Genomic DNA, 72,089 nt, shown 5'->3' with positions numbered 1-72,089 from the left:
TCACCACTGGGTCACATTATCTTTTAATTCCACTTTTTAATAATTACTTGTTACAGTTTAACAAGTGGAATGTTTGCCCATTCTTTGTGTATATAAGACTTGACCTGCTCAGCAGTCTGTGGTCATTGTCACCTGATTCTCCTCTTCATAATGCACCCACCATGTATAATTTCAACAGGAGACAGATCTGGACTGCAGACAGACCAGGAAAACAAACACACTCCATGTCTACAAAGCCACGCAATACAACTCAGAATACAGAATGATGCTTGGCATTGTCCTGTTGACGTAGCAATAGAGTTTCTGCTTAAAGGATTTAATTTGTCTCTCCAAAACCCCAATCTAAGCCTCTGCATTAGTGGTACCCTCACATGCAGATCACATTATGCCATGGGCAGTGATGCTCCCCATACCACCACAAATGCTGTTTTTTGTCATTTTTGTTGATAATAGTCTGGATTGTCTTTTTCTTTTTTTTTCATTTCTTTAGTATGTAGAGACTGTTCTTTTGGATTTAACTAACCACGGAACATGCTTCCATTGTTTCTCCAGTACATTTAAAATGAGATAACTCATTTTACAAAACAGATCACTGCTGTTTCTGCGCAAAATTCATATATGGCCTTTCTCTTTGTTCAACACAGTTTCAGGTTGTTCAGGTTGAGTTTCTCGATGGCTGTGTCAAGTGACAGTGATTTTTGAAAGCACACCTAAGCCTATGAAGCTACAGTGTGTCCACCACAGAACCATGACACCTGGAGGCTTTATGTTGCATATCCAGCAGCAGTTTCCACAGATATGTTGTCTTTTTGAGTGGCACATTTTGCACAATGTTTGGCACAAAATGGTGAACCGTGACCAATCCTAATCCTTTGGTGGATGCTCCTTTTAGAACCAACTTTCATCACCTTTCCTGTTACCAGTTTGCGTACTTATTGTTGAACCTATTGTGGAGATTTTTACTCTTTCAGTGCTTGCCATAATTATGACCACTAGATGTCACCTAACAGTAAAATGCAACTATAACCTGCCTGCAGGTGGTGCTTTTTCTGTTGACAGGACAATGTCTGCTAACAGCGACAAATTGATGCCAACGTGAATATGCAGTAATAAAGTTTTGTAGAGAACTGCAAACCTGGCAGCCTCTCAAAGTAAATCAGCAATCTCCTCCAACTTTTATTGTTTTCACAAAATTCCATCTGGACCTGCTGCCCATAAACGTCATCATAAGATACCCTTAGACGACAAAAACCAATTGAACTGCAGTGACACACTAACTCAGCTTTACTTAATATTATTACTGAGAAAAGCAATAATATAATATATTATTCAGTAACACGCTACTGCCCAGTACTGGTCAGATGATTATCTAAGTCATAAGGAAAATAAATATTTTTGCCACATTTCATGGCAATCTTCTCAGTAGTTGAAGACCAAAACAAATCCAAACTATATGATTATTAATAAATAACAGAACTCCTGGATTAAAAGTAAATTCAAACCAAATGTCTGTCAAAAATGATGAATGTGGTTGACGTGTCTTGCTGCCAAGTGCTAAATGTGTCCCTGTTCTCAAGAACACGACAAATGCAGGAAATTAAAGCTATACAACAGCAGGGCTGCTTCATCTGCCATTTAAAACCTGTAATCCATCATTAGGAACAAGTTAGGCCTGCTGATGCCACAAGTTTGATTGCAACCATGAAATCTCTTCTGACATGCTGCCACCAGCATTGGTACTTGCAATGAAACACACATTCATGTACATAGACTGGAAATTGTCTCATTTCCCGACAACAGCATGCCCCTTTCTCCACCTCGTAAAACATGTTTATCTAATTTCGAGATCCTTCAATAAAAATCGTTCTTGTAGGAATTCTCCGCGCTCATTTTTGCCCCGAAACGTCCTTTTGATCCGTCCTGCAACACGTGACACACTTGGAGCACAGTATTCAATCGTACTGTAAATCATCACGTTTTCCTAGCATAGTGACACAAAGTACAACCATTAAGGGCCATGGGGGAGGGTCGTTTTGGAAATGGGGGTAAAATGGGAGCAGAGAAGGAGTGTCCAGCAATGCATCACCGACCCCCTGAGTGCTTTCATCTCCTCTGATAAGTGCCATACCTAATCAGGTTAAAGTAGCGCATGCCACAGAAGGAAAGGAAATTCCGGCCAAAATGGTAACGTATCTGTTCCGCTCTCATGCATTGCATTCCTCTAGCTAATTAGGAGTAAATATCTGACCCTGGACAGAAAGCGTCCACATTAGTACAACCAGTCAGTCGGTGTGGTCCATCTGCACTCTCTTTTGCCTCCCACCACCCCAGCCTAATTTGGCACACAGATGACGAGAAACATAGGGGAGTTCTCAGTAAGTTTCTTTCTCTCTTTTGCAGCTCTCTCTCTTTTTCTTCTCCAGCATTAGGCCCCATCATTACTGACTGGCTATCATTTGTTCTCATACCAGATTATCTACTGCCAATGACCTCCAGGTCATGGCACCGTGCTCTCTGCCACTTTCTCTCTTTGCTTTGCCTTTGTCTCACCACAGATACACTTCAGTGAGTTTTTAGGCTTTGCTGACTCCAAATCAAAGATACTATTGATCAAGCACCAATCTGTTTAGACGCTTAACAGCACACGGTGTTTAATTTTAAATTACCTCTGAGTTAAGTGATAAAATGAAGGGCTGGGGTACCCCTGAACATTGTTAATTGCACTTTAACTCTGGGGACACATCCAGTGCACTCCTAATCCCACTCAAAAGCTCAGATAACCCGTTGCGGGTTGCGTCAGAAAGTGTATCCTGTGTAAACAAGAAACAAATCTTAGACTGCAAAATTCAAAGGCTTGGCTATTTTGGTCTAAATCAGTAATCATTAATGTGTCTATGCCACATTTACCCAGTGGCCATACAGGCTGGGGCAATTGGGGGAGTGGACGTGAGTGTTCTTCCGAATGACTCTGTCTTGCTCGCTCCCTGGTTGGGTGGGGGATGGCGGTTTGGGCTTGGGCTCTTGGGTGTTTGGTGGGGCTATGTGCCAGGGGCACCGCGGGTTCAAACGTGGTGAACCCTTGGACCTCTGGACCCTAACTATGCTCGGGGGATTTGCTTTGACCTGCTTGAAGGCTTGCCCATCTTATTTCCCCCGGGGAATCCCCTGACTGGGGGGGCCCCCGTAGACCTCAGCCTGATCCTCACTGGGAGAGACGCGCATGGTTAGCCTCTGGGTGTATAGCTGGGGTAGTTGTGGCGCCTCCTTGGGGGGATGTCTGGGGGGGCTCCATTCTTGCTGGTGGGTGATGACTGGAGACCTTGACGATCCTGGGTGTGCGGGGCCTTGGAACTCTGGGCCTTGCCTGTGCCTAGGGTGGTTTGGACTCTATTTGTGGTCCTATCATTCCTTTCATTATTCCTGATCCTGGGTGGGGACCCCAAGGTGGTCACCCCCTTCCACCTGGTCACCCATGGCTGGGCGCATGGCTTTCCCTGTGATTGTTAGCCTCGGGTCTCTTCTGCCTTGAAGGACTGCTGGATGCTCTGTGCATCTGGGTCCTGATAGGCCACTGTGGGGGGCTGACCAGACATTGACGCAGTCTCTCACTCTAATTCTTAACCACATCTAGTGATCACTCCCTACACACACACACGTGCGGACATGACATGGTAAAAAATAAAATAAATTGTGGCCAGAAAATAGCTATAACGTGTGCCCCAAATAATACTAATTAATAATATTATTATTCCTGGACACCGGGTAAGCAAATCTAGTGGTGTTCCTGTGCCGGTAAAGAAACCTGCCTCTTAATATTCTGTTTAAATGCCTCTCGGTAATAATGGTTCCATGCAATTTTCAGATGTCCCAGCCTAAAATAGAACTCTACCACACTATCTCTGTCCATCGTGTAGCTTTAGCCACTCTACTGCCTCTACCTTTGACCTTAGAGGAGGTGCGCTGGATTTGCTTACCCAACTGTCCAGGAATGATTATATTATTAATTAGTATTTTGTGCACATATTATGTTGACTTTGTGGCCATGAAATAGTATGTTATAGCTATTTCGTGCACACAATTTATTTTTATTTTTTTTACCAGGTCATGTCCAGGGCTCTGTAGTAGTTGGTGTTTTGCTCTTTTTTTCACTTTTGTTTTTTTATTGTCACTATATTACGTTGGGCCACACGGTTGGTGTAGTGGTTATCGCTCTTGCCTTTGCGACACGGGTTCGAGCCCTGGTTGGAACAAGGGCCTTTTTGCATTAAGTTTGCATGTTCTCCCCATGTGTGGGATTTCTCCAGATTCTCCAGTTTCCTCCCACAGTCCAAAAACACGCAATATGGGGATTAGGCAAATTGATCATAGGTTTGTCTGTGTGTGTCCAGGGTGAACCCCGTCTATCACCCTATGTCAGCTGAGATTGGCACAGCACCCCCCGCACAACCGGAGCCTTTATTTATCGGGCCTTTATTTCTTTTTCGTGTTGGAATACCTGTAGATGGCACCCTTTACCATCATCATCAAAACTCTCTTTTATCTTTCCCAACTAATGGCAGTAAAAAAGTTCATCACATTCATGTTACAGAGACTTGGAAGAATTATATTTACAGGCCTTGATGCTGTTGTGAAAGGTTGACCCACAACTTTTTGTTGCACATCTGTGTATAGTAAACAGTATAATTATGGGTCAAAACAACACAGGAGTGTTTTGATACATGGAGAATACTACAAGTAATACTTCTCACTGAGTCCTTGCTTGGTGTTTGTGTGTGGTTTGTAACAAAATGGGCCAAGCACCACATAGACCAGTTGACCAAAGCTTTTCTTCCTTAGATATTAAGAGGAAACAAGCAAAGATGGAATTCACTGAAGCCTGAAGCACATTTACAATTGACAAACACCAGCTGTTTCCTGTCAGGTCTTTTGTGCTGGGTTGATTTAATCATTCTGCAGGGAAAACATGTTGCAATACATACGTTTACTCCTGGCATCCACGTTCAAAGAAACAAAACCTTATCCAAAAATGATTTTCATGTCATTGTCAGCTTCTTGTCATAATCAATTTCTTAAAAAGTGTCCACACCACACTCTGACAGCTAAACCAAAACAGTCCTTCATAATTTGGCTGCTTCCATCCCAAGTCCATTTATTTAAAAACTGCACAAACAGACGCACTTATGTCTCATCAGCTGACGTAGGCAGCATGCCACACACATAGCAGCAGGAAGCAGCCCAGTGTAATACACTTGAGGTTGTTTACATTACAATACAGAGAGAGGAAGGTGCTCGCGAGGCACATCATCATCCTGACCCGAGATCCTGACCTGTGCACAAGTGGATGTTAAACCACAGTCCACATGTTCCACGCTGGACTGCAATCAAGAACAATATTAGCTAGGATTTGGCAGGAAACTTCAAGACTGAAGTTGATTGAACACAAACTGGTACAGGCAGTGCAGTCTGTAACCTGGTTGCTATTAAAATTAATTGCAAATTTTAACAGAATTTTTAAAAAATTGACAATCCATCACTGCTGCTATGTTATGTTATGTTATGCAACTAACTATTTCTCCAAGATAAACAGTGGGTGGCACAAAATGTAAAGGTGCAACTTGATGATTAACATAAAGTAGCTGTCGATACATGGTTTCATTGGTGCTTGTATCACCGAGTCAGTGAACACTGTGATTTCCTCATCAGTCCTCACGGCCTTCTCTTGTCCACCATTTCCACCATTTTTCCAAAGCAATGGGGAAGCTGGAGGAATGTAATTACACTTATTTGCATTTACATTTGCATTGATACACCAATTTTTGCACCTCCATCAAGTGTAAAAACATCCATAATATTAGATTTCAGAAAAATAATTGTCACAATCATATATTTAAAAGCAAATTGAAAGCGTGCATAAAAACAAGCTGATAGAAAAGTCTGTCTGAGAACCAGTACAACAGCATTCTCAGATTCTCACAATACCTACTAATAATTTGTATGTTTCAGATCCCTGCATGTACACAAGCTGCCACAATCCTTGATCATTTATATGTTGAATCAAAGTCGCTGAATCAAAAAAAGAGGCTACTTCAGGTTCAGAGTGTAAACAACATATTTGTCTGTAAGGAGGGGAGGATGTGTAGTAATGATATCGCTGGGTTATGTAGCTGCAGCACACACACACACACACACACACACAGACACATCTGATGACCACATTTGTGTGTAGCAGCTAGCATTTATACGCGGGTGGCTCACAGTGTTTTTGTTACATCTTTTTTTAAATACATATTTACTCTGTGGAAAGGTATTTAGCGAGCCGATCAAAAACCATATTTATTCCCATGTGGTCAACCACAGCACTCTTTGCACTTTAAAGTGTTTGCTAAGCAAACACAACAACATCTAAATGCTTCCATATATTAACACAAGGACTATTCTTAGCATGCTGTGACTTTTTTTAATCTACATGTTCTTTTAAATGGGTGGAAATTACGGCCGACTGAAATAAAGTAGTACATGTGTGCTATATATGGACTACAATATGGACAGATATAATCTCTGTGGTGTTCCACTCCATTCATTTTTCTATACTGTTCTTAATTACCATCAATTGTGGCTATGGCTGCTCACTATTTTAGACATTACTCAGTGTTGAAACATTTTAAATATTATGATTGAGTTGGCAGGAAATGATACATGTTTCCACCTAATAAATAGCTACACATTAGATTTCTTTAAATGCTCTCTCTTACGTTTAGAAAAACATCTATGCTGCACTTTTTATTTTTAATCTCAAACCTGTATTACATCATTCTTTGGCAAATTGGACACAGCAGAGGCAATTGTGTATGTATGTGTTTTAAGACCTTTACAAAAACAGTCTGTTGTAAATGAAAAAGACACAATATTAAGCTCCATATAATTATTACTATTACTATTACTAAATTATTACTTCGTCTTCTGCGCCAAGAGTTCCAGCCATAATCATTTCTACAGCAGCACCCCAGGAATATGGTGGTAAATGGCTTCAGGAAAAAAAACAAGCAAAAAAACAGCCTCTGTCACACTGACTCGGACTAAAAATACAGGCTCTGGGTCAAATCCAAAGTCCTTAAGGTTCAGCACACTGGAATCAGTCCACGCAGTAACGTAACAAGTCCAAAAGGCAGAGTCAAAATCTATTCTGGTCTTTTTCGATAGGGAATCATCTTGATCAGCAAATTCAGTGTTCATGGAAAATCTAGGTCTTCAAATCTCCTTTTTTTTCTCTGAAAATTGACAAACTTTGTGTCCATGCCGGATTATTCATTAAGTTTCTTTCTGAGCTTGGAAAAAAATTGATTTAAAAAGGTCGATTTAAACACTGAAGACTGACTGTGAGTTCATTAGGACCAAGGTTATAAATGCACTTTGAGCATCATGTTGTTAACATTAGCAATTGCACTGATAAATGAACTCAAAGGAGAACACAGCATGTAAAAAAACACACGCTGATGTTTATCCACAAGCACACTACCACACACACACACACTCAAACATGCACATGCCGGTCAGTGGTCTGAAGTTTGATCCTTGTTGTAGTCAGACAGCATGATGAAGTGTGTTGAGACCAGAGGAGAAAGGAAAGTGCTTCCTGGGCAGTGATGTGTGACAGGAGATATCAGAGGAGTGGTGCAGGGTCAACCGTCACTGACAGCCACAGCACCTCTTGACATCCACCCGAGACCCTGGGAGTTGTACTCAGCAGATATGGGTCAGTGGAAGCTGGAGATGTGTGGGTTCACCGCCTCAGAGTGTGCAATCATCATTTGTTGTTTGTGTGTGTGTGTGTGTGTGAAATCTCCTTTATATGTCTCTTTGCTTGTATCCAAACTATCTGATTCTTCACGGAGCCGTGCCTGCTACCCAGGTGGTCCCAAATCCTGAGAGGACGAGTCAGTGTGTTCAGGGAGTGAGCAGGTAACCTAAACCTTCACACCCCCTACCTGCAGCTGCCTGATCCCCCAGAAAGCCAGGCTTCTTTTACATGCTTGGTGCTTTGTTCGCCATCCCGCAGAACATTAGCACTACAATGACCTCCACAGGGAAACTTGAGTCCAGAAGAGCCTAATGGAGTAGGACGAGGGAGGTGGGGCGCAAAAAAAAAAAACATAGGTGATCAGAAGAAATTACAAGTTTAGATTGCACACAATTCTTAAATATGGGTGCTCAGGTGGACATAGTTTTGTTTTAGAGTCGCGACAGTGGTTTTTCATTCGGACTCTAGCATTTTTCAAAATGATCCCCCTACCCGTGGTGAGGTGGGAGGAAGAGAGGAGGGGACAACCATGGCATGTAATAATGGCCTGTCATTTTTCATCAACATTCCCGACAATGCATGACCCAGACTGGAGCCAGAACACACACACTTGCACAGAAATACATCACTTAGGTCAGAGGGTCGACCAGTGTCATGATTACTGGGAGAGACTGTGTGTGTGTGTGTGTGTGTTGTTGGTGGGATGTATGTTCCTCAACATCTTGTCTGGGAGATTGGAGATAGGATTCCAATGTAGCCTGCAGGAAAAAGAACAGACAGAGTATTTTGGTCTTACATTTCTGCTTGTTCCTGTATTTTTGTTTGTTCCATCATAACGTATTTCTTCAGAGAAAGTCAAGCACACAAGCCCTTGAGCAGAGAGCCCTCTGGGAGAGGATAGCTGCGCCACACAGAGCCCCCCAACACACCCCCACAGCCCAAACCCTCTCTTAGCCCCCTTCTCAAATTAGATCCCAGGTCTAATCAGAGACAGCTTGGCGTTGTGGGTGGAAACTAGCCACAAACCTCATCTTCAAATGACTTTTGGTTGCTGTGAGAGGCCCCCCTGTTCTGTTGACTGGGCAGGATGGAGCACTGTACAAGGCGCTCTCAATCTCTTGACCACACAATGGAAAAATGGGAGAGAGACCACACAACAATGAGTAATTTCCAACACAGCGGCAGACTTAAACCCAGGTTTAAAATGAAAAACTGACTTTAATAATACCCTGACAAGAACAATATTGAATACTCCACTGTGTAATATCCGTCTGTCTCTTGGATGACAGGTCAGGTGATCAAACAGCAAGGTGGAAAAAAGTTCATTGAAATGAAGGGCCTTAAAATCCCCAAATGTTAAATTTAGACAAGGAAAATAACAGATACATAACATATATAATAACAGATAATACAGATGTTCCAGGTAAGCCACACAACTTCCTTATTAAGTGGAAAGAGATGAGACATAGAAGGAGATAATAACTCAAGACATTCATATACGTTATATATTATGCAGAGAAAAACTTAACATGAAGAATTACAAATATAGCAGCGTCGTTCTGTGACCTTGAAAGACCCAACAGTTGTCGACGTCACCGCTAAATTAGACAGCAATCAGCCAGCGATGAGCTTTTCTAACCCACTGGGATAAAAGTGAGAAAACAGAGCACTAGTGGATTTCTGGCAGCATTTCTTTTGGCAAGCATTCATGATTATCACTTTGTGTGGAAGCATTCATTTTGCTCTCAATTGTAAGACAGAAAAAAAGTCCGCTCCCCTTATTACACTGGTAATGATAGATTGCTCTGGCTGAGAGCACATGTCCGGCCAGCCAGCCTCCTGCTTTGCTACCTACACCACTGATGCCAGAGCAAATGGGTCCTTATTTAAATCTTCTCAAGGGTAAAATTGGGGCCCTAGCTAGTCATTACAAAGTGGCACATAAAGTCTAATTTGGGTCATGCTCTGGTGGATTAAAAGCAGCGTGAGTAGTTTTTACTTTCCCAATGTGTCTTTGTGAAAATGAAACAAATGCGCTTGTTTCCCTTAATGACAAATGGAAATTTGTAATGGCAAGTGCTCTCTCCCTAAGGACATTTTTCCTCTTCTCTAACCAATAAACATTAAGGAATGGAGAACTCCCAGCAGTCAGATGACTCCTGATGGATGTGGATATTTTTATAACAGCAAATTATTTCTGTCAGCAAATGCTTGACGTAGACGTGACGATAACATCCAGTTGAGTGGGCTGTGGGTCCATTGTAGAAGGAACATCTTCTATGGAGTAAATTCAGCAGGTTAACACTACCTAAACCGCAAGGAACAGTGTTGACTGAGCAAATATTAGCAACTCAATTATTTTTCCATTTATGAAGACTCCATCTCTAGCCAATCGTTCTTTCTCCATGGAGAAGTTATTAATGTTGTGTGCTCATTACAGCTGTTCAAACACTGGACAGCCAAATGACCCATGCTCTATGCAAACACTACAATCTACTCTGGCAGCATGTGCTAAAATAATGTGAAAGGGAGCATAATAACATTTGTCATAACTCACAGGACACGGAGGACCTGCCGAGAGAGGACTTCAGACCTGTGTGTGTGTGTGTGTGTGTGTGTATGAATGTTTGCGTGTTTGACACAAACCAAAACAGACAGCTGTTCACACCAGGTCAGCAAACAGAGCAGCAGGTCCAGTGAGTGAGGACCTCCTCAAAGAACTCGTTTCATCTGTTGAGGAGGTCCAGAGATCTGAGGGAGCTAGAGGGTTAGGCATTGAGGGGAAAGTCTCTCATGGGGTCGATGTCAGGGGCCAAAAACAGCGGAGAACACCTCTCTCTCTCTCTCTCTCCCTCCCTCTCTCTGTGACTCATTTTTGGGAGTGTGGTAATTAGTGAGAGACGGTTCGCCACCATCCTGGCTGGAACCACATCATCCATGGTGGTGACAAGGCCCAAAACAAACGGGACAGGGTGGCAGGGCAGGGGGGATGAGCGAGGGAGGGAGGCTTAGGGAGCAGGAGTGTGAGGATGTGTCACACTTGGAACCGACTGATATTACCAAATTATTCCAAGGAGCGGGAGGAAGCAGAAAGGTGGGAGGAGGAAACCAGAGAGACAAGAGGTGAGACAGAGCAAAAGTGGAGGTAATGCGAGCTAACTCATGGCCTGCCAGGTTGTTTATAACCCTACTTTTCGCCTTAATTTTTGTTTAGAAATGCATAAATTCTGCTCCAGATGCACTTGCAGTTTCAGAGTATACTGAAAATTAGGCAGTAACAGCGATGTTGAGTATTTTCTTACTGATCCCTGATTTAGTATTAAGTTATTTGCAGCTTCAGTTTCACCTCATCAGTCTCATAACTCACCATTGTTGTTAGTCAGTAGTCATATTTTCTAAAACTATAAAAAGTCTACACCGGTGTAGGCCAATGCTTGCTATACCTGTGTGATGTGTATTTTCAGGTGTCTTAGTCTGAAATCTTTGCATGGACTCCAATCATTTTAGTCTAAAAAAAATGCACTTTTCAAACATAGTACACTTTTCAACATGGAAACATAGTAGCATGGTAGTATGTTGCCTTTCACTCTATGTTGGAGGTCCATCCAAGAGCTAACCCAGGACCTACACCATGAGAAATCTTGAGTCAGTTATAATGGCACTAGATGGCCCCCGGACATCGAATTACATTGCTTGCACATCAATTAATTCACCTCCATTTTCTCTGCAAACAAAATGGTCCATTCACATATCATCGCAGACCACACTGAGTAAATAGATGCCTTCATCATTGCTGTATGGTTTGGGTCAGTGTTTTCTTTGCATTTTGAGTCACAGTGATTTATGTCTGGAGCGAGTAGTGTGTGTGTGTGTGTGTCTGTGTGCACGTGCATGTGTGCACGGGCGCCAGTGTACATCTGTGCTTTTTACTGAAGACTTTTGAGATGCTACTGGAAATAAGCCATTAAACCTCACATAGCTTGCCATGTAAAAACCACATAATATGTTTTGTGGGAGGGATTGTTGGGGATCAAAGACAGAGCAGCAGATATGAGTTTCTGTTCCTGGCTAGTTGAAAAGGGGGGTTGTCATACCAGACATGGTGAGCACATACATTTCCTTGGGCCCTAGGCGTGTGCTGAGGTTCTGCTGGGTGGACTCATTACTCACTATGAGCCTTGGGTTGACGGAGCAGTCTGTGTCACACCCACTACGCACTGGCCATTGTGTAATCCCTCTTGGGGTTGTGGAATGAGCTCGTAATGATGACTGGTTTGATATAGCTTCACCCTCTGACACACATACAGAGCTACTTGTGAGGCATTCATGCAAAAAGAGATGAAAACCTGTTGCGATCCAAGTAATACTATCCTGCTTCTTAGGGCTTCTGTCTATGATCAGAAACACTCAGAAGAGGTTTACGTGCAGGTTTTTTTCAGCTCATCCAAAAACTGTATCATTCAACAATAAAGTAAGTAAGAATCATTACAACTGTTGACCCATAACATTGAGAGATAGGGTCCAAAGTTGATGAATTTATTGCAGCTTACTAACTGTGAGTCAACAACTACTCTACTGCGAAGAGTATATAAATCAGATTAAGGTGTTGAGAATTATCACCTGATTTTCTGTCTACTCGTGTCACTGTGTTTTTATTGTTTTTAGCCTCTTAGCTAATTGGTTTTAAATTTCCTGGTGACATTTCTAGTGCAAAAAAAAGCTCACTTTAACATACCTGTCAAGCAAAAAAAGTATGTTTGCGACTCACTATTGTAGAATGTCAAACATCAAGCAGCTTTAAGAGCCTCACACAGTTTTGGAGTTGGTATAGATCCCACTGAAGATAAAGAGAGAGTACTGGAATGACATTCGACACACAGATGTCTGAAAAGGCAATTATCTGCACATATGTTTGCAATGAGGACTTTATAAGGTGATAATAACGTCCTCTCTGCTTTAAAATGGTCAAAGACGACACACAGAGTCCTCAAGTTGAACTGAGAGCAGTGACTCATTATGGATGTGTCCCAGAGTTATGCAAATTACCAGGATGGTGGACGTGACTCACTCATATGGGACGCACTTAATATTTATACTGAAATATGTTTTCCCTGCTACAACAAATCAAAATTTGTCCCGGGAAAAAAAAAGTCTACCAGCTGTATTTTGTAACTTGGCTTCACTTGTGTAAGAAAGCTTCAGAGTCATTTTAGTTGTAATATAGTGTGTTACATCCACAGCCGGTATATAATAAACTAGACGTAGTCTTCCAGTTTGCTGACTGAGACCAACCTGGAAGTAAGAAATGTATTAAATAACCAGCAGGAGGTGAAAAAGAAAGGAAGAAACAATTGCTTACACTTTAATTGATTTATAACGTCAGAAGATATGTTCCTGATAAGTTTTTGATATTCTTTAATAGCACATGATAATTAGTTTAGCACATTTTGGTCCAATTAAGAGGAAAATAGACAATAAAGCATGGTACATATGGAACCAGAACATCCATTTCTATTTCTAGTACAGTCTATGATGACGTCTTTTAAAAGGAATATGATACAACAGTTAGTTCCATGCTGCGAGCGAGTCATTTGATAGGACAGGGAGTGTTTGTTTTGATTATAACAGCAGTGGGACTTATAACTGTAGTATCACTCCACTTCATAGGTGTTCACAATAATCCTTAATTACACTGACGCTCTCAACCACCACTAATCAACCACTGATTCACAGTGGCTGTGTGTTACTTAGTTACATGTCATTTAGCAGACGCTTTCATCCAAAGCGACTTACAATGGAATTGAGTACAATCAGCTGGGGGTGGAGTCGAACTTGCAACCATTGCGACCATGATTCGACCCCCCTTTTATGTCACTGCTGCATTCCGTTACATTTCACCTATCTTTAAGTCTCTGTGTCTACAGGTGAAGTGGGCGGGTCCGAAGCAAAAATGGACAGAGAGACGAGATTGACGTTCTGCCAGCAATATGACATGAAAATGTAAAGTTTCTTACTGACATTTTCGTGCAAATGGTAGTAAGTGGGCACAGGTACAAAACTAAATATTGGCATGATGACCGATAAAGTGCAGTGAACAAAATCATGTTCTGTCTTGAAAGTTAATTAAAAAGTAATTGTAGACATTTGCTGAGAGCAGGAAATGATGGAGCAGTGAAATGTCACATCAAACTGTTCAATCACCAGATGAGCAACTCCAAACGCATACTTCTATCCGGTTGTATAATTAATGGTAACATAAATATAAATGAACATGTCTCAAATTAGTGGACATAATCTGTGTCGTGTGTGGTATATACTATTTTTTTGTGTCAAGTCCGTCCGATTTTGGACAGACTTTTTTTGTTGGTGGAGCCATATAATTGGATGAATAAAAACATAACTTAACCTGTTGTAGCTTCTAATTGTCAACTTTTAAAAAGCATTTAACCCTTACCCGTATAAAAGTAACATCACACTTGACATTAGCATGGCTATGGTGATGCGGTCACAGGGTTACAGGCACGAGGCCACAGGTATCACAGTCGTGCCGATATTCAGGACAACTTCTGCTTAAGTGAACGTCATGATATGAACATCCTCACTGACACACTTTTTGGGAATACAGCATCTAAAGCCAGTCGTCAACCATTCAATATATAAACTTTCTCCCATGCCTTATTAAATTTAAAAATTTGTACTCAAATACAACATGGTCATATTGTGATGAAACTGCTTTAAAACACAACAGAACCATTATTAATTTGGTTAATTCCAATCAGCTAGACGTGCGTAACATGTTCTTGTTGCCAAATGGATGCACTAATATATCAGAAAGAAATATAGTATATGAAAAACAAAATTCCCTTTGAAACACTGGAATAAGAGAGGTGTGGTACTGCATAATTACACTCATGCCCTTAATGTTGTCTCTCTATCAAGAATGCTCACAAATCCCTGTGAATGACATCATCTTGTTCTGGGGGAGCTGTAGCCAAACAGAGAGAGAGGCAGCACTGAGTGTAGCATCCAGATCCAAGCCCTCAGCAGTCACTCTCCCGAGCCAGCAGACCTGGACACCAACCGAGAAAAATATGCCAAATACCTCCCCCACAAACACCACCCCACCCCAACATTGCCGTCCACCCCTCCTATTATTTCTGCCCCTCTCCCTGTTCCTGAAAGCTTGGTTACATCATCCTCAGTGTCCACATTTCAATAATACCTCTGAAATCTCCAACTGGCTACAAGACACAGAGGGGGCTGGGATGGAGAAAGGAAAATAGCAGAATGTGGTAAAGAATAACAACATGCATGCAGGCAGCTGAAAGACACAAGGTTAAAATATTAGGAACATGCCAGTCAGATGTAGCTGTCTGTCTGCCTCCGTCTTCCCTGTAATCCCTCCCAGTAGATGTGTAGTGGTAAGTGTTTGTATTGACTCAGGCCGGTCAGCAGAGCTGTCTTTTCAACCCCTCCCCTCCTTCCCTACCAATTGGGGGGCTCGGAGCTCCATGCAGGCACAGCCATAGCAGACATTTTTGCGGTGAAATCATTAATCCCACGTGCAGCTCTCTCTCTCTCTCTGTGGTCACTGGGGGTCGTGCTCCTCTGCCTTTAGCTGAATAAATCATAAAGTTTGCCGGGGGACCACACAAGAAGCCAGCCCAGTGCAGCCAGCCCATCCAGCCTATGCAGCCAGTGCAAAACACATGCACAGCCCCAGACCTTGTTATTTTTCAGAAAAACACCAACAGGGAGGCAGACACAGAGGGAGGCAAGCCTACAAAAGGCACACAAATACAACTGAGAGGACATTGCATAAGGAATAATGTACAAGTGATTATAAAATCCATGTATCCTCCATAGAAAAGTGTTCCTCTCAAACTAAAATATTAGTATGGGGACAGAAATATGTGAATAGAGTGGGAGAAGCTACAACAGCGAATGAAAAACGGAAGAAAAAAACACAGACAGAATCTGAAAAAGATGTCAACAACATTTGCTAGTACCATCAGATCAGACAGAAGTGAAAAAAAAAACCACAACATTTTTCAGAGCAGGCTCAGGAGCATCATAAAGGAGAGAGATCCCCTCTCCCTCTCTGTCTGCATGACCTCGCCAGACAAGACCTGATGACTGGAGGAGGAAGCACTGTCCTGTCTGAGGATCACATACTGTCTGGGGAACACTTAAACAGGACCGGCTGAGAATGTGTGCATGTGTTTGTGTATGTGTCTCTGTCCATATTTGTGCAATGCACCAATTAAAACCAGATATTGCTGCAACAGATTGCCACAAAATACATGTCTGTGTGACTATGGAGAGGGAAAACATGTTTAGATACACATTACACTATATAATATTTGTATTTTGTGGTGAAAGGCTTATTGAGATTGATTTAAAGCTGTTCTAGTCAGTGTTTTTCTTCACTGTCAAAAAGAAATAAAGATGACTCCTTTTATTGTGAAAGGGTGTGATGCGCCCACAGATATTTCTTCTCAGATCTAAAGAGCTTTTTTAGCCTCTTTTAGTGCATGGTTGTAACATCTATTTAGTGTACTCTAACCACTTGCAGCTGAAGCAGGTGCTTGTTTTTCTTCACACAAAAAAAGAAAACGATAAAGCCCGGATAAATCTGTGCCGCAACAAATGGTAAATTATTGGTGGTTAAATTGTAGTATAGTATGTGGAGACCAAAATAGGTACAGATAGCATAATATTTATTACTCCATAATAAATAAATCCAATACAGTCTGCTGCTCTGTATCAACGTTTTGCTATTATGTTATTACCAAGTTTGTACAGTGGTATTTGCCAGTGCTGTGCATTACTCAAATTGCCACTTTAATTCAAATGAGATGTATAATAACAAAAATATTCAAGTACTCATTAAGCAGCAGTTTGCTATCTATGATGCGTTAGTATAATGTACGAGGCCTTTTAATGTTACAATCCAATCCACTAATCCAATCTATGATACTAATAATACCTGAGATATTTTTTTAATCTCCAAAAATAACCAGCGTCTATAGATTTCTATTTTTCCTTAAACTGGCATAAAAATTATGCCATTTTGTTTAATTTGAGGAACTGCATTAAAAAAAAAGAAACTTTTCTGATCACATGAAATTTAGCTCAACAATGAATCTAAGACCATCCACACTAACACAAATGACTCTGCAGCAGAGTCATTTGTGCCCTTATATCACACAACTATTGACATAAACAGGAAAGTGACTTTCTACAGGCAGCTGTTTGCAAAAAAATCAAAAAAGTTTTAAAAAAATAAGTTACAACAGTGAGCGATGAAACAATGATAGAAAGACTGAGCACATGTATGTCAATATGTATGTTTCCGTGTCCCATTCATTTGGACTAGTGTCTTAGTTCCAGTTTACATACACGAGGAATCAATTTGTTTGAGTGCACGTTTTGAATTTAGCTTGCAGGTAGTTGCCGAGTGCCTTCCTTCCATCCATTAACTTGAAAATATTCAATTCTTCAAGCTGATAGAGCATAAAATTGGTAAAATGTCCCTGAGGTCTTATTCTGTGTATTGGCTTCACCTAATTTTTCCATGTTTAAATCAGGAGTGGGGACTGTGGTGTATGCGCAGAGCACCCAGCCCAGCTTAGGTCCAACTGTGGTCCAACTGTGGTCTACATGCAGCAGTAAATCCACTCCTAATCGCATTATCTGGGTGCGTTAGTCCAATTTTGAGTCTATTTCAGAAAGATCGGTTTTCGCCAAACTAACACAATATATATATTTTTTTCTAAGGCTAAAACTACTGTACGTGAAACCAAAAAGTCCACCTCAACTTTGGTTTTCACTGATAGTCGAGTTACGACTGTGTCATAGTTTCCAAAGGTTTCTGCTCTTCAAGACTGAAAAGCATCCTCTAGAGTTTTCAAACATTTTAGTTACTCTCACGTGCGGCTCTCTCTATCTGTGAGGGAGAGCCAGCAGCGTTTCCAAACTTCTCCATTTCGGGTGCTCCAAAACTTTGAGGTAGTGTGGACGGCAGGCGTAGCCCCCGCAGATGTGATGCATTTGAAAGCTTAGTCGTGTGAATGTGGCATAAATCACCAAAGCGCTGCTCTGTGTTTTGTTTTTTTAGCACCCTGCTGCCTTCTTGTCTGATCTTTCTTCACCTCCATCAAGCCTCTGTCACCTGACTTAAAGGTGAGGGTCGTCACACGTGTCACAGTGAGAAATGTCAGTGGCAGAGCACCCTGGAGAAAAAGGAGAGGGTAAGGGTGGAGGTTGAAACCCTAGCCTCACCGTTAACGGAGGCCATAGCACCTCTCGACCCAGGGCCACACATTTCTGAGTGAACTTTGGCCTTGTGACCACACCAGTGGTGCAAGTCTCTCTCTCTCTCACACACACACACACACACACACACACGTATTATATCCTCAGACACCCTCTGGCTTGCAGGCAGGCAGCCATTACCTGGAGATTGTATCAGTGTCAGTTTGTGGGACATTCTTGCTCCCTGGGGTAAAGCACAGAGGGCAGGCGCCTGATCTCTCTGTGAAATGTTAATGTGGAACAAAACAGGCTGAACTCTGAGTGTAGCAATATGTGGAGCGCTTTTCATTGGTTAAGAAACTCTATCCCTTTAGCATCAATTGGCATGAGGTCAACCCTGAAAACAAAATCAAACAGCTTTGAGTGCTTAGCGAAGCTTTTTAAGCACACAATGATCAGTGAAGCGTACTTTACAGTATATCTACAGTGCTCTGCTCTCATTAAACTGAGACAGCTATCTGCGGTAAGAGTCTTCATTAGCGCTGGTATTTCAATTTGAAGACAGTAAATTGACCAAAGAATGCAGCTTGCTCCTTATCAAAGTCCAGAAGGCGGGGGATCTGGAAATGCCTTGCTTTGTTGAGCGTTTAGTTTATCTGTCCCATAATTGCACATTGTAAAACTGTCTCTCTGGGCTTCTTGCAATCCCCAGTGGCCAATGTAACCATCTGGCCCTCGCAAAAGATCTGAGCAGGAAGTTATGTGAGACGTCAGAGGACAGGAACGCCGATAATGGATATTTAGCCTCACATGAAGTTGGCTGACTCGTCAACATTCCCGTCATTGTCTGTTGTACCTGTCACTGCGTGTTTGGCAACGCTGTCAAAGTTGTCAATCTCAGCAGAGCCTTTTCAAAAGAGTTAACAAATGGTTCATGTCTTTTTGCGCAACGCGCTCCGCACTGGCGTACAGGTGTGGACACTATGTTACTCGACCTTTTATAAATGGTTCATTGAATCAGAAATTCTGGCATCTCTTTACCAAAGTGCAGGTGGATGAAGCACACAGCCAAGTCTTTGTGCACGCTAGTGTTGCAGTTTCACTATTGGGAGCACCTGCTGTGTTCCGGCACAACTATGTCTCTGAGTTATGTCAACTGCATGACATGGTGACTTTCAGTTGTTATTATTTTACCTTTACATTGCTTGAAAGGTTATCAAGTCCCCCTGTGACGACTGCAGTCCCAACCATTAACAATAAATCGCTCTGTTAGCACATAATATGAGCAGGTTGCTGGAAGCCTCTTACCATCTGAGGCACACACTCCAGTTGTGAAGGGCAAGAGTTTGTGTAAACATGCGTGTGTGTAATTACATCCTGCGTCCCAACCTATACCTGGAGGGATGAAGTGTTTCGAAAAACTGGAGACAGACATATTAAGACAAGGAGGTCTGAGAAGAGTCACCCCTTGCAGGGGCAACCCCTCTGCACAGATCCTTCTTTATGCTCCTGTTTATTATGGTCCCAAGTAATCCATGCCTTGTGCTCTACCCCAGAGCTGCCATATATCAACATCTTGCTGGTGGTTTGCAGGGTTCCAAATAACAGATAGGGTGCACTGAACCTACCATGTAAACTTTATAAAACACATTCGGCAGAACTATAATTATTTACAAAACCAGAGCATGGGAATGTTTTTTGTAGGGAAGGGGCTATTTTTTTTTTCTCAGCATTTGTTGCCTATAGCATTTATAGTAAAACACTTTATAAGGGATTATATTTTATGAGCACCTTGTTATGATTTCTGTATGTATTTGTGTTTCATTTGAGCTGCTCACACACGAGTCAACGTTTCACCTCTAATGTTTAATGTTGGACAGTTGTACAAAATGTAGTCTACCTTTCTGTTGAGCAGGCGTGGCAAAAAAGAAGAGGAAGAAAACGGGTGGGGAGAGGGGTTGTTGGTGAGAAGAAGAGGGGGGTTATTTTTGTGAGCACCCCTACAATGCTCCACCTGTGCCTCAGCCATACCCCAGAGGACCACCCACTTAGGGAGAGAGAGGGCAGTCGAGAATCCCTATAACCTCTTTGGGTGGGCAATAAGGCCTTGCACTGGAGTAAAGAGTTTCAGACAACTGAAAGACTCAGGAGGAATGACTCTCAGGGAGTACTATCACACCACCAGCGAAGAATGGCAAGTGCTGGTGTGAATTAAAGAGGTGCTACATCAAAGCAACCCCTGTGAGTGTGTGACTGTGTGTGTAGTTCATGTATGCACATACTGTAAGAGCGTGTGTGAGGTTAATCAAGAACAAGTGACTGAAACGAGAATCGAAAACGTCTATTTTCATTCTAAAACTCAGATATCATCACTGCCGTGAATAATGAACAAGCCCCACACGCACACTCATCCCATCCCTGTCATCAACGCTGTCAGGGTGAATTTCATGCGGATCACCATCAGCATTAATAACTGTCAGTCATTGTACCAGCATGAAACAGCTAACAACCAGATGAGTAGCAGGTCTCCACTGAAGAAAGACTCAGACTGCAGAGGTCAAAGACACCATCACTGACACGTTTAACGCTGAGCAGGTCTGGTGCAACGACGAAACACCACACAGGTACCATGTCATCCCTCTGTCTGAAGTGTTGTATTTTATATAAACCAATACAGACGTCCTACTTTAAGCTGTGTGGTCTGGACTGAGGCGACAACCTCACAACCTGTTGAATGTTTTAATTTAAATATGCATGAATTCTACTCTGAATATGCCTGTTTTTCTACCCTGACATTTTGGCTTCATGGCTTAATGTTTGTCAACTGACAGCAATAATTAATTCTTATGAGCACAACTCAATTATCAGGTCAAAACATCCCTGTCAGTTTCACTCGTTGGTCTCATTAAAACATTTTTTCCTCCATTTTGTATCATTGTTGTGTCTCATTTGTAGGACACACCAGCAGAGACACAGATACATGGTCACATGATGTCTCTATGTGTGTTAGTATGGACACTGAAATGGGTTTTTCTTTTAATGAAATCGATTGATTAGCTGTACACTTTCTTTCGTCCTGTGTGGCGGTATTTCCTCTTGTGAGGAGGTTAAATATGCCTCTGATCATTTAGGGAGTGACCTGATTTAAGAGACATAACCCTTGTAATCTGTAGGAGGTCACTCATTATTAAGGCACAGTTTGACCCTGGGGCTCAAGTTTATCAGTACACTTCAACAGAAGATCTTGTTTCATCTGACAAACATCATCACTCAATCACTTGTGTGACTTTCTTGTGTAGTTTTGTGTAGAAACTAGTTTTGTGTAGAGTTTACACCTCTACTCCAGCCAAAATGATTATACTTGTTTATGCTAAAGATTATATATCTTGCCGCTGAGAGTGGCTATTCTGCTCGATAGCGTATGGACGCTGCGTCATGTCGGCGGTTTCATCACAAGCTGGACTCGTGCACTTCCACAGAACAGAGAACATTCAAAGAAAATACACATTGATCATTGAAGAATAACATATACTGCATCAATCACAGCTTGGGAACCACAGATGTGACACTGGGAATATACAGCATAGTGTAAATGACCGCATATTTTCAGTCTGGGTAATTCTGCTTGAAACTAAATCTAAGTTATACCCAAAGGTGAGGTGCAAAGATGAGCGTCTGGTTGTGTTTGCTTGTATATATCTCTGCTTATGTATATATGAGTGATTGATGGCTGAGGAAAGAAGCGAAGGCCGCCTCCCCGGTGGTCTGGCTGGGCTCTTAGCCACTGTGCAATGACCGCTGCTGCTGCTATCCCTGACCCACATCACCACATCATTGACACTAAACCGACCGCCAATCCTCCGCTGGCCCATTGCCTTTGGCACTCTCTTCTCTGGAGCTGTTTGGATTATCACCCTGCTCCATAATGAAGACCGAACAATAATGAAGAAGAACACTGTGTCCACAAACTACAAGATAAAGTTTGTTTGTCTAAAATTATGATCAGGCTGACTAATATTTTCCTCTCTCCATTTTTAAAGAAAAACAAAAAAATGTGGTGCACAGCACTGCTGCACAGGCCAACCCTGCGGTGCACGTGTTAAGTGGCAAACACAAGGAGGATAAAACAGCTCAGGAACACTATCCCATGTTCAAATAAACAGAGGTGTGTGGGGTCTGAAGAACAAACACACATTCATTAGGTGTCTCGGTGCCCACTCACACCAGACACACACACACACATGCGTGCAGTTTGCCTTACTCTCTCTTTTTTATCTCGTTCTTTTCCTCAGACGTGCACACTCACAGTCCGACCCCCAATAAGACAATCAAACAGCTCCACTGACCCATAGCTTCTTCTGGGATTTGGAGTTTACACCCCGACATGGGCCGCCCATTCCTGTTTACCCGAGAAACCTGACTGATGGATTGTATTGTTTGGCCTTTTGCAGCTATAATTGGCTCTGTTGTATAGGTTAAAGCTTGGGATATATTCTGCAGACCCCAAACATGCCACAAATGGCCTCTGGGTCAATAACACTCATATCAGTCCATGGCCCCCTAAATGGTAAAAGGGTCAGAAGTGAGTGTCACTGGCTTGCTAACATCAGTCGATGCTCTCGAAATGTTGTACAGACTGTGCACTGAGTGTCATTCTGATATGCACAACACATACACAGTGGGTTCCTGCTCTCCCTATAGTGACACGGTGTGAGAAACACAAAGATGCAACTATTTTGCATACAATCTGAACGTGTGGGCAGACTGAAGCGTCGACCGAAGCCAAGAAATAAAACAAACGCGACTCCAAATATTGCAAACACTGCCACACACAGTGGTACAACATTTTGTTTACCTCCAAAGTTGCTCACATGCTTCAAAAATGTAAAGGTTTACAATCCTTTTTGCAAATTGAGCATAGAGTTAATTCTCTCAAAAGTATTAAATGAAGGGAGTAAACTTAAAGAGTCAGATGACCAAAGCACTGGTTGCTAAGCATTTTACAGTCATTGACAGCTCTCTGTTTGGCGACTGCAGAAGTTCCAAGTATTTGCTTAAATGCAGCGTCCTCTCTGCTGCTGCCTGCTAATGAGGCTGCAGACATTTGGTTAAGATTGTGCAGAGTTTTGCTGTTGACCATTTCCAGTAAATGCAATGATTTCCCCCAGTTTGTGTTACACCCTCATGCTGCATTTCCATCTTCACAGGTTTACAGCCGTGATGAATCAACACACAGCTTACAGAAAGATCCTTTGTATGTTGTGAGTGTGGACAACCCATATACTGCAAGAGACAAAGAGACAAAATTAAACATTAATTGCAAAAATATGTAATGTTTCGGAGAGGGGAAGGTTTGTATTCCAACTGCCACTGTCGAGCGACAATTAACTGAGATGAAATTGTTTGTATTTAGAGTTTCACCGTTCTCATGCCATACATACGGGATATAGTAAAGCTCTGAACTGCACATGACACTAGTAGAAACGTTGATAACAGAAACAAATACAATGGAAAAAAGTACTTTCTCCCTCCTTTTCCTTGTAACAGCTTGAAAACATCTTCCAAAACTAAAGCAATGATGAAACATTGTTCTACAAACTGATCAGAACTTCCACAGATATACAGTGATGTTGTTCTTACCCTTTATGCAAATAAACTTGAAATCATTACTCCGTCTAATTCTGAATGTCCATGCACATGTTGTTTATTTGGAATTTATTTATTTGTTTATTTGGAATGGAAAAACAGGACTCAACAGACAACGGAGACACATCCTTTATTAGCGGCCACATTTTCTTAATTGAAAAGCAAAATAAATGTACAACACTTGGACAGCGAAATGTAAAACATGAAATGGTTTCAGGAGCGTTTGAACATTTCTGATGTGATCCAACTGCAACAGCACTGTCCAGTTGACCACACAAATATTTGGAGTACGCAGTGATACTTGGCAGTCTCCTTCTCCTTGAAACAGCATGCAAGCCACATGTTGTGAAAGGCTGGTGGGGGTAAAAAAATTCACTTTCCCAAGGAAAGACAAGTGTTGAAATGCACCAGAATGTTGTACTGTGGTGCACAAATGATTTATGAACAATCCATCCTCGAATTTTCTTGCTGGTGTATCTCACCAGCGTTGCTGAGTTCACTCAACTCTCCCTTGCATATCAAAATTCACACAGCTCCTATGGTGGGCTGAGTGCCCCACAAGAACATAAAGGCTCAGTTCATTTAGCATCTTAATAAAAACCACACCATATGGCTTCTATGTCTTGGCCTGTAAAATCATAACAACCTTACTAATCAAAGACATTGTGTCTAAGGACGACGGAGTCAAGTTGTGGCCTAATGTCGGTTCTCTGGTTCTCAGCCTTTTTACAGCTCACAACCGCTGATCTACAAGTATCGATGTCAAACACCTGCTCACACACACCACTGCTGTTCACAATTACAAAACACTCAATAGTACTGGTACCAAGTAAACGCTCAATGCTCTAAAGAAACCTAAAACAAAGCGAGAGAGAGATTGATTCGGGTCACTTATGAAATGAGTGCTCATCTTATTAAGGGCATGAGTATTTAAAGCCCACATAGACCGGAAGCTCCAATTAACGCTGCGTTTGTGTGTGTATCTGCGTCATTACCTCGTTTCAGAACAAACATTTCAGCCACTGCTGAGAAAATAGTGTTGTATTGTTTTCCTGGGCTCTGCGAAGCGGATCGGCACTTCCTTAATTTGATGTCGTCATCAGAAATCCGCACCACTCCTCTCACCACCGTAGCGCCTCCCGGTGCGGGCACTAGTCCGGGCACATCCGGTTGCGTACATTCAACCTCAGAAGAAGAAGAACTACTCTCGTTGTAGCTGCTGAGATGCAGAGCATCCACCGTGCCAGAGGGGGAGCTGTGTATCTGAGAGCTGGCCTCTCGTTGGCTGGCCAATCACAACACAGTCCACATTCTAGGGGTGTGGTTTTGGTCTGAAACAGCTCGGCTGACGAGAGCGTCAGTGAGGAGATATTTTGATCGGCTCGTTTGCAGCGATTAGGAGGTTTTTAACCATGAAAACAAGTTAATATATGTAAGTAGACCTCCATAACTAACATATATGTGTGATACAAGCATTCTATGTCACCTTTAAAAAAAACCTGTGGAGGAAACTTAACTATCAACTATTTTTCTAGCTATCCTTCCTCCTACTTCCACTTAACGTTTCTATAAGCCGTTCTCTATGGAATATGCATGACATGACAACTGATCAATCACTGTAATAGCACCTCTTTACGATCAACCTCACATTAGCGTTGACAGAAAATGAATCAGGTGATCATCAAAATGACTGTGTGTGATCCAGTGCATGAATACATGTATCAGATTGTATTGCAATGAATCCAGTAGCCTCTGGCCATGTGAAAAAAAAAATTCTAACTTTTGCTTGTGATAAATAAAAGACACTGCCTCACAGACAAAAACAACTCTCTGACAAGGAGAGGATGGATGTGGTGCAGAGGGAAACATTTTATCAGAGTCTTTGCACATCGCGGGTCATGTAAGTATACTTGAATTCCTTGGTGGTCCAATACTGCTATCAGCATCTGGAATGTAGTGGTAACTTCACCCAAAACAACTTCTGCTCTGTATCTTTGCAATTAGCTGAAGATAAACTTGGGTTTTACACTGTCCTGATTTGTCCTTTGTTTCTTAAATTATTTACACCACGATCTTTCCCACAAGAACGTACAAACATGTAGCTTGTGTTTATGGTCACTGACTTGTTGTGTGCTTTAAATGGCTGTGAGGGGAGTATGACGATAATGAAGCAGTGTTTATGTTTAGAAGTGCGTAGTGGTCATAGGCGTGCGACTGTTTGCATGTCCTGTGTCGGCGTGCACATTGGTCTAAGCATATGTGTGTATGGGGGACATCTGGAAGTATATGGAGGCAACTTTCAGACCACATGAGACACAGATCTGTCCATGTGTGTCAATGTGACGGAGGGTTTTGAGGAGTGGGAGAGGGACATACAGTGGCAGACAGAGCAGTGACCCCGTTCGTCTGTGATTAAGCCCGTGTGTGTGTGTGTGTGTTGTATAAACCACAGGAAGTAAGGACATTTTGTGAAAGTGAAGACATTTGGGCTGTGTTTGTGTCGTCTGGTTTTCTGGATCAGGTTGATGAAATACTCAGGGTTAGAATCCTTGGTGAGAAAAAATAGTTTGCCCTTACTACAGAAATATGGCATTTTCAAAGCTGTTTTCACAGTGTGTGGCCTTTGGTGATTTCTGCTGTTGTTGATGTCTATTTGGTCGGTGAACTAAAACAATGTGACGTTATTTTTTTATGCTGCGCTCTTCATCTGTCAAGCAATACTATCAGACCTGACTGAGGGAGGGTTTTTATGTGTAAACAGCAGCGGCCACTGTTTTTGTGCTGGATAACTTCTGAAACTTTTCATGCATACATGTTTTCACAATCTGTTTGCAGATCCTCCTCTTGACATAAAACAAATGGTGTCACACATTCTGAACACTGCAATACTGAGAAATACAGAGAGAGTTTGATGGGCTTAATCGGTGTGAAGTCATTTGAAAATGGTTTGAATATTTGTTTATGTTTATGCACTAGTTTTAAATCAAACTTTAAGTCTCTTTTAAGGTGACACATGTACTGAAATACATTCTTTGATGCAGTTAATGTGAGCTGAATGGGATTTGTGTCAGGTAGTGTTGCCGTACCCAGCATGAGATGACATTGAAAAACATGGTCTTGTTGTTGTACATGGTGATGTCCTTCTGGTAAACTCCTAGTGTTGTCCATGAACAATGAAACAACAATGCAGCACATACAAACCTACTTGATTCAAAGACTCCGTTCACTTCATATTGTCTTCAGGGTCGGTGCTCTACATACGTTCTTCTGTTATGTTTTGTACGGAGCCCGGTAGGGTCTTGGTGGGTAATATTTTTAGACCAAACTTTTGCATTTTCCTCGCAGTAACTTTTGTTCCCTGATCCCGTCCAGAGCTCCCCGGTTCCCCCTGCCCACTTGCCCCCTGCGAAAACTCCCCAGAACGCAGCACTGTCTTTTTCCTTTGTGTTTCCCCCTGTGGAGCTCGAGCTGGAGTATGAGTGCTGGCCCCGGGCACAGGGGGAGCTGGAGAGCCCTGGGTAGCGCCGGGGAAGGTAAACTATTAAGTGGGAATGCAATAGTTTTGCATTGTTAACAGTGTGTCTGTGATGTCGAACATGACTCAAAATGCCTGTATTGTTGCTTGTACTGTATAACGTCTGTTTTTGTTTATTGTCAGTTTATTATGTTAGTCAGTAAATGTGTAGAAAACTATAATTCTTGTGTCCAGTAAATGCAGATTGTACATGAGGCAAATAATAATTCCCTGTTGTTTCCTGTTGCGTTCTTGTCACGACTGACTCAAACCTGCCATGACTGGGGCCGACATGAAGACCACCTTCTGACACAACACTTACGCTGCTGCTGCTAATGAAAACCTTAAGGCTACGAGCAGGCAAAACACATCTGACTAACATGCAGTTGTCCGTGACCAATGCAGAGACTTTGTAGCTATTTATGTGTCAGGTGAAACATAAAGAATAAAAGCAAGGGCAAGGTGGAAAGCATCTGGACATAAATAATGAAACATTTTGGTGTCACGCTGAGTTTAAAGAGAGTGAGGATAACAAAAGCAGTAGCAAACCTGGAACATTGCAGTTTTCAGATGATGCATCAAAGCTAACATCAAATGCCTTTCACGGCTAGCATGAACAAAGAACACAAAGGAAACCACAGATTGGAATTACCTTCAGGGAAGCAATATGAAAATGTATACTGTAATAACTGGGCAGTGTTTTCTACTTTGGAATCACTGAAAAGAATAAGAACAAAAACATTCTGACAGAAGAGGCTGGCATATTATAAAAAATGACTCATTCTTTGTAATCAGATCTCATACAAAGGGGAAGTTTTCACTTCGGCTTTTTTAATGTAAGACAACAGCAGCCAGGCGGGGAAATATTACACTGAAATGAGACCTCAAACCAATTCCCTTGGACAATGAAATTCAGTGGGTTCCAGAACACTGACCTTTGTAATGATAAAAAAGTCTGTCTGATTCTACACCTCTCTTGCTTCTCCGGAGGGCCTGTTCCTTTTCTGCGGTAAAAACCATTCAAGTGCAAAGAGACTGTGTAACAGTGATTTCACAATTGGCCACAAGCCTTAGGAAAACCATATAATGTCCACTTTCAAAATGACAGTCAGGACATTATACGGTCATATAGCGCTGCTGCACTATGAAACCAATAATCTCTCCACATGCATGCTGAGGACCACCTTGAGAGTCACTTTTCCAAATATTGGAAGTGAAAATACTTTCCATTTGTCTAATCTAAATAAGGGTGGAATTGATTAATCGGACCAGTGTGTCTGCTCGCCTTTTTGTTTGAATGATAAAAGTTTAATATACAGTATGTGGCAGTGAAGCTACACTGCAGGCAAGTTTCTTGAAATGAAATGTTCAAGTTGAGAGTGAGAACTGAAGCCTTCTGTATCCACCAAGCGTGAAGAATGTGCAGCGTAAACTACTTGCGATGGTCCTTCGTGAAGCAGAAAAACTGCTAAGAAAGAGGGGGACTGATCAGCAACAACAGACAAAACACATGACATTTAACACGCGTGTCATGTGCACGTCATTTAATATCGTATGTGCTTCTTCACAAGAGTACAACCTGCTCTTTACTGCACATTTAATATTTTCACTTGAGCTAATAGCGACCAAATGACATTAGTGGGAGTCTCATTTATCAAAGAAGAATATATAATTGTTTTTTTTAAAAAGTCATTCACACATCTGCTTGGCCTGCTCAGATGCCATGAGATGAGAGGAGCTCTCAATAGCTTGGGCCTACCTGATGGAAAGCCTGAGAGGCCAGGCAGGAACAGATGGACTGAGGACGGCAGGATATGGGGAAAGAGGGAGTAAAAGGGACGGAATGAAGGGAGAGAGCATCGACAGGCAGGGACCACCATCAGTGCTGCCCACACCAGACTACACCCACCACCACCCTCATGCCCTCAACCCCATCCCACCAAGTTCACTTGCAGCAAAGTGATTCTCTCTGCCGTAATGAATCTGCAATTTGCACACATATGTACGGTACCTAAGATGGTTGTACTTTGGGATCTGTTTAAACCTGATGGAAACATTTACAAACAAGTGACCACACAGAGTCTTCAATCTGCCCATTAACCTCTTACTTGCCTTTGGGGGATTTTGCTATTCTCTATTATAGGGCTCAGAAAGGACCTGCAGGAGCGGCAACGTGGAGGAAGTGGAAATAGTCCTTTTCAAAGCCGACTACAGAGGCAATTAGCCAAGCACTAACAGGACTGAGCTATGGTCACTTCCATCCTTGTCCCTTTTCTTCTTTGAGGGAAGAAAAGTCATGAGAGATCTGAGACCTTTGAGCAACCACTTCTTAGCTCCCCGAGTTGGGATTTAAAGACTTACTGTGCCCAAAACATCTGGGAAGGCATCGCTCTCCAAAGTGAACATCTAATCTGGTGCCTACATTTCCAGTCAGGAGCAGTGCAAGCCAGTGTTGCTCTATTTATCTTCCCGGAGCTGTGTCATTGTACTGTGTGTATTTGTATGCATCAGGCATTGAGTACGGTGTAAACAGTTACAGGACACTTTGTCTTTCTCAGCTTGTGCAACGGGGTAACATGTCTCGTGCCACTACGCCAGGGAGCCCTGGGGGACTTCACTTACTCATGCCATGTGTATACTTTAGCCAAACAAGGCCTAAGGACACTCCAGGGTGGTACAGGGGAGGGAGGGAGGGCTGAGGAAGCTAAAGGCGAGGTAGTGTGGTCTGATGGTTGAAGGCAGTGATTTAGAGGCTGTTGATACCGGGCAGACGGCCCAGGCTCAGTCACTGACTCACTGTAGATGACGCTGCATAAGTCACTACACTTAAAATGTCCTCATGTGTTTATATCTGTTCAAGTGGAAATCAGGCACACTCGTACAGCTGGAAATTGCTACTGGATCTGATTTTCTGGTTTCTCTCTCACTTTACCCTGAAGCTTTCATAAACAGATGGCAGGGGCTCATTAAGCTGTTGTCAAGACTATTAATGACATTGTGAACACTTTCCGAGCTCTGTATGCCTCGGGGCGTACAATTGCCAACGCTGGGCCATTAAAGAAGGTGTGAGAGTAACACAATGCTGCTGTGTGCTGCAAGGTCAGGGATGGATGCCATGAAAGAAAAGTACACACATGGTTGAACAGCTGTTAGCAGTGAGCTGACATTAATGATTTCATGTTAGAGAAGAATGGCATAATGTGTGTGATTTTGGCACTGGGGAAGTGACTAGTTTGGCTGCGGTGACCATACATTTCTGCACTCAATACTTACCACGTGCATTGTGCTGCAGGAGGTTAATCCATATTTGTCTACAATACACATGCAAAAACAGGTAATGCAATTTTAACACGCCAAGAGTTGGGGAACTGATTTCACCGCGACAGCCGATGATCACTTGTTAATCACAACCATACCCATTGCATCAAATATAAATACAGCTGCATTTCATTTGCAGGTATTTCATAACAAATACACTTTTTTTTGTGTGTGATGATGGCACTAGTCAGAGAGGGACGAGTTTCAAGAGCAATGAATTTTGCATAGCAGCATGAATAAGGGCCGGGTCGTACTCACTGTGTTCCACTGAGATCCGCTTCACCATCTGGGACTTTCTCTGCACTTGCATACTCAATCTCCCGTTCCATTCCAGGGGCAGTGATTTCTCACCAGGAGCTTGGCCACTTTTGTCTGTCCTTGTGTTCTTTGAAAGTTGTACACGTGTGGGTACCAGCGGACCTCCTCACTTAATCTCAAACTGGTTTCCATGGTGACTCACTTACTCGTTGTCTCCTTTGACCAAAACAATAGAACTGGACTGGAAAGTGTCGCGCTACATGGGGCATGCACAGTCGGTATGTTCCGGCACGCATGGAAATGGATTGATGAAAAAATCCAGGCCTCAGACAAATACTCTTCTTTTTATTTGTGTACTGTTTGTATTTGTGTAGTTGATCTGTTTTGTGTACTTGTTGGCCTACTGTTGGCTTTCTGTACCTGTCTTGAGACCATTAGATTAGCATGCTCGCTGTGAATCATATGTTTACGTCTTGAAATCTACTGCTGATGTTCATTAATATACACTGTAGCCATCAGATAAACAAATAAATAAATAAAACACTCAGGGACAAATTTAGGTGAGGTGTGAGGTCGTGGTTTTGTAATGGAAAAAGACATAAAAACACAAAATGGACTTCTGTCATCAGTCTTGTTGTGTATGCACATGATTGCAGTGTTGTCATGAAATAAACAATAGCAGAAACAGAATGACTTGGAGAACAGAGTCAGCTTTGAACATCTCAGTTTGGGAAACAGTGGAGGCAGCAGTGAGGGCTTTCAGACCTCCAGACTCATGTTGTTGATCCTTATGTGGTCACACAAGAAAAAACCTAACCATCATCCTCTGGGATATCCTCTCACAGGGTCAGACGCTGAGTGCAGAGAAATTTCCCCACTGACCCTGCAGAAAAAGAAATGGGCAACGCTTAAGGTTTCCTTTTCTGGGAATGATATTTTATTTAGATCAATATGGAGTTGCACAACTCCTCCTACAAAGCCAAATGAAAGCAGGAGTAGCTAAAATTCATCTTTATTGATGTGGTGAGGGTACTGTTCCGTTAAGACAATTTATTTGTAAGTTTTGTTTGTGTTATTCCTTTATGTGTATGTATGTGTGTTTGTGCTTCAGCAGGACTATGTCAGCTTAGGTCTGTTCAACTGCAATTCTCTCTAATGGTCTATCTCTCCGAGCAGATGTTCTCTCCTCTGCTCCACAGCTGCATCCCACATGTGTTCACACTGTTCGACAACACAGTTATATTCCTTCTCTCTGCTCGGAGCTCAAGTGTTGGTGGCGGCGGCGGCGGCGGCGGCAGATTCCTTCTCTGCACATGGTCCTGCTTCTTCCCTCCTTTCACAACACACTGTACCACAGTAGCACTTTGGCTATACTTGGTCCTGAATGTCTTCAGTCGGGTAACGTAAGGAATGTAGAGGGTGGGGGGTCAGATCTGGCAGCGTCTGCCATGGCTTCATAGCACACAGTCATTTCCATAATTGCCCACAATCAAACCAACCCCTCCTGGATTCCACCCGCTCCAGATTCCTGTAGATAAGCTGGGGCTGTGGTGAGTGCCGGAGACCCCCAAGTAAGAACAGGTGCCGCTGACATTGTAACTGATTTCAGATTTTCCTGAGTATCCAAAAAAGGCCCAGGGCACTGGTTGTTGTTTCTCTGTTAATTGTTGGACATTCCCTTTAAGATCGCTATCAAGTGACGTGTCAGTCAAGGAGAACGAAAAATAGTTTATCATGTTTGTTTGTTTATTAGAAGTCAAATAAAGATGCTCAACAGTGTGTAGGGAAAACAAAAAAAATCAATATCTGCAAGGATTTAGAAAAACAAAGCCAGAGGGTTTTCACTGTGTCTGTTTATAAACATAGAAAAACATGCAGTGGCAATACACTCACTGGCCACTTTATTAGGTACACCTGTTCAACCGCTTGTTATCAAATCAGCCAGTCACATAGCAGCAACTCAATGCATTTAGGCACGTAAACATGGTCAAAACGACCCGCTTGAGGAACAATGAAGAAAGGTGAGTTAAGTGACTTTGAATGTGGCATGGCTCATCTGAGTATTTCAGGAACTGCTGATTGACTGGGATCTTCACACCCAACCAGAGAAATGTCTGAAAAAGAGAGCAGTTGTGTTCTGTGTGAAAATACCTTGGTGATGCCAGGGGTCAGAGGAGAATGACCAGACAACAGTAACTCAACTACTCCTTCCACTCCTTCAGTGGTGCAGAGGATGATCACAGAATGTACATCAAACTTCCAACTGCAGCTGCTGAAGTCCACACTGAGTCCTGAAAGCAGAAGTTTCCATGGGCTACTGTTGTTATTTGCAGTTACCATCAACATAACTGTTTGTTTACATCCTCAATTTCAGACTGAATAAGATTTTTTTCCCCCAGCATATCGACACAGTCATGGCTTTTCCCTGCTCAGCCTCTCTCTCTGTAGGCTTTGCCAGGTAATCGCTTACCTCGACGTGGACGCGACTGCGGCCACAGGCGCGCGCTCCCGCGAAGTCATACGTCACCGTGCTCGCTCCTCTTCTCGCGCGCTGGTTAAAAAGAAGGAGGAAAGAGCACGGGAAAACATGTGAGCGCTCTGAGGACTTAAGTGAGAGGCAACTTTTTATTTTCTTATATGTTTTGATGCGCAAACCGCCGTGCTGTGCGCCAAAGGAATTACATCTGAAACTACGTCACGGGTCTCTTTCTCTCTTTTTTGTTTGCAGTGTACACAGTGATTTTGTTTGCTTCTTTTTTTTCTTTTTCTTCTTCTTTTTTTTTTTTAACTTTTTGAGTGCTTCAGGATCATTTGTGTTATTGATTGGCTTTAATTTCGTGTTTTTTTTCACTCCATGATCTGAATCAACTTTAATTTATTGTAATCACATTTCTTTATAGCAGTGGTTTCAGTTTAGGACACCTGCTCTGACAAACTGCATATTTGCAATTTCAACACGTATTGTTGTGCTTTAGCACAATTTAAAAAAAAAAAAAACGTGCATACATTACAAGGTTTTGAAGAAAAGAAGAGCATATTTGTGTGTGTTTTCCCCCTCACACGTTTCTATTTGTTGATATTTTTTTATGATATTTATACATAAATACATATACAAACTATGAAGCATTTGCAATTCGTGCTCGTCCTGGCCATCGCGGTCAACGTGTGGGAATGTGGGGACGCAAAGTTCGGTGAGCGAGGAGAAATTGGCCCCAGGAGGAGACGATGTTACGACGGAAGCTTGCCCAAGCGGCTGAAGAAGAGGGAGAGAAAAGTGCTGCTTGACGGCAGTGGCAGCAGCAGCAGCAGCAGCAGCAGCGGCAGCAGCAGCGCAGATGTTTGCCACAGGTTGTACCCCCGTGTGTCCTGCTGTCCCACCAGGAGAGCCGCCTATCAGATCTTGCACCGCAGGGACGCCAGGGTGAGTTCATCATGTTCACCCACAACAATGGTGCTTTTTTTTACCCCCTTTTTTAAAGGGAGATGCTGTGTTTTTCAACTGCTAAGTCCCCTTCATGAGGTGCATTTACAGCCTGTGTGTATTGTCATTCTGGGTGAGTGGATTTGCTGATGGTCAGGGGGGTAAATATGGCCCCGGGCTGTGTTGCATTCCTCTGATTGTCCCTGTAAAGCATGTGTTACAGGGACATACTGTACTTAAATGTCTGTGCGTATCCAGATGTAGGTGAATGCACATATTGTGTGTGTGTGGTTATTAATACCCATAGTTGTTTGTAGCATCATGTGTTAACGTCATTTGCACGTTTTCTACTGTCTACAGTTTTTAATATGACATTAATATTCTTCTGTATGTTGATGTTCTCATGCGTGGGTTCCCCGTGTGTTGATTCTTCCGTTTGTGTCATGAAGTTAAGCTCTATGGTTCCCCCGTTGTGCTTCTTTACGCACAGCCTGGCGCAACTCTTAATGCAGCGTGTCCCGTGCGCTTCGGCGTTGCCATGGTAATCACTCTCCGATTAGAGCACGTCTCGCTACACTTCGCTACAAGTGTCAGGAGAAATGAGCACTATCTTGTCTGTTGAACTCTTTAAAGGTTGGAAACTCGGTTGTGTCGCTTTTTACTTTGAACTCTGAGCTGTTTTCGTTGTTCTGTTCGCGGAAGGAGGAAAACGTCTCTTTGAATTCATCGAGCTTTGGGAAAGTGTTAAACTGTCATATAAGCTCAGGGTTGAAGCCTCTGCTCGGTCTCTGTGGGAGTTAAAGAGAGGAAGGGTAAAAAACAACAACAACAACAACAACAACAACAACACAATAAACGACTGTATGTGTCAAACTTGTAGCGGATTCCGTTGGATCCTCACCGGGGCCATTCACATGTTAAACCGGTCCTCGGATCATTCAGTGGCTGGGTGGTATCTCACTTTGTGTTGCGACAAAAAGCCATATTGCATCATTTAATTTGCTCAAGTCATGCAAATAAAAGCGGGGGGTGAAAGTGAGTGGGACAAACTCGACTTCTCCTCCTCCCCACTACACTGCCCACACACGGAGCCCTTTCTGATTATGGCAAAAGAATAACAACAACACCATTGTGTTTGTTGGTTTCGCTAATGGGAGAAGCTGGAGAACATCACTCTCCCCCCACTCATCAGCCCTGTCCAAGTGTTAATGCCTTTGAGAGGGTGTGTGTCCTTCACTATATCCTCCTGCCAACTAACTTACACCTATTCCCTGAGGACAAGTGCTTTGTTGAAGCATTAGTGTTGCCTGCAGTAGTGCTCAAACCCCCCACCGACCCCCAGTCCCTCTGCCCATATGAAGTCTGCAGTGTATCACAGATTTCTTGCCATTTAAAGACAAGTGATTTTGACCAAACGTGGCATTCTGCATGAATATGTGTTTTTCTCACTGACAAAAGCCATTGTGTTATATTAGAAAGAGGCGATCGTGTGACAGCTTTTCTTTCTTATGAAGCTATCGGTGTGTAACCATCGGTCAAAATCACCGGATCAGATAAATCAGGTAAAAATCTGATGGGAAACACAACCTGTCACACATTTGTTAAAGTGTGTTACACAGCATTATGTTTGGCTGATAATGACTAAGTCAGTGTTTGTAGATACTAAAGGTTGGGATATCAGTTTTTGCATTGGGCATAAAAAGGGGGCGTCTTCCCTAAGTAACCATCAGCCTGTTTTAATGTGTGCATTCATTAAAAACCCAAATTGAACCACAAAGTTAAAATATAGCACAAAAGCTTAATTGCTATATATTCAGCTTATAAAGTATGATGTTTTAGAAAACGCTTGCCTGAATTCTTACGCCAGCTTCTGCATGAAGTGAAGTGAAAAGTGAAATTTTGGCTGCTTTGGAAAAATGGTGGAAATGGCAAGAAGAGGTGTATGTGTATTACTTGATTTAGAGTAAGGAGCAAATAGTACTACAGTAATCGATAGAAGCGACAATAAAAAAACTGTGTATCAACAGCTACCAACACTCTTTATTTACATTATCAATACGTGCTATACATTTGAATGAAAATCAGGTTTATGCTGCTAGAGAAAATGATATGCACCGATATATCCTGGGTATAAGTCAATGACATTTTAATTTGCTTATGCCATTTAGGCTCCGTGTTTCTCCTTATGGCTTAGCGGTTGACCTGTGTTACCTTGTCCTTAGCAGAAGAACAACAGCTGAGCCTCATTGCCACTTTCTCCCCACGTTTGAGGAACATGCTTGCCGGGATTAAGCAAAAAAAAAGACAACAAACAAAGGTCTACTTGTTCAGGTTTGGATGATGGCAACGTTGGAGCCTGTCCCAGCAACATATGGACACAGGGCACGGCTGAGTGAACACAAATGCCACTCTCCATTCTGTGTGCCATGCCAGCCCATGGCACACAGAATCAATGGGCAATTTAGAGCAGGAGGGCAGGCATGCCCACAACACTACATGGCATGAGTGTGTAGGGCATGCAGAAAGAAAAACACAGCACACAGGGTCGAAGCCAGCCGGGAGCTCCCTTTGTTAGTTTGATCAAATGTAAGGCAATTATATGTTTAGATTTGGGGTTTATGGATGGAAACTCCTCAGTCTCTTTTGATTGATGTCAGTATATTTACACGTAGACCCTCAGGGTTTAGCCAGAGGTTCTGCCACCTGTTGAGTAAACACAGGTCTGTGCAACTTAAACTTTTACTCAGTCCCAGTTTGTTCTACAATCAGAGCAAAGTGTAAGTTGTCCATATGTTGGCCTTGGGTCCACTGGTGTAATTGACTTCGACAGACTGCTAATTTGTTGATGCCAGAGTGGGAATGATGTGTCTGTCTATCTCTAAATTGGTGTTTACACATGGACCTCACACAGAGCAAAGCACTACCAGCCAGCCTGCCTGCCTGACTGCCCATGCTGCGCAGCTCTTGACCTAAAACAGATTACATTGTGTTTTATTACAGCTAATTTGTTATGTAAATAATCCTGCTAATTTCTTTTGGATTAACTCTTTGTGTACTTTTGTGTAATGATCCCAAGTCGGTCTCCGTGGCTTGTATTTGGCTTCATTCATTTCATGCCCTGAGATCTGTCAGACATGGGAATCGTCATTTTACTTCAGCTGTTTGCGGACCGTCGGCAGTGAAAGAGCGAACGAGGTGTCTTTGTTTCTCTGTGGCGTCGAGCAAACAGGGTGATCCAGTCTCAGCGTATAAGCAAGTGATGTGGAGAACATAGCTGAGGATATTACTGATACAATGTAATGACATGATGTGGTTTCCAAGTTTGTCTCCATGGGATTCTGAAGAGAAATATTCAAAAAAAGGTTTCAATGAGAACACATGCCATCCCGCCTGTAATGAACGGTGGTGTGTTTGTGCATATCCATACTCATGCTTCATTCTAGATGATGACGCTACAAAGAAGTGTTTAACACAATAGTTGTTCTAACTTGTTGTGTTATCTTATGTTGCATGTGGCATGTGGTCGCTCGGTGTTGTGAACATACAGTGCTTTCTGAATGTGCTGCTGTTCTGTCTGTGAGAGTTCTGTCTTCGTCTCTGTCTGTGCGGTACCTGGAGTGCGATTGGCTGAGTGCGAGCCGTTAAATGGAAAAGTCTGCTGAGGGATAGAAAGTGCGAAAGCATCTGTTTTTTATTGTTAGAACAATGCAAACAATTTAATTGAAAGCATTAATGTTACACATTATATGGTATACCCGATATACCGTGTAAATACTCAGTATAGCTGCCTGTAAAACCTAAGTTAGACTTTGTTAGAGAAAATCATCTTGAAAGTTCATGAAAAGTCTCTCAAGTTGTGAGGAATGCAATAAAATAAATGTTTGAAAATACCCCCATCAAACTAACGTTTCCTTTCTCCATAGTGTAATCCTTAGCAATGCTAATATTTCCAAATGATGCCTTGTGTTTGAGGTAAAAGTTAACAGTCCACCATTTTAATCAGCCTTGTTGCGTGTGGTCTCCAGATTTTCTCCACCAACAACACAGAATGTGGACGTCTCCTGGAGGAGATCAAGTGTGCTCGCTGCTCCCCCAATGCCCAGGTGTTGTTCCACTCCTCGGACATGGATAAGATGCCACACAGGGAGCCAGACCTGCCGCAGCTCTGCCAGGATTTCTGCCGCGAGTTCTACTACACCTGCAGGGGGCACATACCAGGTAATTACACAGATAATAATAATTACACGCCCTGTGCTGTTACCTGGTGATAAACAATCAAACATATACACATGAAGCGAGTGATAGGAGACATAGTCTATGTTACACTTAGTTTTTAGTGACACCTCTGATTGTAATGAATTAAAAATTCACACCGGCCCTCATTTCTCATTGAGACTCAGGCTGCACATGTCCAAGTGGCAGATTTTTGGACTGGATTTTTGGTGCGTCAGTAGTCTGGTCTGTGAATATTTATTTATCCAACTCTTACCTCATCTGACCTCACCTCCATTTGTTGCTGAGCTCGTCTCACCCATTTGCTTACTTGCTGCCTCGCTCTCTGCTTTACTGTTGCACTTTAATGCATCAGTAAAGAAACTCGCAGCACTTTGCAAATGCAGACACAAAGCCAGTTTGCTGATGAGTCTGGAGACTGATACAGCAATTTTGTTTTCTTGCAAACCGCCGGGGAGACATTTTGTGCTTTTTACGGTGCAGTTTCAATCTATAAGTTCATGGCACTCAGGAGATTAAATTTTGAACATGACAATCCCGATGAAGGTTTGAGGCATTTTCTTGAAACTTCGCTGAGAAAGATATTTCATTTACAGCGGTGGAGACGTTAACAAACTTGTCAGGTGTATTAACAAAAGCAGGTTGAGTCAGAGTAGTGTATTAGAAAAACTATCTTGAGCACTATGATCTACTTCAGAACCTGGAGGTGGTTCTTTGTCAGGGATGCGTCATCTCATACTGTCCAGCACTCAACTACTTCCTCACACATGACACTCTGCCACAGCTGCTGTGTTTTCATTTGAGTGGTAACAACAAATGAAAACTAGATAGGAGCATGTCTGAATTCAAAATTCAAAATTGTTTCATCCGTAACTCCATCCCCATCAAATGTCGTGAAAATCTGTTTACTTTCTGATTTATGCTGCTCACAGACAGACAGACAGACAAATGCAGGCACACAAAAAAACACAAGCTCCTTGGCAGAGAGGTTAGAAATGTGGCTTTGCTGCTTGACTATGGCCTGGCAGATCAACGGAGCATGAACAATACCACAGTTATTCTTGTGGATATGGTAGTGTTAAATGATAGGAACCATCCTTTTCCCCCGAAAGCATCTGGTCCTAAGAAGAATTTCTTTTGAAGGGATGCAAGATCACAGGTACCTGTGTCTTCAGAGTGCATACCAAACATGATCAAACACTTTTCGACTGTCTCTTCTCCTCAAGCCATGTCTTCTTCCAATCTCTGTCGCCACAGACTGATTAGATCGGCTGAGATTTGCAAACAGAGAACAGTTTCAAACACATTTGCCTGCAACCCACCCACATGGTGCGCTGCAGCTCAAGTCAAATATCAAACACATGCATTCCACCTGAGTCCACCCAAGTCTGCATCTAATGGCCCGCTGGCCTGTCGTGTACAACGCTTAAACAAACTCCAGAGAGGAGACAGAGGGAAGAAGAAGAAGAAGACTGGAATTACATTACAATTTCATAAGCTGACAGACATATGGGCTCAGAGACTCAAACCAAAAAAGCTCAGGAGAGGAATCCACAGAAGAACCCCACCCTTCACTGTCGTGCTCCTCCCCACTCTAACCCCCCCACCCGCCCTCCACAGATCAGCATATGTGGTGACGAATGACACATTTATTTTTCTACAAAGGTTGTGTGTATGTAAAACTGCTGAAGTGCATCAAGATGTCAAGTACTTAGGGTGGGCCACCCAGGTTGCCTTGGAAGATAACCAGATGGAAGTATAACTTTAGCGCTGGGGAGCCAGGAATATGGACAGAGTTCTGTCTCTCTCTCTCTCTGTGTCTCTGTCTCTCTCTCTCTCGCTCTCTGCTGTATTGTATTGACGTCTGTTCTTTTGCACGCTCTCCCCTTTTTCCTATTTGTTTGCATTTGCGGAAAACATTAAATGAAAATATATTCTTTAAAGATTTGTGAATCTGGACGTTATTGTGTCCGGACAGTAACAGGGAGTGTAACCTCACACACAAACAGAACAACGCGTCCTAAATCTTTGCAAATTTAATTCAAGTCAGCCTAAAGAGTGGAAATGAAACAGTAGCCTTTACATCCTCCATACCTGTCATCCTCAAACTTCCCCCTGGCCCTTGATTAGGCTGGTGTTTGTAGCACTTATTCCTCCATTAAGACGTTTTACTGCCTTGAGGCCTCCCACCTTTCCTGCACCCTACTTTCCTTATATCTTCACCCCCCCCCACCCTGCACCCAAGGTCCCCAACCAGCATGGTTAAGATAACTGCAGACACAAGAGGGTGGGTGGTAAAGCCAGAGATGTGTGTGTTTGATCTTCATGTTATGTTTAGATGTTGGAGGGGATATCCTATCACCTCTAGTATTTGGTGTGGTCAGCCCGTGCGGTTGGTGTGTGGCAGGAGAAGGAGATGAAAGGATTGACAGGGAGAGCCCTGTTTGTGTTTTTATCACTGGTATATTTGCTCTCCTCTGTCCTCAGAGGGACTGACTAAAGGAAACAATACTGTCAAGATTGTTTTTAGGTCACCAAGGGCTGCTGAGAACCTCTGCACACTCTGCTGTTTGCTGGGAACGATGTTGAGGCTGCAGCGGCCCGAGGCGTCGCTGTGTATGACTCCCGTGTTTATGCAGATCACTTTTGTGCTTTGGTAATGAAACATTTTAGGTAAACCAACAGGCGAAAGGGAAACAAGGTATGATGTGATGGCACATTTTCCTTAATGAGTAAAACACAGCCAGTCACTATTTGGACATATCGTGCCTTTGTTTGTTAGTAAAAACAAAGAATATCTTTCGTTTGTTTATTCAGAATTACATGCCATATTTAACTGGTTGATTACTTCATTTCCCCATGATGTGTCCATGTGTTGCTCAATCACGCAAAACAGTCAGTTTACTCATGTAAAGGCTAGAGCAAGTGGTCACAACACAGCTAAGAATGGAGGGAATATTGGGAGCTTTTAGTTCGATTTAACATTGTTTACCTTTCATTCAGTGAGAATGAAATCTTCTGTGTTGGTCTTTAATTTCTCCTGTCATTTTACATTTCGTTAGCTGTGGGAGTTTTTCCGCTCTCACTGTGTTTGGTCTCACTGGCTTAGGTGATGTGATTTTACTGATTTTCTTTCTGATACATTAATGTTTCGAGTTTGTATTTTTTGTTGTATAAATGGAGACATATATGTCATAATACAAAGTGAGATACTTGTTATATACAAAAGCTGCTTTCAGACATACAATCTGAGGAGAATGTCCACATGTGGACTCTCCTGGATCCCCAGATCTGATCCTGACAATCTCCCGCTACATTCGTCATTATGTGATCAGATAACTCAGGACCCAAATTTTTATGGTCTGTCAACACGACTATATTGAAGGATTCTTTTTGTTTTTTACATCACGTCTTTTACAATTATGCTCTTACGGCCTGTGGGACTAACCCCGTCTTGAGTAAACTGTTTTGTGTGCATAAAACATCCTTCTCGTGAACAGTACATTGTGAATGACAATAAACTACCAAACTCCAAGCCAACCTTCGAAAAAACCCATGAGCCACCTGATACACGTATATTCTTAGTGCCAAAGAGAGAAAATATTGGGCCTGATGAGTTTTATTGTCACTGGCAACATGTTGCTGCATTTTCCGACAGAGCTTTCATTTTCCTTTTGAATTAATCAAATCCAGGCAGCTGCTGTATGCTGACACCCCACTCTGAGGATCTAATGTAATAAAGGGATCCCACAATAGGAGCAAGTGCAACCTCATCACTGAAGGAAGGAAAAGAAAAACAATCTCAGAGTGCTGTTTCTTACTAATTCATTAGGATAATGGCACGAGCATCATTTCACAAATCAAAATGAATGTCAGAGTAAACTAAATTTTAGGAATGCAATCTTTTTCCTCTCCATAGGAGGCATAGTTCACCGCAGTCTCAAATCTGTGATCCATTTGGTTTGGCCCACTTTCTCTTCACTTGTTCTAGCCCAGTCTAGCCAGAATTTTGGTTTGGCTCATCAAGCAGAGTTCAACCTTCCCAAGTACACCAACACATCACATCCTTTCTCTTTTCCTCTGTCCTACTCTTTACCCATGCAAGGGAATACAGAAATTGTGCAGACACGTGATACACAATCTTAAAAACTGCATTAGGAGACCGTTCATTGGCATTTCTGTCTTTCCTCTGTCTGTGTCTGTGTCTGTTGTGTTTGCTAGAACTGTTTCAAGCTGACGTGGATGAGTTCTGCCAATACTATGGGAGGAGGGATGCCAGTCTATGCTTTCCAGATTTTCAACGAAAGCAACTACAAGGCCAAGATTCCAACTACTTGGGAGATGAGAAAATAGAAGATATCAGCAGGTTTGTAGTCTGAATTTAACCATCGTTTATAACATTTGAGGATTTAATTACAACATGGATTTTTATGCGTATAATTATTTTGATTATTTTACTGGGTTTGTTTAGTAAAAGGGATTTCTCTCAGGTTTCATTAGTTCTTAAAAGTTGAAATTCATCTCATTGTGCTGCAATCATTGTGGGGTTTTCTAATAGAAACAGTTGAAGTCTGGGGTTCACTGGTCAATTTGGCCATAATCTGTGTCTAATCCTTCATTTTTTTGCTCACATTATGAAAATGTTTATTTCGCCTTAATCACAGAGGGTTTTGCCCTTTCACCCATGGAGGGGAGAGATCATTTTTATCTGCTTTTGCTGATGCAAGAATGTCAAACAGCATTTGTACCTTCCTAGTGTTTCTATTCTGCCTTGAGAGGTTTACCCAGGTAATGCCGCTTTTAGTGCTGTCGCGAAATACACCAGACTCCTTTGTTAAATATTGAGAGATTAACACATGTTTCGGGATTCAAAAGTGTTTTTAACTGATCTACAGTTTGGCATTGTTCAGTTTGATTCTTGCATCGGACGTCGCGCTCATGTCTCTTCCAGTGACAACACTCTCTGCCAATCAGTGGCCGGCAGTCTGTCGACGTCACATTTTAGTTTCGGCTCAGCTCACTTGGAGCCTGACCAGAGCAGGTACTAAGAAAGCACCAGTTACCAGGTACTATCTCTAGTGGAAGTGCTAGAACTGTATAATGGAAAAGCGCTATAAATGAAAGTGAGTCAAACTCTCTCATATGCTCCAATTAAGTCAGACTTATTGGCTAACACTGTGGTCCTTTTTGAGTGCAGAGGTCAATATTCTCCTATCATCCTCAACACGGAGCCCTCTGCGTTTAAATGAGCATGTTTGCAGGTCACCCAGTCTCTCAAGATTAGTCAGATACTTTCTTTTGTCAGATATCTAACAAAAATGGGGCGTTTAGAGGACTGAGGCTTGTATGTTTGAATAGTAATAATAATATAATAATCTGTGGATGAATATCATAGCTTTGTAGATCACATACATTTAATGGGGATACAGGAAAATGTGACAAAGTTAGGACTTCTCCACACTCTGTTCAGGTACATCATGACCTGAGCATATACCAGGGATGATGTCATTGTTGTCTTTGTTTGTGTTGTAGGTTTTCACTTCAAAACACAAATTCTGGCCAGTGTGTTTGTCCTGGCTGCTGTAGAAACATGACAGTGCAAGACAGTGCCACAAAAAAAACCAAATAATATTCATTCAGAGCAACTCACATTTTCTCATGCCCCCCTTTAATGTGTAACTGGATTATTCACCACCGCTGTCTGTCTCTGATCCTCTCTATCTTCCCTGTTACCCAGGAAACACAAACACAACTGCTACTGTGTCCAGGAGGTGTTGAGCGGTCTGAGGCAGCCAGTGGCCGTGGTGCACTGTGGGGACGGATCCCAGCGTCTCTTTGTCCTGGAGAGAGAGGGAACAGTCAGGATACTCAACCATGACCTTGAGCTAATCAAGGAGCCCTTCTTGGACATTCACAAGCTGGTGCAGAATGGTCTGAAGGTAGGAATGGAGGAACAGCACTGAAGGAAATTTCACTGGTAGTATATAAATGTGACGTAAACAAGGACAAAAAAAAGGGGAAGGAATCTGGTGGATATAGCAAGAAATGTTTTTAGGGGAAGAATTTAGTAGAGCCTCAACACTTCACAATGCAACTGTTTGCACCTATGTAAACGTGTGAGGAACATCTCCAGCCAAGACAAATCTCTTGAAAGGGGTGCCTGCTCACTATTAGCATTCAATTATGTAATTACACCAAACCAGCGGTCATTCATCAAATCTGATCGCAGCTAATCATTGTTATTATCTGGTAATTAACTGTATGTACAGCACACATTGTGCTCATTGCTAATTTTCTGCCAATTTTCACAAGATGGGTTAATGGCTTTCTTAATCTTTCCCATATTGTCCCTTTAAGGGTTCTAATATCATTGGTGAGTTACTCAACACTCTAAATAGAGACAAACTCACTGCCCCGGGATGACAGTTTAACAACTGTGTCGCAGTCTGAAATTACAACCTTGTCTAAACTCCTAATTCACTTCAGCAAAACATTTTTATCAGATGTCCACGATACCTTTTTGTCCTCTCTTGCTCTGCTGCTGTGAAATAATGAGGGGGGGGACTAATTTGCAGGACATGGAGAGTTGGGCCAAAATAATTTGTTTGTTTGATTTGTTTTTATTATGACACGAAGTATCAATGACGTAGCATTTACCGTGTCTGCTGGACCCCGCCTACATGATTGGATGTCAGGGTTCTACTTTTAGAAGATATACTGTATAATAAAGGTGGTAATCCCGGGGCACCCCACAATACGATACGCGAAACATGGTCCACGATACCAATAATATCACAATAATGGATATATTGCAAGGCAATCATATAGTGCTACATCAAAAACAAAACTAACTATATAAATTATTCCTCTTCTTCTTTCCCTCATTCATTTGAGCAGCACCAGCAGTGACACCTGGGGAGTGAAACTTGCAGGGAGCGCCTTCATTTATTAATTAATATATCTATATTTGCTCTGGCGTATTGATTATCGTATTGCACGACAATTTATCACCAAATCTATATTTTCACCCACCCCTACTGTATAAAAAGTGGACATAGTTTGTTCTCGTTTGCTGGGTGAAGCTAACCAGGAAGTAAGAAATATATTGAATAGCCACCAGGGGGCAACTTTGTTGGTTTCAAAAACAATTCCATTTCTCTGTGTCTCACTTGATTTATAACATCAGTAAACATTTCCTTTAGGAGTAAATGGTCTCATATATACCACGTGATGTCATTTCTATACATTTAAATGCAAATAGACAATAAAGCACTGCACATGTGAGTGGACACCAGTGTGAATGACAGCTGGTATCATCCAGTAGGTGCATGTTTGCAGGCGATGTCTGTGAAACACAACCAGTTTCCACTTTTATTTAGTTTTGCAGCTCATCTAAGAACGATAACTAGGCCAAGCAGTAAAGGGAAATCAAAAATACATCTTTTCTCCTTTATACAGTTTCAGATTTTTGGAAATTGTTACATCACTTGTGGATTTTCATTTGTGTGTTTTGGTGTGGCGTTGCTTCTTAAAATATCTTATTTATGACTTTGGAAATACTGCAATACTATGTAATATGTTTGTAATGTGACATACTGTAACTCCAATTCTCTCTGGATATTGCAGTTGCAAAGACATTGCAATCTCTGCAGTAGCATGAGCTTGATGTTTATTTATTTTTTTATCCAGAATCATTAGTGGATCTCAGCTTTTCAATTTGAAAATTGTTTAGGAATTGTTTAGATGACACGCAGCGATGGGATGGCAGGGATGTTTAGGAGGCACACTTCCAGACAGGAAGTTTATCTATCCTGCATGCCTCCTGCTCCTCCAATGACAAGACCCTTTGCTTACGAGGAGTCAAACGGAGCATTTGAATATGCAACTTCCACTTGCAGGATGCTCTCCCTGCTCTGCTCAGCTTTCTTATCCTGTTCGATCCTAACTGGTTGTAGATAAAGTCATCGTGACAATTAGATGTGTCTCAGTCCCCCTCTGGCCCCAGGAGTCCTATTCTATGATGTTGGCTCCAAGCCACAGCGGGTGGACAGGATCAGGGGAGGGCTGAGGTGTTTACTGGCAGCATCAACAGGATGGAGATGCCTTTATACAAAGAGAGGAACTCAGGCACCCAGGAGACAGGGCAGATAACAGGTTTATCATCAGCCACATGCACATGCTTTGATTGTAATGTTCTGTGTTTCCTCTTGCTCTTCTGTCCCCCTCCTTCCATGGATTCCCCCCCCCGGTGCCAATTAAGCTGAATTGCACAGAAACAATGCTGTACTGCGGTGGTGTGGGCTCCGAGCTGCACTGTGGGTGTTCTTCTGCTGAAATTCAATCTCTGTTCTCCAGTCCCCACCACCACCACTACCACCACACACAAACACAGATTGTCATAGTGGTCTCTCCAGCACTGTACATCCACAAACATATGGTTGTGTTACATGATATGATTCAAACTTAACGTTCGTAGGAGAGTTCATCTGTTCCATGAAACTGGACTCATTCCAAAAACATGTAAAATGTTGTATTTGAATACACTGACAACAGGAGGTGGAGGTGCTCCAATCACACATGTCCCTGTTAAAACAAATGAATTAAAGCATGTTATTCTTTCTGTCTGTGGTGCTGCACTGACAGTGTCATCTGAAACCTGGGGCTGCTCCCATACAGACTAAAATAAGTAACCTTACTCATCCTCACTATTTACTCTGATTAGGCGCTGAGGTGGGGTCAAACCCATGTTGATCTCACCATTATTTCCTGAGAAGCTGGATGTGTGTTTATGAAAGCTGACAGGCTTACAGAAATGCAACCCCCTTACTACGCCTCAGATTAATGGTGTCATGACATACTGGCACTGATGATGATATAACCACAGATTTAAAAATAGTTAAGTGGATGTATTAAGGACTCTGAGAGAGTAATAATCCACAAGTGATGATGGATTACTGTACATCTTGTTCTTTCTATAGGAGTCATTTATTAACAGGTGGAGGGATCGCTTTTGTTTGTTTTTTTAACTTGGCGATTCTCATGGCAATCACACAGGAGGTGTGTGTATATTGTCTTTGTGTGTGAAGGAGGTGTGAGCTTACATGCTTCAGGTCGTCTTTGAGTGAAGGGCATAGACATTGTCTTTCTCCAGTCGACTTGTGTGGAATGGCATTTGTTGGAGAAATGCCTACGAGCCAAAGAGGAAGGATCAAAAGGTTCAGGGTAACAATGCACGAGCCAGCACATGCTCTCCAGAACTGAAAAAGACAGCTGTCCCTGCAGAAATGGGAATCATAGCATTGTGTGTGTCACTGCCTCTGCCACTCAGACAGGGTCAGCACAGTACGACTGCTCTCTTTTCCCAACTTTCTGTGGAATGACTCCAGTGATGTTGGATGTCGTCAGTGCCAAAGCTGAAGCCCCCGGGGAGAAGAAATGGAGAGAGAAGAGGAATGCAGAGGCAGGTGTTTGTGAATGATGAGAGGTAATACCTCCAGAGATTCAATGAGAAGATGTTATAAGACAAAACAGAGGCAGTGTTTTTTTTAAGTTGACCCAGCAGGGTAATTTGTAGTTTGATAGAGTTTGGAAATGACAGGCACTATAACCAGCAACACAAGCCGAGCTCTCAGTTGAGGGTAAAGACGAGTATGTTATAAAAGACTGAGTCTAAGTCTGATGCAGTCCTTGCTTCTTACCACTCTGCTGCTGTCCGTCTTCTGCTGAAGGAGCTGTGATCATTAGCAGTGAAGAACCACTGTATATCTCGGTGGTTCCCTTTTGGCTCTGAATCTAAGCCTCTATGAGTCTGTGGTTTCTGACCCACTCCCTGTGATGGGTTTATGTTGGTTGATGTGGATCACTGCAGCCCTGGATCCACCCTATGGATCCAGCATCTGCATCTGAGACGGTGACTTTGTTTTCCAAAGATAAAACGGCACAACCACCTCTGCTCCCAACTAACACACAGCTGTAAAACAGTTCTATTATCCACCTTTTTTTAAACTTGACTTCAGTGATCTGACTTTTAGTAAATGTTTTGCTTAGAAATGTTGTCATTTGGGGTGGATTTATTTGTCAGCTTTTCACTTTATATTCAGATTTATAGAACCCCCGTGGCTTATCGTGTGGGCCTCTGCTGATGCTCATTGGTACTTCAAGTACATTCCTTCGCAAAGAGTCATCTCTTCTGAGTCTGTGGCCTGTGTCACTGCTGTATTTGACAGTGCTGGGTCTGAAGCTGCTCATGCAAAACTACACCATCTATAGATGATAAAAATCTCTATATAAATTACAATAAAATAAAAATGCACTACGTCTTCTCTGAATTAGTTTTTTTACTCGTTTGAGAGGGAACTACCTGAAGAGCAAGTCTCAGCATGATTTGTCTTGGTCGATGAGTATGATGACTTTTCTGCATGATGGTTTTTGTCTTTGCATGACTTAGTTAGTAAGACCTAAAACAAATCAAGCTGTTTTGGAGGGATACACTCTCACAGGGACCTTTTTATAAACATTCTTCACACCTGAGTCCAGCGTTGAGTTTATTATTTGTCAGGAAGAAATAGTGAGGCAGAGGACAGCATAAATAAAGGGCAGGCATGGCTTGCTTGTCCAGGGAATGAAACGCTAGAGCTGATTATTACAGCTAACTATGATGGGAGGACCACCAGGGTAGTGACAACTGATGTAGCTGCCTCCGGGGTGAGACAAAGGTTTACATATTACACAAGCAATTTAGATGTTTTCTAAACATGTTGCCAAGACAGTGGGAGTTGGCAGCTTCTTCCTTGTTTAGGTTTCCTTTTTTCCTCTTTTTACACGGCGCCCCCACCCCCACCCAAGCCTTGAATTTCGCATGGATTCTGTGTAAACCGGGAAAGAGCGAGGGGACAGGGAGCAAAAAGCATGGACTGAAGTACTCTGCACTTTTGTGCGCTCTATGAACTGTGAGTGAGCTAATAAATTCTTTCAGCCACTCAGCGTAGCATTCACGGATATCCCCCAAAGATTACACACACAAATCACTGCACAATGGAGGCCACCGGGAGGGCCGGGGCGTCACAGGGGCCCCGACCCTGAGCACAAGCGCACATAACTAGGCTGCGGAGAAGACCAGGCAAAGGCAGGGGGTTGTAGAGGAGGTGCAGTTTTACCCAGAGTCAAACGCTTTATAATGGTTGGTAATGGTATATTCAGGGAGGCTGGTGAAGGTGTGAAGAGAAACAGGCGAGGGTAGAAAAAGAAAGAATGAGAGAATAGCAGGGGTGTGAAAGGGAATGTGATGGATAAATAAAAAAAGGGATTAGAGAGATTGAAGAATTTAAGTGGGTGGGGGGGACGATGGGTGTGTAGGGGTTGCATGTAGTGGTCTTGGTGATGATGAAGATGACCGAGGGGGGGGGGCGAGTCCAACCCCACACAGCCAAGCAGAAGCCAAGCAGGGACATAATTAACTCCTGGATCTTTTGTGTTTCTCATCTGACTGCAGGGTGGAGATGAAAGGGGCCTGCTAAGCCTGGCATTCCACCCCAATTACAAGAAGAATGGCAAACTCTACGTCTCCTACACCACCAACCAGGAGCGCTGGGCCATCGGACCACACGACCACATTCTCCGTGTGGTTGAGTACACCATTTCAAGGTAGCGGGAGATGTGTATGTGTGCGTGTGTGTACCTCTCTCCACCTTTATGGGTTCCACTGTGCCTGAAGTTGGGACTTGAATTGCGATTTGAGTCAAGGTTCGGTTCAATATTGACTGCATAGTAGATTTAAAATGGGATGGAACATAACCACACAATCTGATGTATGAAGACTGATGTATGAAGGTGAGGGAAAATTCTCACAATCAGCTTTTCAGTACATTTTCCTTAATCTACTCGTTGCTGAATAGGGGAAAAAAACGTAAACACTGATTACAGAGTACTCGAGGGATTGATATCATTGACTATTTAAAGGAACGACATTGTTAATCACAGTAAATATGAACCCTACAAGGGCACACAGAGTCATTTTCTAAAGATGAAAATGAAAATCATTTTAGTCTTATGGGGATTTAGATTGTAGGTGCTGAAGATGTCGTGGCTGTTCACTTGCAGTATTTTACCTTGTGCTGTCGTAACACCTTACACACCCTTCACAATGACCTGTGATTTAGAGAACAATCTTTTCACATAAATACGTTTAAGTGTCACATTTTAATTTGCATAATGGCAATTGTATAATCTAAACTTAATTATAGTGTTGGCATGCAGTCTTTGTGACTGCAGTGTATAGTCCTTAATTTGAGGGTCCAAAAGTGAAATGACAGTTAAAGTAGTTGATGGTAGTTTTAAGAACGCTCTGGCACGCAGCTTTTTAAAAATTGCAGACTACCCAAAATAAAACATCATGAAATATTTGCTGCTGATTCTCTTAAGCCAAATCCTCACTTTGCTGAAAGAATTGTGCAACATTCTGCAGTCTGTGTTACATCTTTAGAGTTCCACCCACTGTCTTCGCTGTAATGAGGCAATGTATTAAAGTTGGACTGAAAGTCTCCAGACAACAGTTTTTAAACTCATTAAATCTTGCATTATTTATTTTTTTTTATTTTTGCACATCAGCTTTTGCTATTTATGGTATTATTTTACCCACCAACACATTTATTCTGTAAAGTAAGCAGAGTGTGTTGTTATTTATGAAATCCTGTATTTCAAACCACTAATCATTTCTTGACTGGCCTTTATCCCAGTTTTAGGCCAACTGTCACTGACACATCAGCCTTTTTCACAGTACAGAAACCAAATGGCATTTCATGTTTTCCTCAGGAAAAACCCAAATCAAGTGGACACCAGGACAGTCCGGGTGCTAATGGAGGTAGCAGAGCTGCACAGGAAGCACCTCGGAGGCCAACTGCTGTTCGGCCCCGATGGCCTCTTGCACATCATCCTGGGGGATGGTATGATCACCCTCGATGACATGGAGGAAATGGATGGACTCAGGTGAGATCCCAGTCAGAGTTCTAAATTATGGAGTGCTTTAGTTTGCCTTGTTCCATCCTGAAGGTGTTTCTGTTTGTGTGTTTGAATGCAGTGATTTCACAGGCTCCGTCCTGAGGGTCGATGTGGACACAGACTGTTGCACATCACCTTATTCCATACCACAGAACAACCCATACTTCAACAGCACCAACCAGCCGCCTGAAATATTTGCTCATGGATTACATGACCCAGGCAGGTGAGTAAAACCTAAGCAACATCAAACAGCTGCAAAACAAATAAATGCAATCTCTAAAACCCTTTAGTACAATAACGTTTACTTTGTTCTTGTTTCAATCCCATACCTGTAATTCTTTTCTGCAGGTGTGCAGTGGATCGGCTTCAGACTGACAATGGAAGTCTCCTAATCTGTACAGATGCCAGTGGCAAGAACACATCATCAGGAAGAATACTGGAAATCACTAAGGGGAAAGATTATGGTGAGTTCAAATTGAAATGACATTTTTCCAAAAGAATTGCAAGTTCAAAGGAGGAACTATGCAATGTTGATGTCGCTCTTGATAAAAACAGCTGAGTTCAATCTTTGTCTGCAATTTCGTTTGATGGCACTAAATCTTAGGAAAGAAATGGAAATATTTACCCGTTGGAGAACGTTTTATATTTATTCCGCTAAAATTGACATGTTTTTATGAATGTCTTTCATTTTGGAGGAACATGGTGTTTTGGCAACAAGTTTGGAGTTGAGTGAAGAGACAGTCAAGGTTAAATGTAAAAATGATGTGATCTTGTAAGATTCCCCCCTTGTGGAGATTCAATTTGCCAGTGGAATGTGAGAGTTTGTCCACAAGTATGATTTAAGGCTGTCAACATCTGTCACTGTTGAGATGATGGTTTAGCATTGTTGAAAACACAGCTGAGAGGGGCTGATTTCTTCCCACGGTGAGAAAATAATCAATAACATTAGAGCTTTGACAGTGTTTTGCCTACTTATGTCCACAAAGAAAACAAATTGGTGCTATTTGTTCCAAATTAGACTGCACTGGTTATCTTTTTCCACACACTGAGTTACTTTGGCAGCCCAAATTAATCTGTCAGCCTTGATCTCATCAACCTTGATCTCTCACTCTATCGTAGTGTGCTGCTTTATGTCACAGTCCACCTCTCACTTACCCAAATGCCAAAGGGATTACAGTTGGGAAATGAGCACATCAAAGCTTGGATCTTAAAGTTTTAAAGGCAGAAAACCTCCATTTATGTCCTCCTTGCCATGACAATTGTCTTATGCACGCGTCCTCAACATCACACTCGTGAATACAAGTATCATACACTGTCAGTGAAGATGTCTTTGTATTAAATTTGATACTTGATACGGAAGTGAGTGTCTCTAATACTGTCAGTGAAGTGAAGTGAGCCTTTGTTTAAGTTGCTGTCTCATTTAAAATGGGATTTAGTTTCTATTTCTATTCTTTAATAGGAACCATACACGCACAGACAAAACAACTCTCGATAAAGCAGATTAAGGAATATCGGGATTAATGAGATGGAATATTGTTGTGGGACAAAACTGTTTCTTTGGCATGCCAGTCACCATATGTATGGATGACACGCAGCAGCATAATAAGGGGAGCCTAAATCACATCTTTCCATTCTTGTTCTCCAGAAAATGAACCATCTGTGTATGACCTGCAGTCCAGTGGTGGGGCACCACCTGTGGGAGGCTTCATCTACAGGGGCTGCCAGTCACGAAGACTGTACGGCAGTTATGTGTTTGGAGATAAGACTGGGTAAGTATGAAAAACAGGAGCCTGTTGAACAACACAGAAAATAATGGCACTGCAGGATGTTGTGAAATCTTTATGAGACAGCTGGGCTCTGCTTCTTGCATTTTGATTCTAGCTTCATCTAGTGGCTAAAGAAGTTCTGCTTCACGTGCTTATCAGAGACATTTATTTTTTATTTTTTTTGGATCAACATGACTCGCCCCTCGTTCCCCACAATGAGAAATACACCCTGCATGCCAAAGTAAACACTTAGCTCCACACACGTGTTTGAAACATGTTTGTTTTCAATGTGTGGTCGGTTAATTTTGTACCTCATTACAATTTGGGGGTATATTGTTTTGGCTGAGCGAAGGCTCCAGCATGTTGTTTGTTTTGAAACCGAAAGCTCAGGGTCTTAAATACCACCATTTACAACATGAGGCACAAAAAGAAGACGGGTCAATGAACCATGTTGCGAGAAGTGGAAGTCGCCCTTGCTCAACTCTAAGAAGGTCAATGCGGCTGCAAATAAAATGTCTTGTGTTTCATACACAGATTTATAAACATAAGAAATGTGCACGTCATTTGCGGAACATCGACGATGACCCTAATGACCCTACTCTGTGTGTGTTGTTTGTCCCAGTAACCTAAGGATCCTGCAGAAGTCGACTTTGTCAACATCAGCAGCTGGTGAACAGTGGCAGGAAAAAGCTCTGTGTCTGGGCTCGGCTGGCTCCTGCGGCTCTATGCTGGTGGGACACATCTTGGGTTTCGGAGAGGATGAACTAGGTTAGTAGAGCATCGATAAGAAACTTACACTGTAACTCAGACTTCCATTGTTCTACTCTTTTTTTCACTTTTTTTCAAATACCAGATGTTAAAACGATTAACTCATCATGACATAGAATCAGCGTGCTGTATATTCATCTCTGTTTGTATATTTAATCCCATTATATTGTGGAAATGTCCAGGTGGTCACCGAATAAGATTGAGCACATAGCCAACAGGAGCTGACATTCAAAACTGCAGGGAAACCTGATTGACTTAACCTCTGTGGCACATTTCCAACAGGATATTAAATAGTTTATACGTCCTTAGGGATTAATTGTCATTTCCATAAGATTGTATTGCTATCCCAAAGAGGCACTCATAATATTGGGCCACCTACGAGGCAGTGCTTTGCCTGGAGGCTGCAGCATTAAGATAAGATATGGTGAACTGAGGTGTGCATGTTAATATAATAAAGAACATTTGATTACCAGACACTCACTGATTATCCATCAGCTCTGGTGTTTTTGGATTTTAATGAACACAGGATGTGCATCACTCACACAGCCATAAGAAATGTTTGATCAGTTTTTTCTTTTTTCCAGCTCTTGTACTTATTATTTAATGACACTTTGCAAGTGTTGCAAGATTAATGGATGGGGTCAGGAGTGTGTCCCCAAAATACGGGCCCCACAGACACATGTTTACAATTTGTCCCCTTGTGGAATTTTCTCGCAGGCTTGTTCCTCATTAAATTATCTGCCTGGTTCCCAGTCATGAGTATCCAATTGTCCCATTAAACTCTTTCTTAAAGTCCTTTGGCAAGTGCAGAATTGCAGAAGCTCACACTATACACTTGCTTCTCATCTCATTTTACCACGTGTCCTTTTTCTCTTTCTTGCACATGAATTGTACAGATCTGCTAGTCGTGTTGCACTTATTTAAGCACAAGGACGTTTTCTGCTAATTATGTTGAAAATGACGCAAATTACACCGATGGATTTTCTGATGCGACTATTCTTTTCAGGTGAAGTCTACATTCTGGCAAGCAGTAAAACCATGGCACAGTCACACAGTGGGAAACTCTACAAGCTTGTGGATCCCAAAAGGTACAATCAACAAACAGTGTTTGGTTTTTCACGTTTTTTTTTTAATGTAGTGATATATAGTCAAGTCTTAGAACCTACACATGCCATTAAATGAGACATATTTGCTGTCTGAAGTCCTCTCTAGTTGCACATGTCTCCTCCCCACACCTTTAACACATCACTGTGACCAGAACATTTATGTCCTTCAACAAGTCATCACATCACTTCCTGCCTGGCCAAACAAAAGTCAGTAATGTTCACTTTAGTGACCGTGGCCTGCTGGTTATTTTCAGAGCATTTGACAGAAAGGCTTATTCTGCTGAGAGTATGGAAAACACAAAAGCACCTGTTGTCAAGTGACCTCCTCTTCTTCCTCTTCTTCTTCTTCTATTAGAGCAGATGTCAAAACGTGCACATGTTTCTACTCATGATATAGTGGACATTTTGTTCATCATCATGTGTGTTCAGTCCAACGGCGCGGCAGTGGTGGTGCACTCTGTCTGTGCAGCCTTCTGCTTAATTAGTTGATGTGTGACAACTGGGACGTGTGCGTGAGTGCAGCTTCACAACTCAAATGCGTGTGTATGTGTGTGTGTCATTGTGTCATAATAACCTATGCATCACGGTATTAGAAATCATTCCCACACGGTGATGGATCTTTAAACTGTTAGTGCAAAGCCAAGTACACGTAAAAAACATGTTGTCACTCAAGACCAAAAATATGCAGACAGGGCTCGAATTCATCCCACACAATACAGACGGGAGTGTACGCTTCTCTGTCTGATCGCTTACTCTGGCAGCAACGAAATGAGTGCAAACACACTGTAAGCAGACTTTGTTTTTCAAAACAGTCCCTTCTTGGGTCAAAATCTGCGCCACCCATATCAACATTTTTATATGGAAACGTTTTCCCTGAGGTTGCGAGGGTAAGATCCTGCAGGATCAGGGCTGCTTGCTCAGGTCAGTAAGTGGGTCATGTCCAACTTTAAACTCGGCGATAGCACAGGAAAAAGTCCCAAATGAACGATATTTCTTTAGGCCAGTTCAGATTTGATTAAGAGAGGTAGATAAAGTAAAAGAAAGTAGACCCATAGGGAGTGAATTTGCATGCCTCTGAATAATAATAGCCACAGCTGATTATTCCTGGGTGACGACAGTGCCACCCAGGCATTAGCGCAATTAATTACACCACAGATGTTTCAAAGGGGCCCGAGTGGCTCACTCCATATTTATGTTTTCTGGCACAGCTATTTGATGCAATTCTCGCAAAGAACAATTCTTTCCACCATCAGCTGGACTTGTTTAGTCTGTGTGGACCCTGTGGTGTTGGATTCTTGACTCCCAATACAATCTGGCTTCGTTATTAGGATCTTGTTACCGGGAGATTGGAGAGGGGGTGACAAGGGAGAGTAAATGGGGTAGCTAACGTGTCTGACCTCAGCACGTTATCAAGTCTGGTGGTCCTCCCCTTTTTTCTCTTCCTTACTACAGGGACATCTGGAGGTTTGTTTTAGAGTATGGTGGTTTTTGTGGTCCAGTATAGCATCTAGTGCTGTGTTTTGATCAACTGTGTTTGGGAACATAGAGGAACTGTTAGGGAGAGCGGTAAAGGCTTACAGGGAAACATCAGCCATAAAATCCTTCAGCAGTGTTTGTGTAAACACGTCCTGACCAGATGACTTCATTTCTAGGTATTTGTTTGTCAGTTGGAGTACCCCTCCAATAATAAATAGGCCACCATGCATTTTGAAACATGCTGAATGTGTGTGGTGTGAGGTTGTATAAAAGAGAGACACAGACAGACAGACAGAAAGCGCGACCGCTCGTATTTGTGCTTTTACTGTGGGATAGAAATACATCCACTTATTTTAACTCAATATAACGAACTTAAGATGTGTTTGAAGGTTTGGAAAAATTAACAACTGGCTCTTCTATCAAGCATGAAAAAATAAAAAAAAATCGTGATCAGTCCTACGCATAATGTTTTATCGTAGGCAAGACAATTTCCCACAGGAGTGCTACAAGGCTGAGTGCTGGGCCCCATCTCGCTCTGTTATGCACCACTTCATTGCGTCCATGTATGCCCTTGCATATGTTCTCATACCACTTGCATGCAGATGACACTTTACATGGAACATATGTTATGTTATGTTATATTCTCTGCTTTTTATCAATCTATATTCCTTCACGAGCCTAAAGCAGTAGCCCTCAAACTAAGTCAAACTTCAGTGGGATTGTTCAAACAGGTATATGTAGACATTCATTATTTATACAAATATTGCTAGAAAGATGCCTTGGGCCCGTGTGTACTGTATGTGTAATGCACCATGGGAGCCATTCTCCCCTGTCAATGCATGGACAGAGTCTGCCTCGCTCTTTTGGTCCTTGGCAGTAGCGTGATGGCTATATATAAAGCAAGACCTCCTGCTGATTTCTGGTATAAAATGCAATTTGCTAAACTGTTGTTTCAGCCCTTCTCCACAAAAGGAGAGGGGAAGTGGTGGCTGCGTTACGATGGGTTTTTCACACACCCAGGTTTTTTCAGCTGCAGACGGGGCTGACTGAATCACAGTCAGTATGTTTCCATGCACAGTTAAGTAGCTATGATTGTATCTTGACTACACCGTTCAGGTCGTCCCAGGATATAAGCACTGATGGGGAATTGTCCACCTCCACTATGCTAAGTCACAATACACTGTCCTTTAGTATGTCAATTTCCATTTTAGCTTACAGCTAGTTATTTGCATATTGAGTGTTATTCACGAACATAAAGATATTCAATCCTTTGAGCTGTCAGAGCGTATGTTGGCCTAAATTTCCCCATGTTTTTGTTGCTGCTGTATTATTCTTCTGTGTACTGGCATCTTCTATTATTTCTGGGTTTAAGCCGGGGGTAGGTACTGTGGCGCATGTGCAGACCAGCTTAAGTCCGAATGAATGTGTATATGCGGTCGTATTTCCACTCCTAATTGAATTATCTGGGTGGGTAAGTCCGACTTAAAACACACAGTCAGATTTAATTTAGTGCCATATCAACATCTTATTGATATTTTGAAATTTCAGTTTTCGGATTCATTTCTTTCTTTTTTTTTCGAATGTCATGTAAAAGTGACTTTAAAAGACACTTTATAATTCAAATAGGGTCCTGGGCCGTTTTGTTGTTTTTTTTCTTAGCCATGGAAGTCATACATCACTGGATGTACAGGAGGAGAGTGTGGGTGCTGGTTTGTAGATATATTTATCTGAGTGTGTGCCTCTCTGTCTTACTGTGTGGGAGGTGGGTACACGCGAACATGCACATCTGTGAGCCTGTGTGAGTGTGTGGTGTGCGAGCTCCCAGCACGCTGCAGAAAAAGCCTTTTCTTTATTTTCCTATCCCTCTTAAATCTTCCTACATCTCTGCTGTGGTCCTCCCCTTGACAAAGCTGCTTGCCAGTCCCATTGAATAGCCCTGGCTCCTACAATACACAGTAAATTTCTTGCACAATTAAAACAGGGAATGAACCTACAAAAGAAGCCCCCAAACAATGGAGTCGGATGACAAAACAGCAAAAGAGACCACACTGGGCCGTTTGATTAAGCCATTGTTGGTGTGCACAATGTACACCACTCCACAGCCCTTTTCTCACATATACCTCACGTCAATCAAATAGGCCCTGCGAGCCAACAAGCTAAACACGCAGAGCGAGAGAACGAGACGGAGAGACATAATAATCAGATAGATCAGGAGCAAACTCGAAGCAGAGGATCCACACTGCTCCGACAGCACAGACCAGAATGGATGTCAGTGTAAACACATGTTAACATTTAGCTTCACCCACATCAATCTTTGTCTTACGTTAACAGTCATTCTTCAGCTCATATGCTTAGCCGACTTTCTGCTTTATCCTTGTTTCAATCACGGCACATCTGCGGTTTTATTTATCTGATTTTTGTCCTTGTCATCGTCTCGCGCTCTGTCAGTGCAAGTGCCTCGTGTGTGAAGCTCTGCCGCTCGTCTCCCACTCCCTCGCTCTCACACATGCACCACCCCTCCCAAAGTTGATGAATTCCCACAGTGGCTGTTGACCCAGCTGCCTTTGTCAAGTGGCGCTACCGGCAGGTGCTGTTTTCACAGCCACCCTGGCAGTCGTACAAACTGTTTAGTAGCACTGGTGACCCCTGCCTACTATTAACAGTGTTAGCTACAGACCCCCTCCAATCCTCCAGGGACTCTTACTCTTTCTTTCTCTCCCTCTCTTTCTGTTTGCTTCCCTTCTTCGCTCTTTTTTTAACTACATGCAGCCTGCAGCAACAAAAGCCAGTATGGATGGAGTCTGGAGGTGGGTGCTGATGGGAGCATGGGAATCAACACCCCCCACCACACTCAGCCTCCATCCTTCATATTTAAAGCAACTTTAATGCACACAGCCACAGTATTGTGCCGTCGGTCAGTGAAGTCCCAGCACAATTTTAAACTGGGAAGTAGCAAATCAAACAGTTAAATCTTTGCATGATACTAAATCTAGAATGTGTACCTTCCTGCACAGTCAAACCTGTACAGAATGCAGAACAGAACTCAGCTGAATAATAAGAGCTGACACACGTATAAAACAGTTAATTAAAGACATTGCTGATTTTAATATTACCCTTACTGGTTAATGTAACCTCCAGATGAGGCCTTGTTTACATCTATCGATCACTGTTCCACAAACACACTCATAGACAAATGTGTGTGGCCTGTGGGCAACAGGCAGCAACACCACTTCACATTTGAACTTAATTACACACCCACTATATTATTTCCAGATTTGTCGAGCGTGATAAATAATAATTTTGTTTCAGCCCATTTGCCGCTGTGCGTGTCTGGATGTTTGTGTTAATCAAAAGATCACAACATGTCTGTGATGTTCAGACTTTATACACATGGTGTAGCGATGTGTGTGTGTGTGTGTGTGTGTGTGTCTGCATTTTCCAAATCATGTTTATATCAGAGGGGGCCCTGTGTTATCCCTTTGTCTTGCTTTGGTAATTCATTTACTGTATTTAGGAAAGCACTGGTGGAAAACAGGAGGTCATCATTTTGGTTGTCATCTAGCCTTATAACATTCTCATATCACTGGTATATAGATGGCACTATGGTATACCTACAGCATAGTCTTTATGTTGAACTTGGCTTGACTCTCAGATATATCCATTTAAACAAAGGAATAGCCCCGTCACTGAACTCTCACTCAGCCGCTCTAATCGATACCTTCATGACACTAAGGTTGTGTGAAAACTGAGTGTCTTTTTCAACCAGCAGTTTGGGGACCAGATACCCTGAGGGCCATTCATAGCCACCTCAAATTCTACAGTGTGATTTCAGGGTCTGCACCCACTTACTCGACCGCATCGTTAAAGGCTTATGCTTATGCTCAGCCACCACTGTGTGACTCCCAGTTATGTTGGACTGTTCTCATTTGGTGGTGGAACAACACACCGATAAATAATGATGCTGTCAAAGCAGGGTCGTCACTTTCAGTGTTCAGGAAACACATTTTTCTATGCGGACCCGAATACTGACCAAACCCAACCCAGGGAGATGATGCAAGCTCCTTGTCCTGGGCAGGTCAGGAACCTGGGTCTTTTTGCTGTAAGGCAACATAGCTAACCACTACGCCACCAGGTGGCCCTTTGTATTTTCAACAAAGCAAAAAAAAACCAGAATACCCACTATTTACAAAAATATGTCCAAACCATCCAAACAAAGATATCTATGGATTTTGCAAAAACTTTGTGGACTTTATGATCAAAATTGGTGATATAGCATACTTCATTTGCTATGACTGACTAAACCCTGCACCCCAAAAAGAAAAGAATTCCATTTGTGTTGTCCCACCTAGACCACTAGGAAAATACAGAAAACCATCAGACTGTTTGATTCGCATACTGACTTTCCGTCCTCCTTTTTCTTTAACTATTAGGCCTCATGCCCCTAAGGAGTGCCAGCGTCAGGTGGAGCCTCCGGAGCTGCTGATGACAGCTTGTTCCAGACACTGTAAGAACGGACATTGCACTCCTACTGGCAAGTGCTGCTGCAGCCCCGGCTGGGAGGGACCCTTCTGCCGAATTGGTGAGTTCCTTAAATAATATCATCTGGACAAACGTCAATATTCCAAATGTTCCATTCCAAATGGGTGACTGAGGTTCAGTCGTCTCACAACTACTCTGTCTGGTCCCTTTTTGGATTTCTGTATTTTAAGAACACAGGCGGGTTTTTTTTTGTTGTTTTTTTTTTTTATTTGACTTTTAATCTTCCACTTTTTCCCTTCATCTCTGTGACATAGCTAAATGTGAACCAGCCTGCCGCAACGGAGGAGTGTGTATGGAGCCCAACAAGTGCCTGTGCAAGAGCGGCTACTCTGGCCCGCAGTGTGAGAAGAGTGAGCGGGGGATGCCCAATGACCAGGAGAAAGACGGTATACTGGACCACATCATTGATATGACCTCATACCTCCTTGACCTGACCAGCTACATCGTATAGGGGTGCGCAGAGGGGGGCTGCTCCTCACCATCATTCTCAAGTTGACACAAATCTACCTACCACCACCAGCAGACTCTAACGAGTTGTCCTAAGGCCTCTTAACCTCCTTCCAACCACACATGCATGTACACATAGCATATAAATACAGACACACAGGTTCCCATCAGACTGCTTTTCCTCCTCCTCATCCTCATCTTCATCATCATCCTACCAAACTCTTCCTCTTTTAGCCTATAAGCAACTTGCTCTTGAGCACCAGGCCTGGCATCCAAGCTGTGTTCACATTTCAGACAGACCTGCAGACAGCAGTGAGATGATCGACAAGTATGGCCAAGATATGGAAGTTTCACGAATACATTTCCTCTCCTGTTGCGCAAAACATCCAGACATGGCTGACTCCACAGGAACAGAAACTCAACAGGAATAGACCATTTTAACCCAAGACTTTGGACCTTTTCAGGGGCTGTCTGTTGCCTTACTCAAGACCCCCTCAAAAAAATGGAGGTTGAGGCAATTCAGTGGAGACAGGTGATTGTTCAGGGGTTCTCTAAGGATTCAAATTGTGAGGACCAGTGTGGCTCCAGATCCATTTGTTTTCATTGTCCCTTCAAAACCCAGCAACATAAATGACTACACACAAAACACAGACTGAAGGAACCTCAGCTTTAGCTGTAAAGAGCTGAGAAGTCGATGAGAATCATGGGTCACAGCCCACAGTGCTTAACAATTGCAAAGGCACTAATACGGGAGGGATAAACCATGTTGTCTCACTTTTGGTGTTGTGTTTAGTATGCAGGCACATTGTCAGAAAGAAGCTACAGTATACACCATGTATACTTTGTTTTGCAACACTCTTTTGCTATCATTGTACAGAATGGATCTACAACAGAAGACTGTTACCCCACACAGAAATAGGGACGACTGAGTGAAAACATTGAACTTTGTTGAAGCCAGTTTCATACAATCTGAATGGAGTCACCAGCTCCCATGCACTGTATTCATTTGTTTTGTTCTATTCACTTTATTATTCAAAATGAATTTAAACATTTATTAAAAGCGCAATGAGAGTAGTTTCACATTCCACACACACACACACACACACACACACACACACACGCACACACACAAACCCTTTTCATCGTGTCACACACTGAAACTGAACCCATACTCAAAACTACAAAGGGAAGAAATAGCGCAGTGATTTCCAATAGAGATTACCGAAGTACTACTTAGCATTGCAAAGAAACTATAGCATTACTATTGTTATCATAGAGGAGGGTTTATTTTTTTAAGCGTAATAATATATGGGTGAGAATGGTGTTTATAGAAAGCAGTTTTAAACTAAGCTTGTCAGTTCATGTCATTTCATGTTGTACTTATACATATGCAGCTTTCAAAAAAGACACGTGAGGATAAAAATCTTCCTACCTTTTTTTTTTTTTTTACTCCAATGAAAACGCGATGCATGTCTCTGCCTGCACAGTTATTCGGAGCAGTTGGCTGAGTCCATCCTTTTCTTAATTTTTATTTTCCTGACACATGGTTTCATTGCCACTGTCAGAAATGTGTCTCTGTTGTGAAATGATCAAAGATTCTCTCGGGCCACCACGTTGCTGTGGAGGTAGCTCACAGTCAGAGGCAGATCTTATCTGTTGAGAGCAGATTTAAAATTTACCCGAGGGTCTGTCTCATGGAGATGAGCTTGAAGAAGAAAAAAAAGTCAAAATGGAATGCTAAACCTATGAGAAAAGAGTGAAACACACAGTGGGATTTGTCTGGACCCACATTAATGTGCTAATGTATTACACAGAGTCATTAATATGCAGCATATATACATGCATGCCAATTCCCTCCTTAACTAATAACGTCTTTTTTTGAAAACATAACATGCAATCTTTTCAAAAAAATAAATAAAGTAAATCTTCCCGAAATCTTTCCATCAGTTATTGTATTTAATGGTTTTGAAGATACATATTTTTATTTTTCTCCCCAGCTTTTATTCTGAAAATTACCAAGTACATGATAAATTGAACGTTATTGTCTATTCATTATCCTCACTTGTGATTGCTGAAATAAAACTCTACCTTGACTAAATGAGTCAAAATGGAATTCATGCTGTAAAATGGAAAATTATAATTTTTTTAGCACTTAATGTGAAAGTTGCATTGTAGCTGCTGAGACGGCGTGGTGTGAATAGAATAACCATTTTCATTATTTAAGTAGTTACACAAATAAAATAATTATTTAAGTTCTCAATGTTGTTTTACATTGTACTGTATGTGACAATTTTTTATTCCTGTAAATAAAACTAGGGATAACTTTGTTTCTCTTCAGAAATATCAATATGTCTATTAAAATTTATAGCATGTCTGAAATACTCTTGTCTCTTTTCTTTCATAGTGTCGTTTAAACAACGTTGTTTAATTTTCTGTGAATTATTCTAAGAAACAACTTTACAACCCAATGAAAAATATTCATTCAATCTTAGTTTACTCCGTAAAAAGTAGTGTAGAACAATATGCTTGAATGTTGAACCAAGTTCCAAACCAGTTTTAGACAATTTCCCTGTTTGTTATAATAACATCATCATTATGACATAGTGGAAATGATATAGAAACCTCAGCCTGAGGTCATTTATGGGGCTTTTCCACGCCACAGTTCCAGCACGACTCGACACAGCTTTTTTTAGTACCTGCTCTCGCGAGGTTACAAACGAGCTGAGCTGATATTCAAATGTGACGTCAACAGACTGCACTGAATGAGTAATGAGCGCGACACGCATGCTGAAAAACTGTAGATCAGTTAAAAAGCCAAAAATCCTGAGGACATGCATACATCTCCAACAATTAGCAAGGACAGATGAGTCTGTTAAACTGCTGAGAGCCTGCGATCGTGAGCCGCATCACAACCCCTGCTGTGATGACTCCGCCCACCCGGTGGAGGTACTATAGTAATGGAAACCGAGTAGATTTGAGCTGAAACTGTATGGTGGAAAAGCACAATTATAGTAGCTGGTGCTTCCAGTCGTATCACATCATCTTTCTAATTGTTCCTGCTGTGAAAGAATTGCACTTGTTCATATTTACGGACACTTTTGAAACACACATGGACACAGTTGCACAGAGTTATCTGTCTGGTCACCTGAGGAACTTTGCCCCAGCTAGTTTCTGGGCAAGGACTGTGGGAGGGTTTATCGGAGCTTATAGACTAAAGTTGCCTGCAACAGAGAGTCCACAGACTAAAAAGTACAGGTGTAGACCGGAAAATCATCACTCCAAGCTAATGGGAAATAGTCTTACTTTATCGTTAAATCACTATGACCAACTGATCCTTTATACACTGCACATTATTGTCTGTTCCATCTGCTGTGAGACATCAAGTGATATGATCAAAAGTTCAGAATCTCTGGACATCTGTCTAGCAATACTATGACTAAGAGTGGTTTGGAAATAATTAGATAAATACAGACCTAAAACACATTATCTCATGTTTGATTTTGATCTCAAACATGGAATAGTAATTTCATGTACAAGCACCTCATATTCGGCTCATGGCTAAATCAATGTAACCACAAAATTGTTTCTGGACAGTAAGCTGCAACATTTCCACTGATGTGTTTTGTTCCAGCCAGGTAAAAGGTGCAAAAAGAGAGAGTTCAGTTTGGGCCAATGTGGCTCGAGTCCCAGGGTTTTCCCTTCACTGCTGCCTGAATGGAAAAAGCTGCCTGTGGACTTGACAGTGAGGAGAGAGCGGAGCGATGGCCGCTGTGTCGTCATGCAGCGTCATGGCATAGCTCAAAGTTACATCTGAAAATTCCTCGTCTGAAGTGGAAATTGTTTCTACAACTTTGTTTTTCTGAAGTATGCAAACACATTCATGCATGGAGGCACACACGCAAGAGCCGCTGCTGATGGCAATATTAATTTCCTTCTCAAAATACCAATGAGGCTTTGTGTTGTATAATGATAGTGAGTGGAGACCACCCACATCACTCTGGTCCCACTCACACAAGTGTACACACTGCCATATTTAGAGTAATGCAATACTTAGTTGTCTATGCACTGTTCATATCCAATCAAAATTGCATAAAATGGAACTGTCCAATAGTGTTGCGAGGTCCTGCATATATTTTGACTTTTATACACTATCTGTGGCATGAATCATTACTTTTCATTTGGAATAGTTTTCTTTTTCCTTCCCAAAGGGCTCTTGTCTGGCTATCTTTCCCAAACAGTGTAACCCAGTACTCTGAATAAACATGAGGAGCCTGTATACCAAATATTTGTAGGACTGAGATGGCTGGAAGTGCGTGCTATAATATTGTATACATGAGTGAAAGAGTGAGCACAAGCAATACTTATAGGGTAACAAGAGGAGACCTGCAGAGCAGGGAAAAAAAAACAATAGCCTCGTGATTAGAAAGAGTCACGTCATTAGTCTTCTTCTCATCCAGAACAAAGTGAACAAGTCATTAAATTGTATTTAATTGTGCTTCTTTTTTGTAGTAGCTGATTATAAAGTCCTCTCCTGTTGTGTATAAATGAGGATTTACTTTAAAGCTGGTCTTTGTGAACAGAGACAATGGAACATTATTTATATCCTGCATTTAAAAACTGCTTCTGTCAAACAATACTATCAGACCTGATTGAGGGAGCGCTTGTGTGTTTACAGTTGTTTATTGTTTTTTATATTCATTTAGAGACCAAAATGAAAAAGCAATACTGGAGGTCAGAATTAGTATAAACTTGTTAGTAAATACAATTATTAAGGTTTCCTTCGATTTCAGATTTTAACTACAGACTCAAAACACTCAGTAACAGTAGAGTGGTTTTTGTAACAGGAAAACCATAATCAAACCAAGCCAGCCATGGAAAATTGAAAAGCTGAGACTCTTAATTGCAACTGAAGTCACGTTGTAAAAAACTCTTTTTCTTTACACAGTCAGTAAAACAGTATAAGTGTATGTGGAGCAAACTGTGGATCACAAAATGCATTCAGTGACCACAGTCACCAAAGTTCATAAACTCTTTTCTCAGTCAGAGTACACCACCTGCAAAACCCACTTTGGATAAGAAATGCAAGAGATCTATGGCTAAAAGCTGCCCCTTCAAAACACAAGCACTTTATTTGGGGTTTTGTGATTGTGCTTTTATTTAAGCACCGTAAATGACAATAGAAATGTAGAAAACATAAAATAATTTAGTAGACTCAAAGTGCAAACGTCTTATTCTATTAGAAAACAAATGATTTAAGTGTGCTGAGAGTGATGGTGTTTGCTTCCTAAGTGAAATGTGTTGCCAGAGTTGTAGATTAATGAGCTTATTTTGAGACATGAATGATGTGTTTTGTTGGTGAGAAAGAGTTTTGGCGGTAAGATGAGACACAGACTGTGTGGAGAGTTTTGAAAAAGTAGCTTCAGTATTGACCAATGCTCGAAAGCAATTGAAAAGACGGTAAATGGAATAATAAAATGTGTATTTCATTCAGCTAATTGGTTACTGCTTTTTCTGGTTTTTATAAATTATTTATTTTATTTTACTTTTTTGATGTGCACAATAAAAGGCTAAATCTGAATCTGGTAGACCTAAATTATCTGAAATGTGAAATGTGGACCACCATGTTTCAGAAGCTCCCCACCCGCTGATGTCTGGCTTTCCTCCTCTTTTATCAAACCCAGATTATAACCCATTATTTTAACTGTTGACTCAAATGATTTGATTTTCCTGATACCACCCATGTCTACCCAGTGGCAGGTTTCTGGACTTGTCCCCTGCTGCTCAGTGTGACTGTTGCTTCCCTGCAAGTCTTGTTTGACTCCCAAGTGCACCATGAATAACTGTTTCCACTGTGATCTAACTGTACGTTACCACTTCACCACAATACCACAACTCAGTGGAAATCACTGTTAAATGTGTGCTATGTACTTTCGATGTCATGTGTTGACAAATTAAGTCATGATGTGTCGTCAGCGTGAGATCCCAGCTGGGGAGCAACTTTGTCGAATGTTGTGCATTAACTCCTGTGTTTGTCCACACTGGCAGTGCTCTGTTGTTATCTTGAATAAATGATGCCCCCAGATTTTAACATATTGATTTATGTGGGAATATTGGACCTGGACTGTGTAAACATTTGCCTTGGTCGCTGTTGTAAGTCATTAACTGTGTGTGTGGCGGAGATTTTGTTCAATCCTCACTATCTGACACACAGGTTTGATGGTTTTCCTTTTTCTATACGGTGTATGGATATGACTGGCCAGTGTCTGTGTTGAAGTATCACACATTTTGATTGTTTGGTGCTGGATTGAACATTTCTCAACTTTTGCTGCACACAAGCATCAAAACATGTTGGAACGTTAGATACATTTGGTCAGGTTGGTCCCTTGTGGCCTAATTTCTGACAATAAAGATCCTTTTCCTTTCCTTTCCTTTCCACAATGCAGTTTGAATGAGCAGCGCTTTAGCTGGAGCCTCCTCTGCATATGTGTGAGCATACGCTGGGGGATCAGTTTATAGACTGTCCAAATGAATGGAAGCCAAGGTAGTGTCCTAACAAGAATAGTGTGTGTGTGTGTGCGCATGTCAATCCCCTGGCTGTATATGTGGTTGTGTCACACACCTAATTGCGTCGTGTATTGTGTGACCTCATGTGTTTACTCTGGGTTTACTCAGTGAGCACTACCACTGAAGCTCATGACCGAGGCAGTTGAAATCTCATATTCCCCGGCCCCCGATCACTTACTAATGAAGACACGCTTTCCGAGCAGCCTGCTGCTGCCTTTTACTTCTGCCTGACTTAACTCTCAGCTTATCACATAACACAACAAACCGCACTCAGCGACCACCTTGGAGGAGGTCTGGATGGATTTGGGCTGTTGATTTTTGTCAGAATTTCTTATTATCTGAGCTTTTATTTCTGCTGTCTTCACACCTTCACTTTCTCATATTTCACACTTCTTCAATTCATCCAAGTACCTTGGTTACTGTGTTTCCTCTCCCGAAGCAATTCCTCTTTTCCCTTTTACATCTGGTCTGGTATTCATCCTTTTCCTCCATCTCTCCATCTCGCCATCCACTCTTCATTCAATCATCCCCCCCTGTACATTTTTTCTGCTCCTGTATTCAGAGCTTGTTTACTCTCCTGGACGGCAGCACTGACTTGCATCCATGAAATGATGCAATTAAGATTCCTACTGGGGCTCAATCTGTCATGTTAACACATGCTAAACCCCCACAGAGGGCTGAGAGCAGCAGTGAGGTTTGGGCGACAGGTAAGACTGATGGGGGTGAGAGGTGGTGGTCAAAGAAAATGGAGGAGGGATGAGGCCTTCTCCTTCAGATGAAACAAACTGTAACTGAGAAAATGTGGAGGGAAAAATGAGACAACACCATTTCTCCCCATTTTGTTTTTGTTTTTTGTGTGGAGAGCTTCAGCTGCAGAACCTACAGCTAATGGTAACAAGTAACTGTTATTATTCAAACAACACCACACTGGCTAACCAGCAGAACTAAATATTTCCTCCCTCACACTGACATTTCATGGGGGTTTACCCTAGAAGTTAGAGCAGACACAGGTAAATGAAACGGTTCCCCAAGTTGAAAAGAAACAACGATTTCTGTGGTTTTAAAGAGTTTTCATGTAAGTACACTACTTAACAGAATATAGAACAGTTGACAGCAGCAGAAAGGGGAACACGTGTCGCTGTTTAGCATACTAGCTTTACTACTACTTAACTTACTTATTTGTGAACTGCTGCTTTTACATCAATAATCCTACCTCTTCTATTTCTGAATAATAACTCTGATTTATAAAGGGCCTTTCACGAAACCCAAGGTCTGACTTAAAAGACCAGTGTGGATGATTCAGTGGCATCTAGAACGAAACCCACTGAGAACCAACTGAAATGACCTCACATGTGCTCCCGAATGAAAATGACTAAAGCACTAGAGCCAGATTAGATTTGTCCAGTCTGGATTATACTATACAAACATGGTGATACATACATACATGGTGGACTTCATGGAAGAAGAAGACTGTAATATAAAGGGATCCAACAACAGTTAGTCATTTCCAGGTGATTCTAATTATAATTAAAAACATTTATCAATATTGTTTTCAATCTTTGTGGATAAATCCCCCCAAAAACCTTCGCAATGGACCTTTGAAACAGTTTTTGTTTATGTGAATTGGCTTTCCTGAAAGAAGGCAGAAAACGTGAGTGCTACTGTGGACATATGTACACACATTTCCGTCGCAGCCGCCGCTTTGTTCTGTGCTTCCTGATCTATATGAATGTGCGTATATGCATCGCTCTCTGTCGCCGTGTCTGCTCCCCCTCTCAGCGATTCTTCGCAGGGCTAGGTAAACAACTGATGTTGGTTGGAATGGACCACCTAGGTATAAGTTTCCATGTGGGGGTATCTCCTCAAAGCAAAGCAAGAAAATTTTCCAAAACACTTTAAAAAGAGTTATGCAAATGGTTTACGGCGGCGCTCGTGTGGCTGTATTGTTGTATTAATCTGTATACACTGTGGCTCATCTTGGCAGGGTCCTTTGTTTGCCTTCACTCTTAATCTGCAAAGCTCATCTCAAGCTTACATCACTCAAAGTCAACAGAGGGACATCCGCCGCAGCCTTACTGCTAACACTAGAGCTAACACCGGGGTCAAACAGTGTGTGTGCGTGTGTCTGTCTGTCTGTCTGTCTGTGTACTATGAGAAAGTGTCTATAATGAAAGAGTCAACTTATTGAAATCATCATCTCTCCTTTCCATTATGAATAAAATAGAAAAAAATAATAATCCTGGCCCTTTGCAACAAATAATTAATTTTGTGTTGACCACGTTCTCGCACATGTTTTTTCAACAAACACCTTCTCAAAAGTTTCCTGTCTTACAGGAAATGGAGAAAGGAATGGCAAAATGAAAAGAAAGTAAAGCACAGTTGGCTTTCTGTGCTTGCAAAGATGTGGTTTCCTCCGACTTAAGTGGAGCCATAGTTTGCATCAGCCCTCTGTCCATGTGTCTGTGTGTCCAGGCCGGGCGAACTCTGCCAGACGCCTGCTGCTTTGTTATCTGCACTGCACAATCCGTTCTGCTGCGCTGTGTGGGCCTAACAGTTTACACACACACACACACACCAGAGAGAGACAATCATGCATGTGTCCTCTCAAAGTCAACTTTTACAAAAACGTATGCTTGACTAACTCATTTAAGTTGAAACATCAAATAACAGGACTGGAGAATTAGCTGATTGTTAGGTCACACCCCCAGTTTATAAAAGGCCATGTGTGAGAAGGATCTACGTTTTCAATACTCAAGGCAAGAGTGCTAACAAAGTCAACCATCTTTCTTTTCATGTCTTCAAGCAAAAAAGGTTTAATAAATGTGGCCTAAAGTTTTACAAATGAAATACATAATATATTAAAACATCTGCATGTTTAGGAAGCTCTTCAGCTGAAGGACAGCTTGACACTCTTTGGTGTCCAAAGGCCTTTTTTTCCTGCAATAAATGCATCATATTCCCTTAAATGCCTAAGTGTGTCTCTATTGTTCCAAGATAAAATAAGTTAACTTTTTTTTTTTCAACATTCACAATAAAAGAAAAAGTCTCTCATAAATCAACATTTACTGCACAACAAAAAGGCAAAAATTAATGTGCTATCACAATAAACTGCAGCAGTGTGAGGCCTTTGAGTCAAACCCACACACAATCATACAAATGCACCACAATGACTCCAGCTCCAGAGTGCACTCTACGAAATTAGTCATAAATCAAGTCCCTGTTATTCCAGAAATGGAGGATTACAGAGTAAACATGTCCTCTTCTTCACTGAAATGTTGAACTAAATAAAAATTATTGCTCATTCCTTCTCAGAAAATATTGCCCACTCATCAGAGCCACATAGGATAAAAACACATATGGTGTATAATTTTCCTTGGCGATGATCTGGTGCCGTTTTGTGCAGTTAAGTGTTGTTCTGTGGTGGTGCCTTGCCATTTGACAAACCCCTAATCCTTGTTTTGGCACAGAGGCTGCCTGTGGTGGTTGTGTACCATGTTTGCATCTTAATCTCTCCAAAGCTCTGTGTCTAATGGCTGCACTGACTCTCTGTACACTGTGTACTTCCAGTTTGGCTATAGACTAGAAGAGGCATGACAAAGTGGTGACAGGAAGGAAGGCTGTTGTGCAAAAACACATGCAGGAAGGAAGGAAGGAAGGAGGGAAGGAAGGAAGGAATGAAGGAAGATCTAGACCACACAAATGCTATAGTCACACAGTTTAACCCCTGACCTTAACCGTAAAATGTTTCATCATACAGTACCGAATGCGTGTTGTTGTGGTAAATGTTACTGCTGTGACTGACCCTGCATCGGTAAACATTAATTACTGCCATATTGTTGTAGTCTCCGTTGTAAAAGACCTGTCAGTCAACCTGGCAGCGATAGCAGGTTCCAGTGTTGCGTTGTGAGCGGTGATAAATATTGTTGTTGGAAATTTAGTCCTGATTAATGAAGTCGTGAAGAACGGCCCATAAAAACTGTGA

At 42.0% G+C, this 72,089-nt stretch overlaps 1 protein-coding gene across 1 annotated transcript; it reads left to right on the top strand.

Moving 5' to 3' along the window:
• The first annotated feature begins 33,834 nt into the window (after positions 1–33,834).
• Positions 33,835–63,924, top strand: LOC122771572 (hedgehog interacting protein). Its single transcript, XM_044029217.1, has 13 exons — positions 33,835–34,212; positions 38,238–38,430; positions 42,667–42,811; positions 44,183–44,384; positions 49,937–50,088; positions 51,256–51,429; positions 51,521–51,664; positions 51,790–51,905; positions 53,087–53,210; positions 53,830–53,975; positions 54,982–55,063; positions 60,988–61,136; positions 61,351–63,924. The coding sequence occupies exons 1-13, from the start codon at positions 33,910–33,912 to the stop codon at positions 61,545–61,547; spliced, it is 2,127 nt and encodes a 708-aa protein (XP_043885152.1). The 5' UTR covers positions 33,835–33,909; the 3' UTR covers positions 61,548–63,924.
• The last annotated feature ends 8,165 nt before the right edge of the window (positions 63,925–72,089 follow it).

Source organism: Solea senegalensis, linkage group LG6 (assembly GCF_019176455.1).
Source record: "Solea senegalensis isolate Sse05_10M linkage group LG6, IFAPA_SoseM_1, whole genome shotgun sequence".
Taxonomy (NCBI): Eukaryota; Metazoa; Chordata; class Actinopteri; order Pleuronectiformes; family Soleidae; genus Solea; species Solea senegalensis.
The sequence above is the reverse complement of the archived record's forward strand: the minus strand, read 5'-3'. Positions and strand labels throughout refer to the sequence as shown.

Excerpts from the sequence above, each read along its gene's own strand:
- LOC122771572 (XM_044029217.1), top strand. The coding sequence starts at position 33,910 with ATGAAGCATTTGCAATTCGTGCTCGTCCTGGCCATCGCGGTCAACGTG. Across the intron at positions 42,812-44,182 it reads AAAATAGAAGATATCAGCAG|GAAACACAAACACAACTGCT; the intron begins GTTTGTAGTCTG and ends CCTGTTACCCAG. Across the intron at positions 53,211-53,829 it reads GTGTTTGGAGATAAGACTGG|TAACCTAAGGATCCTGCAGA; the intron begins GTAAGTATGAAA and ends TGTTTGTCCCAG.